A 60,948-nucleotide genomic window follows, 5' to 3' on the forward strand; every position below is an offset into this window, starting at 1 on the left:
TTAAATACGGTAAAATTATCACCTCCCTTTTTCGATGAGAAAACTAAGGTTTGGAAGATAAATAACTTCCCCCACAGTTACTCCACTCCTAAGTGGCAGAGGGGTTTCCCCGTGTCTTTTGACGTTCACCTACCAAATTCTTTTATCAAGACTTGCCTCTCAGAATGGGACCATGAACCAGAAGCATAGCGTCCTCTGAGAGACTGCCAGAAATGTAGCATCTCAGGGTTTACCCCATAAGTGCTTAATCAAAATCTTCTATTCTTTGTCTATATAAGTAAAGTTTTATGGGACCGTGATTATATCCATTCATTTATGTATTGTCTACAGCTGCTTTTGTCCTTTAACAGCTGAGTTACTAGTGGCAATCGAAACCGTACAGTCCACAAATCCTAAAATATTTAGTACCCGGACCTTTATTTAAAAAGCATGTTGACCCCTGGTCTAGAGCAGTGCTTCTCAAACTATCTGTGTCTAAGGGCCAGATTTTTTCTATGTTTGTTTGATTTTAATTTTTAATCCATAGAGGACTAATTCGTTTATTTTAATACAATAAAAATGAATTACTATAAAATAAAGCAAAAAGACATAAAAATATAAGGCTTGATTTTTTAAAAAATTAGATTCAACACACATACAGTTACTCTGTCGAATTGCTAAAAATGTTTAAGTGCTTGTTTTCAATTTTCTTACTGATCACAGACTGGTACCTATTTGCCTCCTTAGGCTAGAAGAGCACAGCTAACTCGTTTTTCTGTTTTTTTGCGGTACGCGGGCCTCTCACTGTTGTGGCCTCTCCCGTTGCGGAGCACAGGCTCCGGACTCGCAGGCTCAGCGGCCATGGCTCAGGGGCCCAGCCGCTCCGCGGCACGTGGGATCTTCCCGGAACGGGGCACGAACCCGTGTCCCCTGCATCGGCAGGCAGACTCTCAACCACTGCACCACCAGGGAAGCCCATAACTCGTATTTTTCACTGCAGTTCTCATAACCTGTTTTTCGACAGCTTGTTATTCACAGGACAAGGAAACCTAGGAATTACAAATATTTCCTAAGTAGAAGATGCCATCACTCTTTGATAAGATATTTCTTTTAAGAACTTCTGCTGACGTTTTATTTACCACTCTCTTATCACAGCTGCTATTTTCTATCTGCCTTCTTATTCAGAACTATATGCAGCGGCTGCTGCTACTTTGCACTAAGTGGCACTCACCCACTTACCCCTGAGCTTTCGATTTTAAATATATAGTATCTGTGCTCACACTGCTGAAGGGACAGAACCCCCAGATCTCACTGCATACAGGGAGGGCTCACTAACTACATTCTCTTGACTAATGGACAGGCCGAACAAATGCTAGACTCCAGAAAAGAAAAAGATATAAGAACATGCTTTCCAGACTCCCCCTAGAAAAATTACCTGCAGTCTGAAACTGAAAAGCCTCCAACTCCCCTTTACTATCTGGTGTCCTGTTGCTAAGCGACGAGCTCTCAATAGCTCTTTGGCCTGTTTCCACAGCCAGGCTGTAAGGAGTCAGGCTTGTCTCTAAGTCCCCCAGAGTCCTCAACTCTGACTCCTGTCTTCTCTACCTTCTGTTCAGTTGCTTTGTGGAGACTGCCTGATTCTGGGATCCTGGCAGAATCCCTCACCTACAGCCCAGTAGAGCTATGTCCCTTAGGAATCACAGGTGGGAGAAAACTTAACCTGATATCTATCTGCCCCTCATGTTTGCAGCCTGGAAGAGACCCTGCAGGCCATCACGCTGCACTGTGTGCTGACCAAATGCTCTCCTGCAGAGCTCTTGGAATCTCAAATGCACACATGAAACAGACTGAGAGTATATATAGACCTGGGATAGAAAGCACACTGGGTCAGAGAGTGGCACCCCTGACCGCACACAACTGCTCTCTACTTTTTACCCTACAAGGGCGTGAATAGAGCTGTCCATCGTTTTAGCTCCTGAAGCCCAAAAAGTGGACATTTTTGCATTACCGGTACAGCACACACCACTAGGTAGGCACATAAGCAAAAGCTAAATATTGATAAATGTCACTTTCTAAGACATAAAAGAGCAGAAGCAGCTCAGCTGCCGAGTCAAGTCGCCATAATTATAGTCAGTGAATCTCAATCATGTTCCATTTACCACCAGACGCAGGAACAAGAAAAATGGTCCAGGACTTCCCCCTCCACACATCACAGGTTTGAGCATAAATTGGCCCAAATAAGAAATCTAGGAGAGAGAAGGAACTGAAATCACAAAATTTTCCTGCTGAAGGTGAAGGTAGGAACAAGACGAAAGAAACTGTGCTCATTACTCCAGTAAAATGCAACCATTCATTGTGGGCTCACAGGGCGCCAGGCCATTTATCTTTAATCCTGACAACAGTTAAGGAGCTTGGTAAGTAAACCCAATCTCGCTTTAAAAACAAGGACCTGGAGGCTCAGTCAAGTCTCTTGCGCAAGTGGGAATTTTTAAATGGCAGAGGCAGGATTTGAACCTGGATCTGTTTTGGTTCAACGTTCTTCCTACCAATTCAACGCCGCTATCGATGCCTCCTTGGTGAGTCCCTAGTGCTCAGGAAATTGTAAGGTCTTAGAAATATAGTTGGAGTTGAAAAAGTATACAATACAAACCTCTTGACCATTAATATCCGAGCCCAGGATGAAGAACAAAGATAGTGGCCCAGGACTCCTCAGTTAGGTTTTCAATCGCAAGTGTAAAATGGAGATGGAGCAAGGGAAGGGCTAGGGAGGATAGGTGTAAATTCATCACAGGAATTTGAAACTTTCTTTGAAGATTTTTGTTCTGTTTCTCAGAGTTTCAGCTGGCATTTAAAGTATTAAATATACTAAAAGGATACCTTCTAAGAACAGCTTCAGTACATGGTGTTTTCCAGCCATACCTTACTTGTACATCAAAGGGTAAATATCTGAAGCTAAATTATTCAGTGAGGATTTACTATTCATCTATTGCTGCTGAATGTTAAGGAGAGAATGAGGACATGGTTTATCATTTTCTATTACGATAGAGAAGAAAGCTATTGGCAGAGTTGCTGAGAAATGCCTTTTCTAGGTCACTAACCTTTAAATATTTTGAACTATCAGTGACAAGCAAATATTTATGAAGTGTCAATTATGTACCATCACCACTAGGGAATGTGTGTGTGTCTGCAGAGTGTGTGTATGTGTGTGTGTGGCAGGGGGTGAATTTGGGGATTGAGAGCATGGAAATCCAAATAGAAGAATGACCTATCACCAAAGGACTAATACTTAGCTGAAGAAATGAGGTGTATGCTTAAAAAAACAAACCACCCTTCAAGGCAATAAATAATTTATCGTTTTTTAGGAATGACAGGATATTGATTATCCCTTTTCCCCTTAAACCTCTTCATCTCCCTTTATATTGCTTCTTCCTATCAACGTTTAAACTTTTTGAAGTCACTTCATGAAAAAAAACCTTTCCTTCAACCTTATGTTACTATTCAGCTGCCACCTTATGCCTCTTCTGTCCTTTAAACCTCTGAAACCAGTGTCTACCTCCGTATCTCTAACCATCCAATCTGGTCACATCCCTCCACTGTACCCTCTAAGACTGCCATTTATCCCAGGTCATCAGATCCTGAGGGTACTTTTCACTCTTCCTATCTCTCAACATTTCAGCATCTTTGCATCTTTCATTACAATGTTCCACTTCTCTCTTGAAACACTATTTTTTTGCTCCCATCCCCACTCCCAGTTCTTTACCATCTGCTTCTCAGCCTCTTTTGCTGGCGTCTTCCTAACCAATTTTCAAATATTGGCATTCCTGAGAGACTTTTCCCTTTTTGTGTATACTTTCCACCTCTCCACCACTGACGTGGGTTTAATTATTCTCCACCTATATAACTTCTAACTATATGTGAACTATTCCCAAATCTGTATTTGAAGTCCACATTTTTCCTGAATTCCAGGTACAAATACATTTCCTTAATCAGTACCTGTCTCACAGGTACCTCAACTCAACATATTCCAAGATGAATTCATACTCTTTCTTCCTGCCTTCCTCCACAAAGGAAAATGCAACCTACAGAAACTTATGGATGCAGTGAAAGCAGTGCTCAGAATGCAAGTAATAGCTGAAAATTAAAAGAGAAGAAAGATCTCAAATCAACAATGTAACTTTAAACTGTAAGGGACTAGAAAGAGTTAACTAAACCCAAAAGTAGCAGAAGAAAGGAAATAATGCAGATTAGAGCAGAGATAACTGAAATATCAAAAAGAAAATCAATAGACGAAATTGACAAAACCAAAGTTTGGTTCTCTGAAAAGATCAACAAAATTGACACGTCTTTAGCTAGACTAGGAAAAAAAGCAAACGTGCAAATAACTGAAATCAGAAGTAAAGTGAAGACTTTACCACAGCCCTATGGAAACAGAACTGTTTGTAAGAGAACGGTATAAACAACCGCTCATTAAAAAAATAGATAACCTAGATGAAATGGAAAAATTCCTAGAAACACACAAATTGCCAAAATTGACATAGAAAGAAATAGAAAGGGCTTCCCTGGTGGCGCAGTGGTTGAGAGTCCGCCTGCTGATGCAGGGGACACGGGTTCGTGCCCTGGTCCGGGAAGATCCCACATGCCATGGAGCGGCTGGGCCCGTGAGCCATGGCCGCTGAGCCTGCGCGTCCGGAGCCTGTGCTCCCCAATGGAGAGGCCACAACAGTGAGAGGCCCGCGTACCGCAAAAAAAAAAAAAAGAAAGAAAGAAAATCTGAAAAGACCTATAAAAAGTAAAGAGATTGAATCAATAACCAAAAAATTCCAGCAAAATCTACAGTTTCACTTGACAACATTTCTCCTTTTGTTGGATGACCCCAGCAGCTTGGAAGAATACCATCTGTCAAATCTCAAATCTGAGATAGCTTTGAGAAAATGCCAGTCGGTGTACAGAATGGGGCTCACACATGGCCTCGGTCCTGCTTCAAGAATTGACTGAGGAGGGACACTGTGACTTTGTAGAAGAGTCCCACACCGTGGACTCTATTTGGCTGGAAAGTATGCAACAGTGCCTGGGCCAGCCAAATGTGATGCCCTTCTTCTATGATCTTTAACTCCAAGAAACAAGAGTCAGCCCATGCCTCTCCACATGACAAACCCATACATCTATGGCCAATTGATTTTGAGAAGGGTGCCAAGATCATTCAACTGGGAATGAATAATCCCTTCAGCAAATAGTACTGAGGAAATTAGATAGCCACATGCAAAAGATTGAAGTTGGATCTTTCAGTTATGCCAAATAAATACATGCTGGAGATCTAACGTGCAATGCGGTGACCATAGTTAATGATACTGTATTGTTTACTTGAAATTTGTTAAGAAAGTAGATCCAAACTGTTCTCACCACAGAAAGAAAGAAAGAAAGAAAGAAAGAAAGAAAGAAAGAAAGAAAGAAAGGAGAGAGGGAGGGAGGGAGAGAGGGAGGGAAGAAAGAAGAGAGGGAGGATAGTAACTATTTGAGTGATGGATATGTTAATTACCTTGATTGTCATAATCATTTCACAATGTATGCATGTATCAATGTATATATCATGAGCTATCGACTTGGGAAAAGACATAGAAGAATCTTAAATGCCTGTTAGTAAGTAAAAGAAGCCAATCTGAAAAGTACATACTGTATGATTCCAACTATATGGCATTCTGGAAAAGGAAGAACTATGAAGACAGTAAAGAGATCAGTAGTTGCCAGGGGTTTGGGGATGGGGTGGGAGGGTTGATGAGTAGGCAGAGCATTGAAGATTTTTAGGGCAGGGAAAATACTCTGCATGATACTATAATAATGGATACATGTCACTATACATTTGTTCAAACCCATAGCGTGTACAACACCAAGAGTGAAAGCTAAAGTAAATTACGGACTTTGAGTAACTATGATGTGTCAATGTAGACTCATCAATTGTAACAAATGTACCACTCTGGTGGGGGAATGTTGATAATGGGGGAGGTTACACATGTGTGGAAGCAGGGGATATATAGGAAAACCCTATACCTTCCTCTAAATTTTGCCGTGAAACCTAAAACTGCTCTTTAAAAAGTAAGTCTTTAAGTTTAAAAAAGAAAGAAAGAAAAGAAAGAAAGAAAGAAAGAAAGAAAGAAAGAAAGAAAGAAAGAAAGGAAGAAAGAAAGAAAGGAAGGAAAGAAAATGGTAACTATGTGAGATAATGAGTATGTTAACTTGACTGTGGTGATCATTTCACAAAGTTGCAATCTATGTGGAGCTTGCCCAATTATCGTGTGCTCAAATGCAAATAGTTAACATATTAAAACAATGATTAATTCATAACATACCTTCTTTGTTAGCATTAACTGACTTAATTTTAAATTCATGAAACTTTAAATACAATTCGTGCCCTAGAAGCATTAACTTAATAATACGTGGCGCCCACAGCCATCCATTAGCACTCTTCCAGGTTGCATGAGCATGGGAATAAAAATGGACACGTGCTTGCACAGATTTATAGACCAATGTAGTGATCTGAAAATTTTAATGTGCTGAAGACTCATGCACCATACTTGTTTATATTGCAAATGCTGGGTTTTTTACAAGTTTTACTGGAGTATAATTGACCTACAAAACCCCATACATATCTAATATATGCAATGTGCTGTGTTTGGGACATAGGCATACTCCTGTGAAACCATCACTGTAATTGATTAATAGACATAGCCATCACTTTCAAAAGTTTACTTGTGCCCTTTCGAATGGACGTGTGGACACAGGGAGGGAAGGGGAGGGTGGGATGAATTGGGAGATTAGGTTTGACATAAATACACTACCAAGTGTAAAATAGATAGCTAGTGGGAACCTGCTATATAGCACAGGGAGCTCAGCTCTGGTGCTCTGTGATGACCTAGATGGGTGAGACTGGGGGTTGGGGTGGAGGAGGGAGGTCCAAGAGGAAAGGGATATATGTATACATATAGCTGATTCACTTGGTTGTACAGCAGAAATTAACACAACATTGTAAAGCAATTATACTACAATAAAAAAGTTTACTTGTTTGTTTTTGGTTTTTATGTTTTGTAGTAAGAATGTTTAACGTGAGATCTACCCTTCTGAGAAATTTTAAATGCACAACACAATATTGTTAACTAGAGGCACTATGTTAGTACAGCAGCACTATATGTGTCTGTCGACAGATGCGTGGATAAAGAAAATGTGGTATGTACATACGATGAGGTATTGTTCAACCTTTAAAAAGAAGGAAAGCTTGCCTTTAATGAAAGATGCTAGTATTCTTCTTGCCACCACCTCCAAAGATTGTGATTCAGTAAGTCTGAGCAAAGTACAATTTAAACAAATATTCTAAACCATTTCATCAGTGTGCCAGGGACCACAGTCATGAAATGCTAAGTTAATGGAATTTCTGGAAGGACTAATTATTTTTACAGATAAGGAAATGGAGATCTTTAGAATTCTTTTACATTTATCTTTAATTCACTGTTATTTTCATCCCAAATGGAAACATTTCAAAAATTAACTTCTTTTTCTCTCTCAAATCTTTCTGGTGATAAGTCAGAGAACAATGAACCAAATGGCCAACAAACAAAATTAACAAACCACAAACAAGCAAACAAAGGACCAGGTTTTTAATGTCCTAAATTAAGCTTTCTTCTGCTCTTGTTTAGGTTTCTTATGCTAAAAACAGATGTATGAAAATATATGCAGCATTATTTTGATTTAGAAATTTATTATGCATAAATAAGTAGTAATTAATGTGGTAAAGTCCTTAAAAATCCTATTTTTGAGCTGAAAACTTTCCTCTGTAATTTTATCATTACATTAGTTAATTTCTTTTCTTCTTACCATTTTTTTATGAATAATGTACAATTTAATGTGAGCTCCAGTTCAGATCCCAACTCTGAATAGGGTCGAAAGTATTCTTTTAAAATTCACTATTAAGAATAATTTCCATATGGTTACTAACACATTCACATACATTTTCTTTTGATCCACTCAATAATTCTATGAGGGAAGTAGGAGAGTAATCATTATAATTCATATTGTTAAAAATATAATTGATATTCAGAAAGTTTAAAATATGTGTTCAAGGTCATAACAGACAGCAAATGGAGTCGATGGAACTGGAAACTAGGTCTCCTGGCTTTAAATCCTGTTCTCTCTCAAATATACCACCTTGATGTTCTAATTAAAATTATTTAGTATACATCCCATCAAAGTACAATCGAATTCAAGTTCAAAATGACAGGGAATAATATTTTATCAATTAGTAACGGAGAGGAGCATGAAATGAAAAACCAGTTATAATCTAGCCAGCATCCACAAATCCATTCTCAAATTTTATAGCCAAGCAAAAGCTTGTTGTCTTGGAGGGGACCAGAAAAAGGCTGAAGTCTTTGTAAGATGGGTAGAGAAACAACACAGCAACCTTGTTAAAACTAACTACTAATAACAAAGTGTTCTAGCAGCAGGGGTTAGTACCCCGATGTGAAAAGTGATTTTCTTCCCAAGTATCATCTCATAGCATAGTTTGCAATTCTCAAGTTTTATGTATTTGAACGAAAGTCACAAACTATTATAGTTTCTGATAATTTTTCATTCTGCTCATTTTCTTCGTGGCTATCCTCTAATCCAAAGGATTTAAAAGAGAAATCAAAGAAAGCAGACAAATCAAGATTTTTAATATGACAGTTATAAATTAAATGCAATATTTTAAATCCTTACACTTTTAAAAATCAGGTGAGGGGGTAATGCCTGACTCACTACTCCCTACCACTGGGAACTGCAAGGGAGAGACTCTAAGTGAGAAAAGAATCTTAGGGTGCACATGGCCAAGTTCAAATGTGAGGGCCTGAGCACTTCACCCTGGAGGGAATCTGTGTTCCCAGATACCACTTTCTGTCTATCACAATAAGCACCACTGCATCTTTGCCTCCAGGACCCACAAGAGCAGAAGTAAAACAAAAAGCTCTAGTCTGCATATTTCACATTGATTTTTTGAATAAAGTAAAAGCTGTTTTCCTGAACACCTACTGTATCTCTGGTAAAGATTTCAAAAGTGCAGAGAAGCCAGGATTTTCTTTCTCTTTCTCAAATTCCAGTACAATGATTTTAAATGATGGTTTAGATTATCAAACACGAAGCCACGAAATATTTACTATCAGGCACAAAGAAGAAACTCCAGAAATACTGTGGCTAAGATAAAAAGATATAAGAAGAAAATTTTCAAGAATTTTACATTTCTATATGTTGGTCATTTTCATGATCTTTGAGTTGTATAAGGTTATACTTGCTGGGTCATTTAAAACATAAAGTATGGTCATCCTTTTCAAGAATAATCTGACCAAACAAGCAACAAACCACAGGTGATAAATTAAAAACAATTTTAATTATGGAATTAAATGCATTTGCATACAATGGATTAGCAAACACCAATGTCTGAAATGAGGGCTCTGGGGAAGAAAAAAGTTTTAAGCAAATTCTGTCATGGAAGCCCATTACATTGTGAGCTGCTTACAGAAGGTGACTGTGTGCTATTCAGGTTAAATCCTTAGTACCTGGACCATAGTACACAATGAATGTTGAATATCTGTTATCTCTAAGGAGAAAAGCTAGGACCTCCTTATCCAGAAACAGAAAAATCTCCTCAGTCTAAATCTGGCTGGGATACTAGATTGTACATTTCTGGAGGCATCATTCAAAAATATGGAAAATATTTCCATATTTTCATAACCACTCAAAACATTTTAGTGAGTCATACAGAATATCAGGGACTAACAGTCCAAGAATCAGAAATTCATTTCTTATTACATTAGAAGATGAAAGTCAAAAGGAATCACAAAGAACAAAGAAATTTAGCATGATGGAATGAAGGGAGAGGGATGAGAGACAGAAGGAGACAAATAAAAAGTTAAAAATCATGGACTACAAATAAAACACACAGAAGAAAATAAGAACTCATGAACATTAAGCAGAAACTGAAATAATAATATGACTTACTTTAAGAATTAAACCAATTTTCAAAACTAGTTTATCCACAGCATAGGTTGCTGGAATTATTGATGGACTTTAATTCATTTATTCTTAAATCATCACTATCATTACTATGTTGATTACACCCAAATCACTGAAGACTGACCACTCTCCTGAACACCACACCCAGGTTTTCTACTCTCAGATGTCTTCACCAAAAAATCCCATGAGTATTTTTAAGCTTAACATGGCTAAAGCTGACGTGGTATCACCAGACACGCCAAACCTCCTTTGTCCCTTTCTTAGTAAAGGCATCGTTATTTCAGGCATATAAGGCTAGAAAATCAGGGTGATCTTTATCTCCTCTTTTATCTTCACATCCAATTAGTTATGAAGCCCTACTACTTCTGCCTCTACGAAGTTTCCCTTACCTGCCCCCACCTCTCCATTCCCACTGCTGCCATGAGCATATTATTCCTGCCCTCATCCTTTCACATCTGGACTTGACCAGCCTCGAGATATGCCCCAATCTTTGGAAGTTTATCATGTCCCTTCCTACCTCATGATTCACGGTCAAATGTGTAATGTTTATTTCCTGCAGGTGCTATGCAGATTTATGTGTCAATGACTTTGCTTTCATCTTTTCCTCTGCCTGAAATGTTCTTCCTGAACCAAAATTCTACTAATATCTGATGCTTTTACATATTCTAACAGTATAACCTATATCTCATTTATTTTCTTGAACATTTTGATCTATGTTTCTCTTAAAGCATTTTCCCCACTCTGCTTTATACTAAAATTGCTTGTTAATATACCTATCTCTGCCAACAAATTCTAAGTGGTTTAAGGGAAGTGATGGTGTTTTTTATGTTTAAATCTCCCCAAAAAACTTAGAAAGTACGTGATTCATAGCAGGCATTCAAAATACATTGATTAGTTATACTTTTAACACCAAGTGATTTACAACTAAAGACAATAGGAAATATAGTTTCAAATTGAAAAGTATATTATATTTGGCAAAAGTAAAACATTCTAATAATGATTATAAAAATAGAATTATTTGCACTGACATTTATGCTGTCTTAAAAACACAGAATTATCCTATCCAAGACATGAGATTTTATGTAAAAGTTACTTGTCTTCAATAATCATAATGGCTGACATTTATGAAATATTTACTATGTACATTAAATTATTTGATCTTCAAAACCACCTCATTCAACAGATAAGGAAACTAAGATGTGGAGACATTAACAATTTTCTTAATGTCCTAAAGATAGTAAGAGTCAATGCAAGGGTCTGAGTAAAAGAAGGAATAACATATAATGTAGAAAAATCATGTCATATTTTATTGATTTTTTCCACTGAATTTATTAAAGTAACTAATGTCACTGTGATGAGAAGCCTACCATCGATTTCCATTGCCAATGTGTTCAATGGATTCTTGCTCTTTTAAAAATCAAAACTTCTAAATCATAAGCTGCACTAAATGAGTATTTAAGGAATACTGTTGCATAGCCCATTTCAAAGTAAAAGTTTAAAATTTTTTAAACATTATGGTAATATAGCTGCTTAAGGAAATGTTTGATTCTGAATATAATTTCCTACTCTTGCATGAATTTTCTAGAGGTCAAAACATTACATTTTGGGGCCATTTATTTGCATTTCTACCAATGTTCCTTCAGAGTCAAGTGTTATTGCTGGGATAAAATAATCCCAAGCATTAAAGTAAAATGAGAATTATATTAAGTGATTCCTTATCTCGTAAAAGCAATGCTCACTACTAGCCCATATATAATTCTACATAAGTTCTATGTTTGACTCAAGGCAAATATTTGTAGAACATTAGCCACAGCATTTTTCAAAGACCCAGGGAGCTTCAACTCTTCCATCAGGCAATAATGGAAGCATGAATTGTGTCCCAGATTTTTCAGCAAGGAAACGGGAATGAAGAAACAGTGGCTTAATCCAGTCCTGAAGTATAATAGTAGTTTCAGCAAAATTTAATATTTACACCCTGGGAGAGAAGTGAGAGGGGAAAATTACATACACTTGCATGAGACTGTGATCCCTGACATAATGATTCCCATCAAGTGTGAACCCCAGGCAGCCTATCACCTTCCAGGGACAGGACTCAGTTAAACAGGCAATGGAACAGAATCATAGTATCACCATGTCCACATCCTCATTCTCAGCTTTCCCCTTTTTTTACAAATTCCACTCTTTTTCTCATTGCTCATGATTCCACCAACAAAAATAGTTCCTTGTTTGAAAGGAGAATTTTTTTCTAGAATGGAAATGGCTAAAATCTGCTAAAATATAATAACCAGAAATTTTTATATAGGCTTCACTTTAAGCTTTTATTGTACATCCTAGTAATAGAATAATGGATCCATAAACATTGTTTCTTTTGTGTGTAGAACTGCCTCTTTAAGCAGAAGGGATCTAAGGACATCTAGGAACCAGCCCACCAGAATACTCCTTGTATTTGTACAGTGTTTCTCATTTATCAAATTCTTTCATGCATACTTAACTTTAGCTTCCTAACAACACTGTGAGTAAGGAGACAACATTACCATCAGTTTATGCTAAATAGATGCAGAAATTGCGGCTTAAGCCATTGTTTCCTTCGGTCTCATAGTTGTACATCTATGAGGCAAGATTCAAGGATTGTTATACAAGTCACACAAAAAAGCATGAACACTGAAGAGAGCAGGAGATGTGTAATCAACATAGCAGGTTCAGGCCAGGGAAACATTAAGAAATGTAGAGCTCAGGACTAGATTCAGTAGATTCTGCTGACCTCTGTTGTTGAGTAAAGAGGAACTGAAATCCAAATCCTTGTCCCAGTAGACTGCAGGACCATGACAAGGGTATCTGTAGTAAAAGACTGAAATGGAGACTAGGCAAGTCATAATGAGCAGGACTGAGAAGAGGTATTCAAAAAGGTTTCCAGAGGCCATCAGATGCAACAGGAGCACGTTTGAGACATACATGAATAGACAAGGAGCAATTAATGTCATAAACCTGCCTGGTTAATAAACCTAAACTCCCTCAGTTTTTAATAAGGATTAGTTGCACACTTGAAGAAACTATGAGCGTACTGTTTAGTGGATACTGTGTTACAGGAGGAGGTGTGATAAGAGGAACACCAGCAGGAAAGGCATTGATAACAAGAGGTAGTCTCCCATGGGTTTTGCCACACAGTTCTTTACAACCCTGCTATGGTGGCTAAGGCCTTGGAAATTGAGCTGGGAATACATTTTCTTGACAACAGCCTTGAGAAGGCCTAATTCCTCCCAAGGAATAATGATTTTTGTACATTCTTGGATAGGGCTTATCCCAGGGAGAATGAAGTAGATATGTTTTGTCAGTCCCACTTGCACATCCACATCTCCACACTCTGAGGCTCCTTCTCTCTGAGTCCTTATACTTAGTGCCTCATGTCCTCCCCAGAATGGCCTTTCTAGAACCTGCAAAGAGGGCAAGAGGAAAGGGGCATTTTGAATTCCTGAAGGATGTTGTTCATGTTATTACTTGTAATACATCTCACTGATTGAGAGATGCTGACATTAATAAAACCTTGTCATTCCTTCGCAACTGGCAGCAATCGATAGTTACAAATGCATGTATGCGCTGAACAATAAACAGCCACATTTTGACTGTGGTAGTGATTAGGCTTCTTCATTAATTCATCAACCGTGTGGATCTTTGAAGTGTTCCTGTCTAGTGATGCCATCTCATGTCATTTTCAATGGGGAAGAAAATCCTGATTGATTTGTTTTACTTTCTCACAGTTAACCAGCAGAATCAACTTTAATGTAAGCTACTAAACTTCAGACAATAAAGTATGGTAGAAAGGAAAACTGGAGCAAAAAGGATAAGTTTTTACAGACTGTTGTTATTTTGATGACATCTTTTTCCTCCCATGGGTTGCTGTATCAAGGGGCTCTTTCAGGGTTCTCAAAGCAATGTCTTACCTTATAGATCCCTCTTAAATTTACCTATCTTAATCCTATGCCTGTAAGGCCAAGTGAGTTTATATGTATAGTGGGTGGATTATATAATTATATATGTAGATAAACATATTAATATGTATGTTATATATACCACATGTGACAGGAGAATTATTTAAAACTTTTTAATCCTTCCAGATCTTCCAAAGGGAGTGGAATCCAAGAATAAACCTTTGTCAAATTTGGTAATGAGCATGAAAATAAAACTTATAGAAGCCAAAAGAAAGCCAAATTTCACTTCACAAGTAAAGTCACATGCCAAGAGAGGAGATGTGGAGGAGAGGCTTACGAAAGAAAGACTGAGTTTGTATGGCTAGAGAAATTAACAGAAGTGGGTAAAAGTGATTGATATTGGGATAGAATTCTGGGGAAAGACAAGAGATTTTTCAGAAACATCCCTTAAAGATCTCACGCCATCACCCCAAGCTGCTTATCAAAATATTTCTTCCAACATATACAGAACTCTTAAGAGTTCTGACAAGCCTTTAAGACAGATATTTAAGAAAAACTGACACAGACATAAATGCACTTTCATTATAAGGAAAATGGGAATATGAATTTGTGATTGTTAATTTTATGTGTTTACTTGAATGGGCTGACAGATGCCGAGATAGTTAGTAAACATTATTTCTGGGTGCACCCATGAGGGTGTTTCCAAAAAAGATTAGAATTTGAATTTGTAGATTGAGTAAAGATCATTCTCACCAATGCCAGTGGGCATCATCCAATCTGTTGTGGGCCTGAATAGAACAAAAAGGTACAGGAAGGGTGAATTTGCTCTCTGCTTGAGCTGGACATCCATTTTCTCCTGACTTTGGACATCAATGCTCATGGACTTAGACTAAATTACACTACTGGCTTTCCTGTTTCTCCAGCCTTAAACAGCAGATTGTGGGACTTCTCAGCCTCCATCATAGCATGACCCAATTCCTACAATAAATCTTTCTCTTTCTTCTCTCTCCATACACACTCACACATATCTACATATTTCATAGATATATATCTATCTGTATCTATATCTGTATCTATACCTCGGTAGGTTCATACTGGTTCTCTGGAGAACCCTGATAATACAGATGTGCTAAAATTTATTGATATTAGAAACAATTCATTGAACATTTACTATTTACCAGACACTCTGCTAGATAGTAAACATCTTTTTGAGCTCGATGATACAAGCTCTATTTTACAGATGAGTAACTGAGGCTTAGAAATGTTAACTAACATGCACAGTATTACATAGATAGTAAGAGTAGGAGCTAAAATTGAACCCAAGTCTGATTCCAGAACTAATGTTCTTAAACACTATCTCTGCTAAACTGCGTTGTGTGTGGTCTCATCTCCTATACTTGAGTCTGTCTGACTCTATTCACTTGAATTATATAAAATTCTGGCAAAATAAAAGCTATTAGCCATTTGGACTTTGAGTACATTTCCTTACTGGGGATGAAAGGAAATCTAACTTCATAGACATTTATCAAATTGCTGAGCTTTCTTTTTTTTTTTTTCAGATTTGGAAACGTAATTTATTTAGTGCCTATTCCTTAGAGCCTCTGTTCATACCACCATCCCTCAACCCACTCAAAAGTATATTTCGTCTTTAGCTAGGTATATGCAGGAATATACAGGTATATCTAAATTGAGTGCAGTTAAGGATTTGATCATTCAAATGTCTAGCCCTTTATGCTTGAAATAACAACAAAATAACCTTTTGAAATCATGACTTCAGAAGTATGTAAGGTAAAGCATCACCAGTATTTGCGAATGTCAAAATTAATTCCATTCAGGGGTTCTATTTCTCAAATCACAGAACCAAGCTCTAATGCTCTGTGAATATGACAGCAAAATAATAGATTCTATATCCACAATTGACTCATCCTGCCGTATCAGTGGATTAAAGAGAAGGAAATCTATCTGGCATTTATTATAACTGTCAATCATTGAGATTATTGCTACCTTTCCTGTATTAAACCATCTCCACTTTCCTTCTATTTCAATGGTCTCTAACTTGAATGCTAAAATATTAACCTGCAGATTCCCAGGCACACTCTCCAAATATGCTGATTACAGGTCTGGCATAGTGCCTGATAACCTTTTTAAAATAGAAAACTACGATGATTCTTGTACAGATTATCTCTGCCTCACACTTGGAGAAATAGTGCCTTGTTTTAATTATTAGAATATTTTTCCCTTACTTTGATGGATGAAAAATAAGTTTTTTATTTATAAAAATTATTTAAATATTTAGTGAGAATTTGACAATATAGAAGAAAGGAAAAAGAAACAATATTTATTACCTATTGATAATCTATTAACTCCTTGGTAAATATCCTCCTGGAGTTTTCTTTTATTAATATATGATATGGCTATTCGTATATTCTACATTTATAGTATATTCTGTGTTCTACTGTTTGTGTATTCTTTGGGGTTGTTTCCAGTTTTATGTGCCAGCTGTTTTTTTTTAACCTTGTTTTTTAAATTGAATAATACCTATTGATCTCTTTCAAGTTCATTAACCCTTTCTTCCATTTTTACCACTAGTGCTTATATAGAAGTTGCTGAATACAATGTTCTATATCCATCCCTTAGCTTATTTGCTAATTCTATTGCTCAAATCAGAAGATTTAAGCACAAGAATTCTTTACTGATTTTTTCTTTACTTGTCTTCAATCACTGAGAAATTCATTCTAAACTACCTTATTGTGATTGTGGATTTGTCGATTTCTTTTTGTATTGTTGTTCATTATTTGTTTTCTATATTTTGAGGCTACTGTATTTAGATGCTTACAAATTACAAATTGTGGTATCTTACTGAAATGCAACTTTGATCATTGTTAGTTGATCGTCTTTATCTCTGCTAATGCTTTCTGTTTTTCATTCTATTTTGTCTGATATTATCATAGACAAATCAACTTTATTTTGGTTAGTGTTTGCACAGGTATTTTTTCCATTTCTTTAGCTTCAATGTTTCTCTATCCTAATGTTTTATATCTGTCTCTTCCAAATAACATTATTAGCTTGAATCATATGAAATTACAATGCCTGTGGTCAAAAATTATTCATTATTGGCAATTTAATAAGATTTAACTTAATATTTGTAGTTTTTTAAATATACAGTCAGACAGCATTAATCTTTTAACTGGAACATTCAGTCTTCTTCCATTTAATGTGGTGTATAATGTGTGACTTTAAGTCTACTCACTTATTTTGTGTTTTCCATTTATCGCAGTTTTTTCAATTTGTTTTTCTCATTTTTACATATTCTTTTAAAATAAATTTTTAATATTTAAATGTATTCTCTTTTTGGAAGTTATATATGCAATTCCTGTTCTTTTAGTTAATAGTCTAAAAATTCATATATGCATTCCTAACTTATAAAATAGTTTAACATTAATCAATACTTTTACAAATTCCTTGGACAAATTCCTTACAGCAATTCCCTTTTATTCCCCTCTCAACTTATTATTTTTAAATTTATTTTAGTTCTATTTTAAGAACCTTCAGATCATCATTATTTTTACTTACAGTTAATCTTCAGTTATATATGCAATGTATTTACAATTGCTATTGTTTTCTTTCCTTAGACTTCTGACTTCCATCTGGGACAGTTTTTCCTCTGCCCAAAGCAGAGTTTTAGAACTTCTCTTGAAATTGTCTTTTTCATGCCTCCATTTTGGAGGATATTTTTTCTCAGTATGGAACTCGAACTTGGAAATTACCTAATGTCAGCACATTGAGTTTTTTATTTTTTCTTTATTGGAACTATATTGAAAATTGGTTCTATAAATCCTTACCATCTTGTTAATATTTTCATACTTTTAAGCTCTTTAAAAAAAATTTTTTGTCAGCTTCATAGATGCCTCTAGTGGGAGGGTTGGCCATAACTATCTAGAACACAATTACTGAAAATAGCAATCTACAGGCTTCCCTGGTGGCGCAGTGGTTGAGAGTCCACCTGCCGATGCAGAGGACACGGGTTCGTGCCCCGGTCCGGGAAGATCCCACATGCCACCGAGCAGCTGGGCCCGTGAGCCGTGGCCGCTGGGCCTGCACGTCCGGAGCCTGTGCTCTGCAGCGGGAGAGGCCGCAACAGTGAGAGGCCCGCGTACAGCAAAAAACAAAAACAAAAACAAAAAAAATAGCAATCTACACCTTTAAATTTTTACTCTATTTATATGCCATTTAAACACTTACATGGAAATTATTCATGTGTTATTTACATACATAAAAAATACCAAAATTACCTATAATATACTTTTTAATGGCTGAATTCTATTGTGTGTATATATATACGTATTTTTGATACATTTATTAATCTGTTACTTGTTTCTTACCATAATTTTTTCTTATAAGTAATAAATACAGAACATCTTGTAGGAGAATCTCTAAGTTCACGCTTAATTATTTCCTTAGGATAAATTTCTAGAATTTGATTGTTATGCAAAAGAGTTGCACCATTTTAAAGCTTTTGTTATACATCGTTCAAATCCTCTAATTTATATTCCCAACAGTGTGCAAATCTCCCCACATTTTCTGCAACATTAAATTTAATAAATGTCTTATACCTGTGTAGTTTTTATAATTTAAATAGTTTAGGTCTTTCACAGGAAGGGAAAATATATTCTAGAGAAAATTAATAATTATGTTTTTTTTTAAGAGTGGAAATGTATATGAGTTTGCTTTAGACCAAATTATAATTTAGCAAATTCCATGAGTTTGCCCAAATTATCTTATTGTTCTGGAATATTATTGTACAGAATGCTACTTGAAATAATAGGAAATCAAGCAGATCAGAAAATGCAAAAAGTTTGTTTGTTGGCTTAAGTAGTGTTTGTTATAAAGGAAATGAAGTAATCTTTTTTCAGAGATACTTTTTACAGGTACCCTGCAGCTTGTATGTTTGTCTCCTTGAAGAGAATTCTTGATGGTAATTGCTAACATTTATAGAGTGCCTACTGTGTACCATGTACTTTGAATAACTTTTTCCCCCTTATTATAAAGGAATATGTCTTACATAGATAACAGTTGTCACCATGACCCACGTGATTTAGTACAACGTAGCCCAAACACAGGCTCCAATCATTACTTGCATATTTTAAAAACATTTATGCCATGCAGCATGGAGTTTGTGGCAATGCTAATTAGAATCCTCTTATTTTAACACCTTGGAACGCCTAGATTTCTCTCACACCCTTAGCACAAAAGAATTCACTCTTTTCTACGATCTGTTTCCCTAGATCATTTCTCTCCTCTTCACCCTGAGCCTCTCGCATGCTATGCTCCCAGCACATCACATTTCCTTCTACCTGCTCATCCCTCTGGAGGAATGCAATTAGCCATTCTCTACAACAGCTTTACTCAAGAGAATGCACTTGCACTCTTCTCTTTTTAGAGGGCAGGAGAGGGAGAAAAGATGAGCTGGCGACACCCATATGTTCTTTCCCAGATGGAAGAAGGGAAGGCTGTTAACTACTGCCCCTCCAAAACACACACACACATATGCGCACGCATACACACATCCCACTACCACTTTTGCCCAGGCATATATGTCAAAGGAGAAACTCCTTATCAGAGCTTTTTAACACCCTGAAATTTAATGATCATGCAAGTGTTCCCTTGTTTTAAGCAAAAAGCAATGTATAAAATATGCCCTTATTCAAAATTAAATTATTATTCACTTTACACAAGGGTACTTCACATATTTCCTTCAAGTACGTAGCTTTCCTGGTATAATTATAATTTAATTCCAGATACAGAATAAATATATCTGTGATTTTAGAAACACTGGTAATAACAAAATTGAGCTGCAACTCCAAGAGATTAATTTATAAATATATGTATCATACAGTCACATAATACTCTTGACCCATATAAATGGAGCTTTAAAGAATTCCTATAGTTAAAGGATCATCTCTTCTGGAATTAAAAAATTTCCAAACACTGAAATTTCACCACATATTTGAATGTATAAGAATACAGATGGTTATAGATCACGTATTTGAATATAGAACCCCTGATATCAGTGGTTATAATGTATGCTTAGAGTCTTATCACAGCGGCACAGTAATATTTGAGGATTTAAAAAAGTTTATTAGTAGTAGTATTATCATTTCAGATCTTGGCATATCACCAAACTTACCAGGTGACTATGTAGAAACTGTGTTTTCCCCTGTATTTGTGCAGAGCTAGGATCCTTTATGAAATGTTGAATAGGAAAAACAGAAGCCTCCACTTTGGTGTTGACTCTAAAACACTATTTTAGTGAGTTAATGGCCTTGTCAGGCACTAGGCCAAAATCTATTGACAGAAAAACAAATACTCATTTTTACTAGATATCAAAATTTTTCAGTAATTTTGAAATTTAATACTTTCTTTTCATCCCCACAAAAACGATGCAAGTAGTTTTGAGGAACTGTCTTTTAATGCACGATTTCTTTTTAAGACAATTTTCAGCTAAAATTACTGATTTATAAAAGCTGTCTACTCTGCAGTGTCATTTCCTCCCTCAAATAGGAAAAAAAGGCTCCTTCTGGCATTTTCATTAAATACCTTATTAATCTCAGTTACAGAATTTATTTAGTCCTTATTGGCACTGACATTTTACTCCCTCCTAACTCACCGAGGTCAGGACTGTATCTTCTTTATTCTGTTATCTCCCCACAGGGGTACTTAGCATATTGCTTTCCACATCGTCAGAGTCTAATACATTTTTCTTAACTGTATTGAATTAGTGATTTGGGGAATATTAAATATATTATTTATAAATTTATATGTTAAAACTATTTTAATTGAACCATAGAACTAGAAGTAACACCTCAAAGAGTTAAAAGAGTTAACTTATTGTCCAAGGTCCATAGCCAGTCAATGGCAGATTCAAATCCCAAACTTCCTAATGCTCGGGACAATATTCTTCTTTAATCAAAGTTTTTTGAAATAAAATATATTCAAATATTAATGACAAATTTACTCTTTGAAATTTACTTTAAAATTTTTAAATTAAGCGGACTCAATACAATTGCTGTATGTTCACTTATTAATAGTGGCGTTTGAAGAGTATTCTACCCTGGATTGTTTTGATACTTTTTACCTCACTTTTGTTGCTCTCATAAAATAATTCCCAGGCAATTTCAATTTTTTAAAACATATTGCTTTGCTAAATTTCATTACTAGAGGGTGAAAACTGGATATCTGTGATGACACTGATATTACAGTAAGAGAATCAAATGAAGGACATTAGAAAGAGCCAGTTATACTTTCTCCAGTCTGGTCTTCCTCATTCCACACAAAGAAGGATGCTTTCATGGCTTCAAGGTTTTCTCCTATATCAGATTAAGAATTACACTGACTTGTATTTATAAAACATTTTACAGTATAGAAAGAACTTAGTGCCTGACATCAAGTAGATGTGTAATAAATATTGTTTTTTAAAGTCTTTATTGAATTTGTTACAGTATTGCTTCTGTTTTATGTTTTGATTTTTTGGTCGCGAGGCATGTGGGATCTTAGCTCCCTGACCAAGGATCGAACCTGCACCCACTGCATTGGAAGGCGAAGTCTTAACCACTGGACCACCAGGGAAGTCCCTGAATGAATATTTATTGAATATGACCTACGGGGGTGGGTGATTCCTTTATCTCATTGAATCTTCACCTTTATGAATCTTCACAACAACTTCATGAAGTAGGTATGTATATATTTACTTTACAAATGAGTTTATGTATGTCAGAGCTGAGATTTTAATTCAAATTAGCATATTCCAAAGGTCTCTGTCTCTCTCTCTAGTTGTATTTGGATATTAATAGTTCATAAGATAATATGTGTAACTCACATTTTCACCTTAAAATATTTATAGTATGCAGTTGTAGAGATTGTGTTTTTCATTCATTTCAGTCAGAATCATGACAGGACACACAAGGCGTATTCTAATAGGCTATTTTATTTTTATATATAAATTTATTTATTTTTGGCTGTGTTGGGTCTTCGTTGCTGCGCTGGGCTTTCTCTAGTTGTGGCAAGTGGGGGCTACTCTTCGCTGTGGTGCGCGGGCTTCTCATTGCAGTGGCTTCTCTTGTGGAGCACGGGCTCTCGGCATGCAGGCTTCAGTAGTTGTGGCACACGGGCTCAGCAGTTGTGGCTTGCAGGCTCTAGAGCACAGGCTCAGTAGTTGTAGTGCACGGGCATAGTTGCTCCATGGCATGTGGGATCTTCCCGGACCAGGGCTCGAACCCGTGTCCCCTGCATTGGCAGGCGGATTCTTAACCACTGTGCCACCAGAGAAGCCCTCTAATAGGTTATTGAAGAGAGATTAATAAAAGAACTTTGTACAAGGATGTGGACAGTTAATAAAGAGAAGCCAACAGGTGATGATTAAGGATCTAGGGAGCTAGCTACAGTGGGTGGGGAGCTATCGCCATCAATTGCCTGAAAGGCAAAAGGGAAAAGATGATGATTCCATCCCTTCAGCCACCACAAGCCAAGTGAAGAGAATCCTTTGAATTTGGGGGTATCTGCAAAAAGGAGAAACTACATCTAATTTCCCTTGGGCAACAGGATTGGGGATATGCCTTCTGTATCTATTTGGTTAAAACAGTTGAACTGGTGAAAGACAGTAGTGAAGAAGCTCTATTGGAGCAGTCTGCACTCCCACTATTTATCCAGATAGAAACTGCAGGCAGGATATCCAGGCTTGAGTTGCATTACTAATATCATGAACAGCAAGACTATACCAACAAGAGAATATGGGAGGTATCCTAGAGTAGGAATCTGAGTAGAACTCTTTAATAATTCATGCTCTCATCCCAGGTAAGAAAGCCAGCTTTGGAACGCAGGTGTAAACATTTGGCCTATATCATATTTCTCTTCCCATGCTCTGCTGTAAGAGGAGAAAGGTAAACCCAGAAAAGGAGGGGACAGAATTAGAAAGGGAGAAGAAATGAAAGAACAGGACCCACACACATAACTCCACAGTGCAATCTCCTTAGACCTTTAAACAAGCACAAGACACAGAGAGGAAGTGTGCTAATCTAGCATGTAGCTGAACTTATGTCATTCTAGAATGGGATCAATTTTTTAATGTCTTGGAATGGATGAAAAGTTATGGAAACAATCTAAGATAATTTTAAGAGTACTGGAAACAGTGATTTAACAGAGCATGGTTGAAAGTAGCAATTGGAAAAAAATTAAATTATTTCATAATTAATACCCAACCAGGATGAACCTGCCTAATAAACCAGTTACCTGTATAAGCATTGAGCACCATTGCGTACATATTTGACAATAGTACTGCAAAGAATTAACTGCAAATAACTTTCAGCCTTGTTAGCCTTACATTATCAATAAGCTTGGGTAGGAAAACTGACCACATATAGTCAGTTTAATAGGAACTCATGTTTTACCATGTATCACAAAAATGTACTTAAATATAATTTACTGTTTGTTATCAAATACATATAGACCTTTATCTTTTAAAACGGAAGTCCATTTTTGTTTTACTTCCTTTGTAAATATCACAGTCACAGAGCCAGGAGTGCAAGTCTCAATTTCCTTCTAACTTCAACTTTTGACTTGTTTTCACATCTCTCACATATTTTGAGTGAGCTTAGGAATAAGCATTTTTTAAATGTTTTCCACAAGGTTAAATTCTTTACTACTTTCTATTTCCAGTGCTTTGAAAACTGAGCAAGAGAACAGAAACATATCCACAAGCCTCTGTATCAAGTCACTAAGAATAGTCCAGCAAAAAACTCTTAAAAAATGACTCATCCACCCTAAAGTTAAAAGTATATCTAGGGACTTCCCAGGTGGCGCAGTGGTTAAGAATCCATCTGCTAATGCTGGAGACACAGGTTCAAGCCCTGGTCCAGGAAGATCCTACATGCTGCAGAGCAACTAAGCCTGTGCACTACAACTACTGAGCCTGTGCCCTAGAGCCCGCGAGGCACAACTACTGAGCCTTTGTGCCACAACTACTGAAGCCCGCTAATCTAGAGCTCGTGCTCCACAAGAGAAGCCACCGCAATGAGAAGCCCGTGCACCGCAACGAAGAGTAGACCCCACTCGCGGCAACTAGAGAAAGCCTGCACGCAGCAACAAAAGACCCAACGCGGCCAAAAATAAATAAATAAATAAATAAAATAAAAGCAATCTCTCTTTTAAAAAAAAAAGTATATCTAATTCTTCCATTTAGGAGTTGGTTTTAACTGCTTATCTTCAGCGGTGAGGATTAAAAATCATCTAGTTTTTTCACTTCATAGCTTTCAGCAGCAATATTTTTTTATCAGTTTTTAAAAAATTCTTTAGAAACTTCTGTTTTACTATACAGTAAGGAAAGCTTCCAATTACTCTTTTTTTATTATTTTTTAAAATAAATTTATTTATTTATTTATTTATATTTTTGGCTGCGTTGGGTCTTCGTTGCTGCACGCGGGCTTTCTCTTCTTGCAGTGAGTAGGGGCTAGTCTTCGTTGCGGTGCGTGGGCTTCTCATTGCCGTGGCTTCTCTTGTTGCAGAGCACTGGCTCTAGGTGCGCAGGTTTCAGCAGTTGTGGCACGTCGGCTCAGTAGTTGTGGCATGCTGGCTTAGTTGCTCCGCGGCATGTGGGATCTTTCCGGACCAGGGGTTGAACCCATGTCCCCGACATAGACAGGCGGATTCTTAACCACTGTGTGACCAGGGAAGTCCTCAGCAGCAATACTGAATCAAGTCTGTACATCACTGGTATAACCCTTTATATTAAAATTTGTGTTAATCTTTTTGAAAGCATTGGTAATACAACGTCCATCCTCATATTTTTCAGGGTAATTATAAAAAAGTTCTTTTTAAAAGAAGGAAAATAATTTCTTCTCCCTCCTCTGCCCCCAGATGAATTAATTTCCTCCCTAAGCTTTCACATCTCCAAATGTGTTTTCAGTCTACTTGACTACAGTTGGCCCAACTGGTCACTGTTTCCTTGAAATCTTCCTTCTCCTCTTAAGACATGATATTCCTATTTCCTTGGCTACAGTTTCCCTCTTTCCCATCTCCTTCCCTATTCTTGACTCACGCTGCTTACTTTGATATTATGTTCTCTTCTTTCTGTATATTTTCTATGTTTAACCATTCTTGCAGTTTCAGCTATCATATTTAGTTGGTAATTCTTAAAGTTTACAACTTATATATCAGTCTTTCATCCTTTTTCCATCATCTGTGTAGAGGGCATGTCTCATGGAGTCTACAATATCTGAAATGTAAAGAAGTCTCAAACCCAGTCAAATGACCCTACTATTTAATTGGCACCCTGAGTCTCCCCCTAGTCAATCAAACACTGTCCCTGCCCCACTTTGTGAATTTGTATTTTCCTCTTCCTTTCCCTGGAAACCTCCCAAGAGCAGAACTTTATCTTCTTACTGGGATTACTGTGAAGCCCCCAGTTATCTGCTAGATCTCTAGCCTCCAAGCCTATCACTCTATCCTGCACACTGCTGCCTGGATTATCTTCCTCAAACACTACCTTCATGATGCCAGTCTCTTAGAATCACTTTCTCTTGCCTTTGACCTCTCATCGAAATTCCTGAGGCTGGCATCTAAGGCCCTTCATCAACGGGGCCCACATTCCCCATATTTTCTAAACAAACATCTCATTACTCTTCAACATACCATTGTTTTAGCTTCATCAAGTAAACCATAACTTCCCACATATATCTTAATTATCCCTTTTATGTGTTTTTTTCACAACCTCACATTTCTTCCTTCGTCCTTTTTACTGGCCCATGATTATTACTGGCCCTCCTTACTATCTTTGGCCATTTAATTACTGCAAGTTTGCCAGTCTAAGACTACAAAATTTTCTCTACTTCTCACCTAACCTATTTTTGGATTTTCCTTGAGGGTCTCATGCAGAGTAGTCATCAGCGATAGCTTCCATATATTGCTGACAATCCATATCATTTTTCAAATAAATCGTCAACCTAAATGTGTACAAACTACGTATAATTTCAGATGAATGAACTAACCCTAAATATGTCCAGTTCATTCATGAATTCAACCAACATTTATTGAGCATCTACCACATGTCAGCAACTATGCCAGTAGCTAGCAATGAAAAGATATATATTTTAAAATCAAAATACACTCAGTAATTTGAAAAGCTCCTCAAAAACTATTTTCCCATCCATAAACAAGCACTTTTTGAAGTTTATCCCTGGATCATTTAAATATATACCCTTTATATCTAGGAGTCATTATCTGAGAGTTGAAAGAATTCCTTCATTCAACAAATATGAGTACCTACTAGGTGCTGAAAGCTTGAATAAGTGAACTCTGCAAGTAGGGGAATTTTTTGTTATCCTATTGTATGTATCCTCTGTTAGAGAAAATACATTTTATATTATTAAAAATGTTGCCAAAGTACAAAAGGACATGAACGTCTTGCTTTCAGAAGCATTAAAAATTACTCTCCATATTTAATAATAATGTACTACATGTGTCAATGACCCAAATGGCTCCAGCTGCTCCCTGTTACATGGTGTCTCATTTTTCATACATAATATATATGATGACCAGGTTGTTTCATCTCTTAATGGCTATGTATTAGAAGAAGACTAAATAAGAGCATTTGTGCAACCAAAACTGTTAGAAGGCAGTCTCATGTTAGAGACCCTCTCCTCTGTTAGTGACCTTGTCTCTGAGATGGGTCTTTTTAAGGAGATCACTCAGACATGAGTAGCAAAAACTACAGATGTTTCATAAATCATCTGTTCACAGGATACACGTTTCTAAAGTGTCAAGAAAGAGTCCAGCTGCCTGTTTGAAATTGTATACAAACTACAAAATCAAGGGCTGATCCAGATTTTGTTGGACCTGAAGCTTATACAATATTGGGAGACACTTCACCCAGAAGCAAAGACAACATGAGGTACAAAAGTGATGATTTATTTAGAATAAGAAAATCAACCACCAAAATTACTGCAGATTCAAGGTCCTTTCTTCAGAGATTTCTTGAGCCATTTACCAGAGATACCAACAGAGAAATGCTTCCTGATAGCAACCTGGATTCTCCCCTCCATTTAAAACTCACAGTAACTCCCAGAAATCTCACACTCACCAGGGGAGGTACCCTGAAGCTTTAATTCATAAGCTGCGTGGGAAATTTACTTCTGCATAGTTAAAACAAACAAATGAACAAAAAAAAACCTTTAATACTCTTTTACATGGTTTCTTCTGTCCTAGCCTTGGCCTTCTCCAATTAAGCTTCTGGCCTCTTCTGGGTTTCCTATGATGTGATCATCATCTTTATTAAACAACATTTAGGATGCAGAACATGGTGTCCAGGGACTACTGGATACATCTCTCTACAAAGCTATCACCATTCTCTCTTATCCCCCATCACGCAGAGATCAGCAGGACAACTATGCAGCCCTCATTTTTGTCCTCCCAGTTTCAGTCTGTATCATCCACACTGACATCCAAGGGTTTCAACCTTTTTGTCTGCCTTCTTTATTTTCTTGAGCTTCTCCATGTTCAACGTCAGCATGACATTCAGAGCCACATCCTCTCCAGAGTGCTAAGTTCTTGGACAGACCCTCAGGTTCTGGGGGCACCAGTGGTACAGCAGACAAGACAAGCCAACAACTGAAGCCAAAAGAAAAACCTTTCCAAAAGATATTTCAGATAGTAAAGCAAAACGAAACGTTTTCCTACATCCTCTAACTAGAAAACCATAGAGCAGCTTATAAAATACCTCAGTCTCACAAAAAAACTACATTGCCTTTGCATCTACAAAATGTTTTAGACCATAAGTTTATTTTCTGGTCATAAACAGAACTTTTAAACACACTATTAACTGGGAGATCTTGAATTCTCAGTGAGCTACAAATAGCAATTCTGGCTAATATTGGGGATTATCTCCTAAGGATAATGAAAATAAATTTTGCTTTGATATTTTATATCAGGTTTAAGAACACTAACTGGGGCAGAGACTCAGACTGGGAGTTTGGCCTCTATGGGTTTATTTCTAGTTCCTGAAAGTATCTTTGACAGTTCACTTCAGACAACTTTATTGAAGCTCATTAAGAAACTACTGGGTACTTTTGTTATAGTTTATTCTAATACGTTTTCTTTTAAGCAAAAATTTAGTTTGCCTCAATTTTAATAATTCTAAAGAAAATTTAAAACAATACCCCACTGTCTTTGTTAGAGGTCAAGCTGTAGAACTTGCAGCACTGTTAAGGAAATTGTTTAATGAGGTAAAAAATTTCTCTTATGCAAATATATTGCTAATCATTTAGCAACTAAACGTGCTAGAAAAACTAGCCTCCCAAGAGAATAATGCACACTTTAGCAGGTACATTGTGGTATGTTTCTGAATGGATCAACCTCTTACTATCTGTTAGACAGTAGGAACCTATACATAATAACTGATAATACACTTATTATTATTTTCTTTGTACCACTTTTTGAATAAACCCCCTAAATATAGAAAAGCATGTCATTCTTTGTAGTACATATAGGATACAAATAGCTAACCCCTTCTAAACATATATTGTTATCTGACAACTTAGGACATTTTTTTCCAAGGTGAGCATTTGGGGATTCTACTTTATTAATATATAGATATGGAAATCATATCAATAAATCTGCTCTTTGAGAAAATATCCCAGTGCTTTTCCTTTTGGGAACCAATGCTTAGATCAGTGATATTCAAAGTGTGATCCAAGGACTACTATGAAGGACCTCCTCAGTATACAGAAACCTATTAAGTGAGCTATAAAAGCTCATTAATAGTTGCTGTTTGTAAACCAAAGTTACTGTTAGAAGAAGTTTCTAAGGGCTTTAATGTAGCATTCTGTTACGAAGTCTGGCTGCCATGCTATGCTTCACAATGTTGTAAAGCCCTACTGGGCACATCCCTTCAGAGAGTTGAAATTCCTGAAATTTTCTAGTAGAATTGTACACTATTATTAGTGTACTTCAGTGTAGCTTTTAGTAAATTACAGGATTCATTTGCTGCTATTCTTTCTTTGTCTTTAATTCTATATTACTGTTGATTTTAATCATCATTATAACTATTTGTTATAAATTGTTAGGGTTTTCTCTTATAATTTGCATTGATACAGGTTTTCATAAGTACATGAAAAGGGTCTCAATATCAATAGTTGTCAGAAAAGTGCAAATTAAAATCAAAGTGAGATAACATAAAGCCCACTAATATGGCTAAAAAGAATGTATAGATGTAGACATAAATATAGATCTCCTGTGGATACCATAAAGTTTGAGTGTATTCTTACCATAGTAGAGGAGAACACAGGGACTCACTGGTTGTCCAGTGGCTGAGACTCTGTGCTCTGAATACAGGGTGCCCGGGTTCGATCCCTGGTCAGGGAACTAGATCCCACATGCCGCAGCTAAGACCCAGAGCCACCAAATAAATAAATTAAATTTTAAAAAAGAGAGAGAATACAATCTTGAGGGAGTTTTAATAGCATCTCAGAAAGAAATGACAAAATCAAGGTATTTGTGAAGATTGGGAGTCTGGTTTAAGGTGTATATTCAGTGCAGGGCTTGATTGAGATCGGTATGGATCATTATAATTTAGGACTGATGGACACAGCAAGGTGAGGATTTAGAAGCATGAGTTTCAAAGAGTTTAGGGAAGTAAACAGTTGTTTGATGCTCTCTACTGAACAGTTGAACAGTTTGGTGTTTACTTAAATGGGTTTGTTTTGTTTCGTTTTGTTTTTTGCGGTACGCGGGCCTCTCACTATTGTGGCCTCTCCCGTTGCGGAGCACAGGCTCCGGACGCGCAGGCTCAGTGGCCACGGCTCACGGGCCCAGCCGCTCCGCGGCATGTGGGATCTTCCCGGACCGGGGCACGAACCCGTGTCCCCTGCATCGGCAGGCGGACTCTCAACCACTGCGCCAACAGGGAAGCCCTTAAATGGGTTTTTAAGAAAGTCCATGGAACAAACAAAATTATTTTCATCTTCTCTTTTTCTAGACAAGAGTTTTCTAGAATGTTAAATTCATATTGATGAAGAGCAATAAAGTCATATTAATGAAGACAGCCAAATAATAAAAGTCATGCTTATACATTCCATAAGCAGAACGGATGTAGAGGGTTTCAGTTCTCACTGTCCTGCCATGTGGTAATTCTTCAGCCTGGGCTGTGAGAGGTCCATTAACATCTGGACCTAAACTGTCTTCACATAAGTTGTCATGATAGTGTATCATGTATCCAGAGATGGTTGTTTTAACCTCCACAAGTGTCAGGTTTTCCTGTTCCTTTTGTTGGATGGTCATTTGTTGGATCATTCAGTGCCCCAGTGGCTACTTAGCAATGTTCAAAAATCTGGAGATCACAAATCTGAACACTGCAACCAGACAAATACTGAGGGAAGAATTATGATTAGAGTTTGCAATTCACTTGTCAGCCAGGAATCAAGGTGTCCAAATTAGTCAGAACAGATCTCATCCTCAAACCAAAGAGCCAACATACCAAATAGAGGTTTATTAGCCAAACTGATCATCTTATGCTTTGTTCCCCCCCAAATCTTTTTGGTAATATTAAAGATACAAAAGAAGTCTGCAGGAATGTACGCACAATTCTTCCCCCGAAACGGCACATACTCCTCTTAAGCAGCCAATACTATACCTAAAGAGGCTCTGTTCTGAACCAGCACCTGTACCATTTCATGAATTTCTCAAATGACACTTCTCTAGGAGGCACTTTCTAGCTCTTTTGTTAGTTTGTGAACCGTGGCATGTAGGTTTCTTCCTACTCCCCAGGCCTATTCTAACGCACATGGTGAACTTTTTCTTAAAAGGAAAAACGGATGGGCCAAAATGGTCCCTGGGTGATACAGACTATCTTGAAGATAGGAATCAGATTACCAATATAACAAGTCCCTGTCCAGTTGGCAGGTAGAAATCAGTGGTCCTTTGTACACAAATCCAATACCCGTCACTGGAAGCCTGTCAGTAATCTGTTTTTGGACAATCTACCCTAATGGACTGTCAAACAGTGTTGTAAAGTTTGGCACCACTTGTCAAGAAAGGCTCAGTACCAGGTGATGAAGTTTGCAGTATCAAGATCCTTAAGCAGATCTAAGTCAGAAGAAAAACTGTTTTTCTTAGATCTTTGAAAGTTAGTTGGCCTTCAAATATACACCATTTGTACCATGATCCTCTTCTCAGTTCTATTTTTGCGTAAGCTCAGTTTCAGAAGTGCGGCCCAACAAAAGATCACTGAATGTTGTTTCAGTGGAGACAGGAACCTCCTTTTCTAAGTACAATATGATATGGGGTTTCAGATTTCTCATTGTCTGGTCTGTTGTGGGGTTCTCTATATACAATGTTAGTTAACAGTCAAATACAATTACCCAGGAAACCAATGGATTTAGTATAAGGAATTGGTACCAAGGGAAGCTGGGGGGCTCCCAAAGGAACGTGTACTTTCTGTTACTTCAGTTGCATGCTTTAGTTGGCTAGTAAATTGAAGTCATTCATGGGACCCATACAGTGGAGTGACTAAGGAAGCAAACATTAAAATTAGGAATATAATAGGTTTTTTGTTCTTAAAAAACATAGTTAAAGATAGTCTTAGTCCAGCAGAAGAAGAAAGAAAATGTCTAGAAAAATAAAGAACAAAATAATGAGATTAAAGCATTACAATCCACAGTCTTATTCTGTGCATGTTTGGTGGAAGCTATCTATAGATACAGATAGACGTAGATACATCAGTTAGTCATCTGCTCAGCCTGAAGATCTTGAGATGAAACAATCTCCTTCAGAATACTGTCTGCTTCTGGAGAGATCCAGAGAACCCTCATCTTGAGATCTCTGCTAAGGACCATCTTCCAGTGATTCAATAATATTTTGTAACTTTTTATTTGAAAGATATGAATCCAAGTATCAACCCCTTGGAATTTTACAGCTGTTCTAGTTGTGAACAATGCCTGAAGGACTCTTTCTAGAAGACCTGGTCTCAGATTTTAGGTCATTCAAGGGTTGTTTAGAAAGAATATGAGAACAGGCTGAACAAACTTCTTGGTATAATATATTATTCCCCTAATTACCTGCAATATTTGACCATATCTCCTTAGAGACAGAGTCTAAGCAGTCTGCTAAGAGTCTGGACTCTTAGACAGAGTCCAGAACTGCATGTGATATTTAGAAATATATATATGGGTCACTCTGTTATTAAAGATAGGGGGAGAGTCATTGAATCCCAGGAGTTGATCTCAGTTGCAATACCTTAAGCCTTAGAAGTTTGAGAGTCTCTTAAAGTTTTGCTCATTTGAATTCTAGTGTCCTTAACATGCTTCAAACTTCTCTGAACTTCTTTCTGTGTTATATCTCTTCTGCTTCCATCCAGAGAAAGTTGTGTTTTTCAAATTTTCTGTAATTATATCAAGCCCACCAAGATAATCCAGAATAACTTCCACATCTCAAAGTCCTTACCCCATAATCTGCAAAGTCCTTATTTGCCATGTAACATAAAATGACAGAGGACCAAAGTAGGAACATCTTGGTGGGAATATTATTCCAGCTACCATATGCCTATATCAATCAAAAACTTTTAAGACTGCTCTTCAATATGTAAAGAAATTTCTCCTTGTAAAAGTGAAGGGAATTAAGTGCATGATTGCTCCTCAGAGTACCTTCCTCGATCACTTGCTTCATTTTTGCCTTTAATTTCTTAGCTATAACCAGACAATTCTTTTTACAACATCTTTTCTGTTTGCTGTATCTGTCTGTTTAAATACCTTTATCACAAGACTCTCTCCTCCGGTGTTTATGACTGAGGTAGGAGCCTCTGACTATTTATCTGTAAGGTCATCAATTTATTTTAATTCTTATTCTGCTTTTGTTCAAAGCCTTTTTCAAAATGTCCACCAGCAAAGTGCTGGAGATCTGACAATGGGGCTATTTCCCACTCTATTTTTTGCTTATATGCTAAATCCTTTATTTCTGGCTTAAGGGCACTTCTAAAAAGTGAAGAGAGAATCAAGGTTACTCCTGTTTCAAGAGCTAATCTTGAATGCTGTCTAAGGGTGTGTAAGAGCCTTTCCCTAAAGTCTCTGAACTCACCGGGACTTCCCTGGTGGCACAGTGGTTAAGAATCCACCTGCCAATGCAGGGGACACAGGTTCAATCCCTGGTCTGGGAAGATCCCACATGCTGCGGAGCAGCTAATCTTGTGCGCCACAACTACTGAGCCCACGTGTCACAACTACTGAATCCCACACCTAGAGCCTGTGCTCTGCAACAAGAGAAGCCACCACAATGAGAAGCCCATGCACCACAACGAAGAGTAACCCCTGCTTGCTGCAACTAGAGAGAGCCCATGTGCAGCAACAAAGACCCAACACAGCCAGAAATAAATAAATTAATTATTTTTAAAGTTATATTAAAAAAAAAAAAAGATGATTGAGAAAAAAAAATAAAGTCTCTGAACTCATCCTTCCTTTGCTTACAGGCCTGGAATAGAATCCATTCATTTTCACAGAAAAGATTTTTGGGGAAGCTTCAAAAGACCTTGTCTAACATCTATAGCTTTTCTAAATCTCTCTGATTTCTTATGAAATTTGGGTCCTTTTAAGTCACCATCAGACTCTTTCCATTTTGCCTCTTCCACCTAATGTTCCCACTAATATATGAACTAATTGGTTTAGATCTGGAGCCCCTGAATTATAAATTCCTAAAACAATTCTAAATGTCTCTATAAGGTTTTGTTTTTTGTTTTGTTTTGTTTTTGTCCTATATGGGCTTTGGAAAGTCTTTGGCAATGGCTCTCAACTCAGAGGAAGAGTGGAGCTTAAAACCAACCTCAAGGAATTCTTCTATTCTGAGGGCTGTTTAACTTTAAGAAGTAATTGAGTTTCTGGCTGAATAGAAGGGAAGGAGAACAGACTAGAGGAACAAATAGGGTGAGAGGGAGATTGAGGAGAATAGGATGGAGGAAGACGAATAGTAGGATAAAGACCTTGAGGTGTGTGTTTTGATTTAAAGGGAAATAAATGAGAGATAGTTTTAAGTTTTTCCCAGTCCTCTTTTGCTTTGACCAATGAATCTCTTAAGGAAGCAATTTTGGAAACTTAATTTCTTTTGGGTGAATTTGTATATCAATAAAAATGCAGACAATCTGCTACTTGGAATTTTGTTCCCTTTTCATTCTAAGATGTTTCTCAAATGAACAGTTTTGATCACATCGAAATTTCCTTTTACACATATCTGTCGGCCCTTTGTATGTCTTCTTCAGAGGAGTCCTTTTCAAGGACTTGAAAGGAGTCCTATTCAAGTCCTTTGGTCATTTTTAAATTAAATTCTTTGTTTTTTTGCTATTGCGTTGTAGGAGTTTCTTATATATTTTGGATATCAACTCCTTATCAGATATATGGGTTGCAAATATTTTTTCCATTCTGTAATTGCCTTTTCACATTGTTGATTATTTCTTTTGCTGTGAAGAAGCTTTGTATTTGGATATAATCCCACTTGTCAATTTTTGCTTTTTTTGCCTTTGCTTTTAGTGTTCTATCCAAGAAATTATTGCCAAAACGAATGTCAATTATTGCTTTTTCCGTAAGTTTTCTTCTAGGAGTTTTATAGTTTCAGGACTTATGTGTAAGTCTTTGATCTATTTTGAGTTATTTTTGTGTATGGTGCAAGGTAAGAATCCAGTTTAATTCTTCTTCATATAGATATCCAGTTTTTCCAACATGATTTTTTTATTAAAAGGATATTACAAAGGGTATTAAAGGATATAAATCACAACCAGATGAAGAGATACATAAGGTGAGGTACCAAACAAAGAAGCTTCTGTCCTCATAGAGTTTGGGGCCCAGTACTGTGGCACTTGGAAGCATTCCGGCTCCCCAGCTTGGAAGCTCTCCAAACCCCCTCATTTGGGGTTTTTATGAAGACTTCATTACATAGACATGACTGATTAAATCACTAGCCATTGGTGATTGATTCAACTTCTAACCCCCTCTCCCCTCACTGGAAATCAGGAGGGTGTGCGACTTAAATTTCCAACTCCCTATTCTTGATTGGTTCCCCTGGGTCAGTACCCACACTTAGGTGCTTTCCAAAAGTCACCTCATTAACATAAACCCAGTTATGGTGGAAAGGCACTTGTTATGAATGACAAGACACTTATTTCACCTTTATGGCTCTGAGGTGTTTTCAGGAACTGAGGATAAGAGAACAGATATTATAACAGAAGATGCTCCCATTGCTCATAGCTCAGAAAATTCCAAGGGTTTGGGGAGCTGTGAGCCAGAAACTGTGGATAAAGACCAAATATATATATAAGAAATACATCTGAATTGTAAATCAACTATACTCTAATATAAAATAAAAATTAAATTAAGACAAGCAATATATCTGAATAACCAAATATATATTTCTTATATATAATATATCACAATATCACAGTGATAAGGCAGATTTCCAGCAAGAATAGGAGGTTTACAAACCTAATTAGATAACCAAAGAGTTCCTTTAAAAGGCTTATTACTCCTAGAAGGCAAATAAAGTCAGTATTTGGGGAGCTAAAGGAAAAGAAAAAGAAATAGGAGGTTGGACCCGAAGCAATATCCCTGAGTTGAAAGCTCGAGGACTTTCAGAGAAGTGCTCTATTTCCAGATGGGTGGTCTTGGGCTGCAGAAGTGTGAGATCTTGATCAGATCTCAAAGGGCCTCCAAGATGCTTTGTAACAGGGAAGAGCTAAATCGGACTGCACGTGGAATCTGTTTCTTTGACTTTAACCTTTGCTTTTCGTTGCTTTTGTTATTATAATCATACATAATGGCCTGCCTCGGGGAACCCTGCCCCTCTGCTGTTCAGCTCACAGAGGGACAATCTGACCCTACCTTCCTGTGGATGGCTGCAAGAAAGACGAAACTGACACATCCCCTCACCGAGGCTGCTCATTCCAGGAGATGTTTTGCAAGACCGATGGCCCTTTTACTTTACTTCCTCACCGCCTCTCCCTCTCTATTCTACCTTTTTACTTTACTTCCTCACCGCCTCTCTGCCTCTGATTCTATAAAAGAAACTGGCATCCCGACCCTGATTAGATGGTTTTTCAAAGTCACTAGTCGCCATCTTCTCGGTCTGCCGGCTTTCCGAATAAAGTCGTCTTCCTTGCCTCAACACCTTGTCTCCAATTCATCGGCCTGTCGTGCGGCAAGCAGAGCGAGCTTGGACTCGGTAACAGCTTCGCTACAAATATCACCAAATTAAACTACAGATGAGACAAAGCTGAATTTATTCCTCATGAGATAAAGGAGAACACTACTTTGGCAGCCTTTCTGAGGAGGGAGGGCAAAGTTGGGAGATTTATGAGATTCTGAGACTTGTTTAAGACAGTCTTCCAGTGCAGAGAACTTTATTGAGACTGTGCGAGGATCGTGATATAATAGATTAGAATTGATGAACATGGCAAGGTGAGGTTTTCTAGAGGAAGGTTTAGGTCTTACAGAGTAAGTCGATTGATGCTACCTACAGAAAAGTTGAACAGTCTGATGTGCATTCTACTTTTTTGTCTGGTAGCTCCTGGAGCAAATAATAAACTTATTTGCAATTTCTATCTTTTTGGGCAAGAGTTTCCTAAAATAATAAAGTCATGTTGATAAAAATAGGGTAATAGTAAAATTGCGTTAGAGAAAACAGCTGAATAATAAAGACATGCTAATGTAGATGGTAAACTGTGTGGGTATAGAAGCTTTCAGTTCTCACTTTTGCTCTCCTCGCGAAGAAGAATGTTTTCTAGAATCTCCAAGGGCTTTTAAGAGTGTGAGGTATTTTGTTTATCAGTAACTAATGTTTATCAGTAACTAATCAGGAACCCATAGCAATTACCATTTCTTGTCTAAAACTCTACAACAGCCTCTTAACTGGGCTCCCAGCTTTCATTCTTATTCTACTCCAGGCTACTCTCCACACAGCAAGCAGAGTGAGACTTTGAAAATGCAAATTGAAACACTTCAGTGTCTTCCCAGCTTTGTTACATCAAGAGCCAAATCCTTACCAAGGCCTACAAAGCCAGCTGGTACCCTTCTTAGAACCCAGGCTGGAGCAAGTACTTTTCAGGGCCCAGTTTTCACCTCTCCCCAGCTGCACCACCAGTTGCCCCCACTCACCTACCACCAGATGAGGCGTCTGCAAGTCAATGAAATATGCACAACTGGAGTATACAGCCCACTTATAGAACATGCCCTGGTTCTCCAGAGGCCCAGAATTTCCTGCCCAGAGGTCTGCAAGCCTGCTTCCAGGGCTGCAATCTATTCTTCCATATGATCCACCTCTCTAAGGACAGGCTTCGCTGCAGCTGTGCACACCCCAGACCCAAGAGGTAACCAAGAGGCAGGTGTTGGCAGGGGTGAATGTGGAGCTTGGACAAAATCATCTGGGATGTCCACATATAGGTATAATCTCTCACAATACAGAATGGAGCTGACGGTGGAAAGCAAAGGGGGCAGACCAGGGAACAGAGGCCCTGCTTATTCACCAACCTGGACTCATGAGTCCAGGGATTTTACATTTAAACCTGGCCCCCTGGGTGTTATAAAGGTTAAAGAAGGGAGAGAGAACATATTTTATTTAAGAGTATGTTAGCTTGATTTGTAACTTTTAAATCTTCAGACATTGAATCATAGTGGGCCTCCATTTGCTTTTGCCCCTTGTCCTGTGCTAGGTGCGAGCTGCCTCCTAGTTTAGTTAATGCATCTCCTACCACTCCCTCCCTCCTCCACTTGCTCCTGTGGGCTGCCTTTCTGTTACTCAACCACAACTGGCATGCTTCTCCCTTATTAGGTCCTTCTTTCTGGAATGCTCTTCCCCAGATAGCTAAAAGCCTTGGCCCCAGACTTTACTGAAGTCTTTTCTCAAGTGAGGCCTCATCAGAGAGGCCATCCTCCTTCACCACATCAAACGCTTCCTGTCTATTGTCCTCTCTGCCCTTACACTCCTTCAGTTTTCTTCATAGCACTTTTGTAAAAGAGCACTACCTGGCCTTTTATCAAATAGCTTTCCCTCTGTTAGAATTAAGCTCCACAAAGGCAGGCACCTTTATCTGTTTTATTTACTGCAGTACACCCAGGTTCTACACACTTCTTGACAAGTACTAGACACTCTCTCTTCCTCTCTCACACACAAACATATCACACACATAACAGAAGTGAATGAACGAATGAATCTGCAATTTGCTCAAGATGTCAATTTAGGTAAGCAGAATGAGTAAATTGCCACAAGCTTTAACATTTTAAAAGTGTCTCCTCTTTCAGTAATTAAAAGGTGTACTACTTAGTTGATTTCAAAGAGTATTTGTTGGCAATGATAGAAAGAATTTCACATTTTTATAGTGATGTTTATTTTTGATCCATTTAAAATCCTTCAAACAACTGACAGTGCAGCTTCTGCAGAAATGTAATGAGAGTGGTGAGTGAGGGAGGAAAAGCCATTTGCGTACCTTAAGTACTTGTTATCACTTAATATATAGTATGTGGGTGGAATAAAGGCATAAAAGTTAAAGAGGAGAAACAGTTTCTACCTGATATAATGCATCATACAAAATATATATCACTTTATATATATATATAATGGTTTTATGTAGTTATATATGGAAACAATGGTTTTTCAAGTAACATCATACAAAGCATCCTTTTCTTTTTTAACATTTAATCCTTAGTGCTTAGTCAATAGTAGGCAGTTAAATATTTCTTGAATAAATAACTAAACTTAAATTGACTAGACTGACCTGGATTCAAAAAAGGAGACAAATATACAGAAAAAGAGCAAAGAGAAAAATTGCAGTAGAAATTATACAAATGATTGGTTTATTTACTAAAACAATAGAAAAAGATGAAGAAAGTACATATACTCAGGAGCTAGAATCCAAGATTATATACATTCTAAGTCATGTTTCCTTGACTTAAAATTTACACTACTCTGGGCTTCCCTGGTGGCGCAGTGGTTGAGAGTCCGCCTGCCAATGCAGGGGACACAGGTTCGTGCCCCGGTCCGGGAAGATCCCACATGCCGTGGAGCGGCTGGGCCCGTGAGCCATGGCCGCTGAGCCTGCACATCCAGTGCCTGTGCTCCGCCAACGGGAGAGGCCACAACAGTGAGAGGCCCGCGTACCACAAAAAAAAAAAAAAAAAAAAAAATGTACACTACTCAATTAGGTAATATGTTTCCCTATGAGGTGGCTATGTTTAATTCATGTAGATTATGACTTTTGCAAGTCTTATAACCATTTTATCACACCTGCTCTATCACTGTCTTGTTCCATAGTTCAGCCATTATCTTTCCTTCTTTCATAAGAAAAACACCCTTCAACCAAGTCCCAACTTGCTTCAAGAGTGCAGAAAAATCCTTTATGTGTTGTAGTATATCAAGTACTGAGATATGTGTCTTGAGGATTTATTTTCCAACCTGAGATAAGTTTAGACTTGTATCAGGGATTCCAAGGTAGAATTCACCTTGGTTTTTTTACAGTTGACACTCCGATTCTATCTCCTCTGAACTGTGACTCATCAGTCACTGAAAAACAGAAACAGTTGCTCAGGAGGGCTGGGCAAGTAATTCGGAAGACACATCCTTATCCATCATGAATTTCTGCCCAAAATACAGTCATGCTAAGTGCAAGGTGTTTGCAACAACAAAGTATAGGTCTGATGCCTATGAGGATGAGCCTCTGAGTCAGGCAAATTTCAGGATGAATCCAACATTATTTCAGCATTATTCTTTCAAAATATCAGTAAGTTTTGCCCTACCCACACAGTTCTAAATGCACAGAAATCCTTTCTGAAAAATGAACAAATCATCACATGTCTAGAAATTATAAAGCGTGGTGTTTCTCCTTTCTCTTTTCTAGCTAGTATGTTCCAGGAAAGCAGGGATCACGTCTGCCCAATTTACAATGTACCTGGTACAAAGTAAGCACTCCATCAACGTTTCTTGTTTGAAACAATTAAAAAGAAGAATGAAGAAAGTCTTTGGTAGCAGTTCTTATATAATGACAAAAAACATATCATACTTAAATATGGCAGTAATATGTTTTCTGGAATCTTTTATTGGTAGCCATAAATTGAGAAGGAACAACATGGTACCTGCTACCATGTACTTCCGCAGCCCCGGCTTCTCTTTTGAATTTCATTATGGCTCTTTTTCTATGCCATAAAGCCTGGGAAGTGAGAGTCACACAACCAATAGACATCTCCTAAGGCTCTACCTGTAAAAAGGCAGCATTTGGAGGGAAAAAGGTATAGTGCTCTCTCATTTCACACTGTATTGATTTCTGAATAGCTAGTTTTAGATAACATCTGACTATAAATATTTGATATACTCATATTAAAACAAATGTCTGGGACTTCCCTAGTGGCGCAGTGGTTAAGACTCCGCCTGCCAATGCAGGGGACACAGGTTCGGGCCCTGGTCCGGGAAGATCCCACATGCCGCGGAGCAACCAAGCCCGTGTGCCACAACTACTGAGCCTGCTCTCTAGAGCCCGCAAGCCACAACTACTGAACCCACATGCCACAACTACTGAAGCCCTCGCACCTAGAGCCCGTGCTCCTCAACAAGAGAAGCCACCACAATGAGAAGCCCGTGCACCTCAATGAAGAGTAGCCCCCGCTCGCCACAACTAGAGAAAGCCCTCGTGCAGCAATGAAGATCCAACGCAGCCAAAAATGAAAATTAATTAATTAATTAAAAAAAAATAAAAATAAAACAAATGTCTGAAGTTCCTCTTGCAAACTTCATCCAGGATAGCCTAAGTTTTGGAAGGCTTTGGTTGTTAATCATCCCATTGGATTTGGTCAGCATTTCCCCCAAAGTGAGATCTTTAAAGTACTAGTTTAAGCAGATGTTCCTGTGTGGACTAGGGTCGGCGGAAGGCATTTTTCTTAGAAAATGACGACGTGCATTAGCATATTTAAGATTCTAAGTCGTACAGTTAAAAGAAGGTTCATTTTGTTAAGACCAGAATTCTCCACTAACATTTTTCTAATCTGGAAATTTTCTTTTAAATCCAAATACGTATAAAACCACCCTACAACACTTTCACGGAAGCAGCACCAGCACAGATTGCTCTACGCAGCTGCATGTCTGCAAACTCTACCCGTTAAACCTCATGATAAGTAGGGTTATGCTGATGTTTTTGAAAAACCTTGCTTCAGGAGTCTAAGACTATTTTGTTTATTCTGAATGTTTGCCATATGTCCTAGAACGCTTAAGCCATCTCCCTGTGGGCCAACTGGAGATCTTAACAGTGCTCTAGCTATAGGGGTAGACAAAAGTTCAGTACCTGGAAACACACTGTGAGATTATAATTTAATGTGATCCCAAACACGCGAAAACACCATCAAATGAAGGACAAGAATTCCTGGGAATTTCCTGGGAAACCCAGGGAAATGCAAATGAGCTTCACTTCCTCCTCAAAACAGATGACGTGAATATCCAATCAAAGTGTGTTTGGAGATAAAGGAAAATGTGGAGGAGGCCTTGGGCTGTATATGTGAATGCAACCAATGAGCTGCCTTTATTTCATGTCTCCCAGTGAATGAATCTATGTTTCAGGCTCCTTAGGAAAAACCACTCTATAAACCAGTTTATGATTTTCTTTCTCCGATCATTGCAGCTGGTCATTACGGAAAACGATGATCTCAGAGTCGGCTGTTCCTGCCAGAGAGCTTGCACACAGAGAGATGCCTTTGTGAAGCCAGCCATAGAAACCTGCAGAAAATTGGCCTTCTTTCCTTAATAGAACCATGCGAACAAAGATGAGTTTGTTGCTGACTCAGAGCTGAAAGCTTTGTTTTGTAAAGCTCTCTGAATATACTGCACTCTGCCAAAGAAGAAGGGCTCCTTCTTAAAAAAAAAAAAGAAAAAAAAATGAGGAAGAACAGTCAGCGGAAACCAGACAACAAATCAAAGTGCACACCCTTGGGGTGGATATTTGTGACCAAAGCGGCCTGAAACTTTTTTTTTTTTTCGGTGAATACTGGTCACATTTCACAAGCTGAATAAAAATGAAAGGAAGAGGAACTTTAATTGATGGGATGCCTTTTGATTTGCAGAGCAAAACTGCCAGAGCAGATGTACCAGCAAAGAGGATTAGATTGTCCCTGCTATGATGCACTGCAATTTTCTTTTTTCCCCTGTAGTAACCCCATTGAAGAGAGGCTGTCTTTAGTGTCTAAGATCCAGCACTGCAAAGAAACTGTTGTCTTTGGGCACAATGGGCCACTCTCGCAAGGCCAGACAGAATATGTGAGGAGAGAACTAATATCCCTTTAAATCTTGGCAAGACAGTTTCAGTTTTACTATTTTTAAAAGGCAAAAATAAAAGAGAAATTTGTGGATACATTCAAAGTTGATAAAATATTCATTCGAGTGAATCGTAAAACATTCATGACTACTGTTCGTCATTTTGAAAACTCAGATTGAATCAAGAAGGACTCACTGCTCATCTTCTTTCTTAATTTAATCAGTCCAGGGTGTTTGGAGGGTTTGTGTGTTTGTTTGTTTTGATTTGTTTTTTGGTTATTGTTGAGATGCTCATCTAAAAAAGGTAGCGCTGTCATTGAAAAGGAATAATTACCAGAATGTTCATTTTAATTGCCCTCCAAGAAACCAAAATGATCTGTAAATCATGCCGATGGTAAATGGTGTGCTTCAGTGAGTCTCAAGTGAGGGGAGAAGTAATGCATTGTTATTGTTATTATCCTTAATACGCTTGTGAGAGGAAAACAAGGATTGGAGAAGTGTATTTGTTCTTAATGTCTAGTGCCAGATCGTTTTGTATTTTTCACTTCTGGGAAAAGAGTAAAAGGGAAAAATGCTACTCAGCTGGGGTCTGATTCTACTGAAAATAGCTGTGGTTCTCTGTACGGCTCGGGTTGTGGAAAAGCATGAATGCTGGCACCACCACAGACTCACTTATTCAAGGGAAAAGTGAGGTCAACCTACTGAGGAAGTGAAAGAAATAATCCTCTCTGCCTCTCCCCATTCTCCGCACTACAGCTCCTTAGTGATGAGCTGCAAATCTGCCCCAGGGTAGGGAAAAGTATTTATGCAAATGAGTTCCTTCTGCACTGGCTGGCTCTGGGGTCAGTCTGTCTCTTTTGCAGCTCTGAGGCTTTGTCTTCTGACAACAACAAATAAATATGCAGCTCACGCACACACACAAACATGCAACCACACAAATAAGCCTGGATCCCCCTCTGTTTCAACAGCAGTTGTCACTTCTTAAGACAGAATTAATACTCATGTGAAAAATAACTTTCACATTATGGTCTAAGTGATTTGTCCAGGAACGTCTAGTTCTATGGGTACCAGTGCAGGCTGACCGAACAGCTAAGGAAGAGTGACCACATCTGCTTCCCCACTCTCCTTCTCATTCTGATAGGAAGAGAAAGTTCTCAGGGTTCTTTTATCACATCCTGAATAATTGTGCGATACTCCATTGGATTTCTCTTTCCCTCATCTAAATCAGCGCCAACATAAAGTATCATCAGGACAGAGTACCTCCACCCCAGGCCCAGTCTCCTCATGGCCTTATTAGACACATTTACACATAGAGCACATATCCTTGAGAGACTGGTGGGACCCTGCACATAACACAGGCCAGGTAATGGCACTCAGAGAGAGCCTTGAAGGGCCATATCAACACGCACTAGTGTTTAGAGGAATTTCAGGCACATGGACAATGGCCCAGACATTGACCAGTCTGCATGTTCACATACAAGCCTAATAAAATCCTAGTAGCGTAGATTAGGCCAGTAGAGTCTCATTGCTTATTTTGTTTCTACAGTTACACAAAAACATTGTGGACAAAGAAAAGGCCCTGATGTTAAGTACTATGCGAAAGAAAATCAGACAAACTATATTGTGTTCCTCTTGGTTTTATCCTCAGCAGAGCCAGAAGACAGCAGCTGGGAATCTTCCTTTGCTTAGCTATTTAATGTATATAATTAAAGCCTCTTACTACTCCCCTAAATTTTCTCACTGCCATGCTAAACCATCCCAGTTCCACTGACCTTTTCTCAAAGATCCTATTTTCCAGGCCTCTAATCTCCTTGTATCTGAACACTAGACCTCTCTCAAATTCTTTATTCTTCCCAACTCTCGCCATCATTTCTAGGAGCATGTTTCATAAATGCAGCTGTACTTCTCTTCCAGGCTATCAAGACATCTTATTCGTATCTTCATTTCTTCAGTTGAGCAAATAAGTACTTACTGTGAAACTACTGACTACACTGTGGAAGGTGCTGTTGGGGGAAATTGTCTTGAAAGTACAAATCCAGTGTCCAGGAAGTTCACTCAATTCCTTAAGATACAGATATGCATCCAACATCCCTTGGCTTAAGGCAGGATGAAATAAGTGCTCTTACAGAGGTTTAAGAGACATGCATGGGCGAGCAAAGGGATGAGTAATGTTATCAGACTAAGGGGCAGTGAGACAGAGTTCAGGAAACACTGTCCATGGATAGGTGACATTTTAGCCCATATTGGAAAAGGAGTAAGATTTGAGTTAGGTAATGAGTGATCCCTAAAGGAAGGCTTGGTGGGTCAAGGTCAGCCTTCTAACTGTACAAGGTGCTACGCAACACCTTTACTGTCATCATAATTTCTCAGCAGGGTGACTGGTGGAAGCGTGCACTTTCCCTGGGTACAAACGCCCTATTGATGTTCTCAGTCTACTAGTGATGAAGTCTCCCCGGGTCCTACGGGCCAGGAAGGGGCCCATATTGATGTTCTTCTTGACCTCCCTCCTTTCTCATCAATGTAAGGAGGTTTAGTGGATGAACCTATTCAGAAATTTTAGCAAGTTGACATAAAAATGAGCTGAATGTCCAGAGAGCTTCTTAGATGTTCTGGGGTGAATAGTGTAGACTCATTGAAAAATTGAACATAGCGATTAAAATCATACTATCTGTTCACTTCATTTCAGGCACCCTATTCTTTGGCCACATTTCCCAAGTGGGCATTAGGAAAGTGTGGCTGAAACGTATTTCCATGGTTCTTCCCTCTCTGGTTTCCATATACTGTTTCCTCACTGTGAAAGCCCTCTTGCCTTTTGCCAACTCCTCAACTGAGTTTTTTCTTTAACCTGTTGAATTCGTTTAAGATCCGGAGGCAAATGACATGTTCTCTGTGGTGTCTATCTCAGACCAAATCCAAGCAGAAATATTCAGTAGCTCCACTCCGCTCTCCAAGCACTTTGTACATAGGGTAAAGGTCTTTTAGCCAATCTTTACTGAACAAACGCAGCAGCACGCTGAATTCACCATCACCCTTCCCACTCCCCATGAAAGCACATGGACCGTTGTCCATGCTTGCTCAAAGCTCCTGACAGGTAATATCTCTCCAGTGCACTGTGCCCATCTCCCCCTGCCTGTGAGCTCTATGCTTACCAAGCAGCAGTTGATTTGTTCCACTCTCTACGTCATTTGTATTTAATACTTTCATTATTTATTTAATATGTAAGCCAACACAATATGAATGAAATGAAAACCAAGTTACCTTGTGGGCACGCCTCTAAGCAAAATTTCTATTGAGTGAGATATGGGTTAGACAATAATAAAAGATTAAGGGAAAAAATTGTAAAAAATGTAACAGATTCTATAAATGTCTTATAAGTTTGTTTTCCAAGTGACTTTTTTTAAAATTTATTTAATTTATTCATTTATTTTTGGCTGGGTTGGGTCTTTGTTACTGCGCACGGGCTTTCTCTAGTTGTGGCGAGAAGAGGCTACTCTTCCTTGCGGTGCACAGGCTTCTCATTGCAGTGGCTTCTCTTGTTGTGGAGCATGGGCTCTAGGTGTGCAGGCTTCAGTAGTTCTGGCTCACAGGCTCTAGAGCACAGGCTCAGTAGTTGTGGCGCATGGGCTTAGTTGCTCCGTGGCATGTGGGATCTTCCCGGACCAGGGATCGAACCCGTATCCCCTGCACTGGCAGGCAGATTCTTAACTACTGTGCCACCAGGGAAGTCCCGAACCAGTAGGTTTGATGAAGGAGGTCTGCTTTGGTGATTTTCCAGAGGAAATTGGATCTTGTCTGTCATAGGAAATGAGACTGTTTTTCCTTCTCTAATCAGAGTGTTATGAATGGCATATGTTTGTTAAAACTTTTGGTCACAAAGTCTACATAAGGGGACCCCATTGGACATCAACGTCATAGTTCCAGAAAGATTAGAACCTATGGATAAACGTTGTTGCCCCAAGTCTGCAAAAGCCAAAAGGAAAATCAAATAAATCCCCTATTGATATCTCACAAATCATCGGAGAGATTGTTCAAGCATTCGCTTTCCTTATTCTACTGTGTCTTCACTTGAGAAAATAAGTAGCACGGGGAGAAATGGTAATAGTGATGAGGAAATTAAAGTGTCTCCTGACATTAGAAGTAAATTGGAGTCTTCATTTGGCAAGCATCCGAGGAAATGTTAGCATTCAGGAAATCTAGAGTTTACTGAGTCAGTGGACAGGGCCCTCAGTGACTGAAGAACATGAGGCTAAGTCAAAAGGAAAGGGACATAAAGTCTGTCAGACTGACGCAAGAAGAAATCAGCATTGCTTTTACTGTTGCACACCTGCCTCCTATTAAGTTACCTGGCATTTTGGTGTTCTCTTCTCCATACTGAAGACTGATTTGATATTAATCATTTACATTTTGGTGTGAATAGTTCAGAATTAGAAATGATAAAGAGAAAACCACCTGGGCTTCTTTTTAAAGATCTTGGGTCTGCAAGAGCACACGTGGCAGCAATGTTTCTGGTTCTCATAACAATTACATAGAATTTGAGGAACAATATCATAAAGAGGTTATTATTAGGTTTATAATAATCATTTATTCAATCTGTTTTTTTCTCTGTAATGAAAGCTGCTATTTCTTCAGCATCTTCTAAGTGCTGAGTGTTCTCCATACAATATCTTATTTAATTCTCATAACCAACTGCCACTCTTCATTCGCATGCCAGATACCTGAGCTCTCCTGATTAAAGAAACATGTGATGAAATATTGATCGGGTGACTAACCCCTGTAATGTGTCAGGTAGGTAATTTGTAACTCTAGTGTTTAGAGAAAAAAAAAATCTTTATTTATTTAGGAGATGTGTATCTCTAGAAGGTGACTATGGTAGGAATTTTAAATCAAGGAAATATGAATAAAATTTGTATTCAGACTAGCCTTTTGAGGGCCCTCACATTAGACAAAATAGCTGCCTTGTCTGTTTCTTTATAGAACCAGCCCTGTTGAAAATGTGCTCGGAGAGCAGAGAGCTTCAGTAACCTTGGTAATGACACGGGAATCCACAGACTTTCCATGACTCATCAGGAAGTGCCATTTGGACAATTTTAGTTGAAGAAAGCAACCAGCTCCCAGCTCAACACTTGTACACCCTTTTCTCTGTCAATAGCTCTAGAACCGGATTTAGAAGACACGTGCCTCTAAATATTATGTAACTGGATATAGCAGCTCTTTATAAATGGTGGTAGAAACCTTAAACCCTTAAACACTAGCAGCGTCTATGGAGCTTGACATAGAAACTCAGGCAGTCTCCCTTCCAAGCCTCCTCTGACCCCATGTATAGCAAGACATCTGCTACAAGAAGGTAGTAAGAGGAATAATTACAGAGATATATCTGAGGAAGAGGCACAGTTCATAGAAGAAACACATTTTTTTTTTTTAAAGAAGATGTTGGGGGTAGGAGTTTATTTATTTTTGCTGTGTTGGGTCTTTGTTTCTGTGCGAGGGCTTTCTCTAGTTGTGGCAAGCGGGGGCCACTCTTCATTGTGGTGCGCCTGCCTCTCAGTATCGCGGCCTCTCTTGTTGCAGAGCACAGGTTCCAGACACGCAGGCTCAGTAGTTGTGGCTCACGGGCCTAGTTGCTCTGCGGCATGTGGGATCCTCCCAGACCAGGGCTCGAACCCGTGTCCCCTGCATTAGCAGGCAGATTCTCAACCGCTGCGCCACCAGGGAAGCCCAAAGAAACACACTGGAAGAAGAAACATAGTTCACAAAAGATTTAAAAGCACTGGATCTTGAAGTCATAAATCTTTGTTTTGGAGAACTGGTACTTTCTAGGAGCTGACTTGAGTTGTATAGATAGACCAGAAATAACACAGGGTACTGACAAAATTTTAAGAAGAAATAGAAAGTTGGAAGAGGATTTAGAGCGAGTAAGGAGGTGGGGAAGTCCTCGAAGTCCTCGAAGATGTGACACGTAGGCAGAGTCTGGAATAAAATGAGAGAGCGAGTCTTCCAGAGGGTACACTCTCTCAAAGTGATGCCTTTTTAACAGCACTAGTTAAGACCACAGTGAAAAGTTATTAGAGTGAGCAGTGTAAAATACACAGTTGAAGGAATGGTGGTCACATGATATGTCAAAATAAAAAGGTAGTGAGACAGACATGTCTCATATGTGATGACGCCCTCTCCAGTCCATAGCAGTCTGCCCCTCTCCCAGCATTAGGACATGGCTAGGGCTTGGATCCAGGTGAGGCTTCTGTGTCATTCTGATGTTGCCGACACCCTGGTTTTCAAGTACTTTCTCTAAGAGCTGACCTCTTTGAGCACTAGTCCTTCTTCACCAGACCTAGTCTCGGGAGTACCTGAATGGTGGGAAGAGGGCACCATTTTTCTCTTTGTGGGTGTAGGAGTGGCAGTCAGGACCTTAGTGCACCTGTTGTATCTGCCTAAGGCTGGTTCCAATTAGACTCCTCCCAATGGAAACAAGCGAAAGTTAGTTAATATTGTTGGTATTTTCCTTTTTAGTGGTTCAGCAATTATTCATCTCATGATAGGTCCTTGAATAAGAGTCCTCCAAGAGATACCAAGCATGGCTCTGATGTCATGGGATTTATGTTTAAGGATACTTTTTCCGTGGTATAGCCTCTTGACTTGCATGACATTATATACTCTTTGTCTCTTTCAGTGAGTCCTGTTTTACTAGCATCTAAAGTAAGAGTCTCTTCCAATACAGAAGAAATTGCTATTATGAATAAATAGACTATTTCCCTGAAATTGCAACTTTTAGAAAAGTATCCAGGAGTGGATTTAGATGAGTGACCTGTAAGTGATTCTTACAGGTGACTCCTGCACGGTCAAGCAGAAAATTTCAAAGGAAGAACCTATATTTGTTTCCGGAAATCTTCAGGATTCACTGAGTCTGAAACACATTGGTTTGCTTCTCTGCCATCTTCAGCTTACCAAACCTAGGTACAGAATTTTATCACCTTTAATAAATGTATATCCTTCCACGATATAAACTTTGAAGTTTGGGGTGATCCTCTCCCCCACAGCATACATTTTCTTCCTATTCATTTAATAATACTTAAGAATATCTATGATTTATTTTAGTGTTTGGTCAAGTACTATAGAAAATACTTTAGTTTGGTACAAAAAATTACAATAGCGAACATGTATTTAGTGTGTTATATGTTGAGTGCTCTACATGAATATTTTATTTCATCCTTACTCTTTTAGGTAGGTATGATTATCATTGCTCCTGTTTTATAGTTAATAAAACTGAAGCTTAGTGAGGTTATATTAATCTGAATTTTCACAGCTGGGAAATGTGGTCACTAGTTTTCTAACTCAAGCAGTACAGCCCCACACTCCCACACATAACTGTCATGCCATGCAGTCCCCCTAATTAAATTCTGAATCGCTAAAACTTTAACATAAATACAGTGTGTGATGTCCAGCACTTTAACCTCTTCATTTTGTCACACTCTCTCCTATGCCAGCAGGTACTTGATAACTAAGTGGGCTCTGACGCATACCAGGCATGTTCATCAAATTATATATCACCTCTACCACTGTAACCTGGTTTTTTTCCTAGAGCTTCTACCTTCATAGCATTTATGGAGAAGAAACCCTTCCCTCTTCAATATTGCTGATAAGGTCATTGTTGAAGTCTTAATATCCAGATCTGTGGATAACTCGTGTCAGAGATAGTTTCTAAAGGATTTTTTACATAAGTACTATTCAAAATGAGTCTGTAGACCAGCTTCCTGAACGTGATCTGTTTTGTTACCAGTATGTAATGCAATAAGGAGCTTGTGTCAGAATGTAAATCATCGATGTCACTGTCTTAGTCCACTTGGGGATGAAGGGGAGCAAAATTTTCCCACCCCAAAATGTCTCTTTGGCATGCAAATTATTTTGTGCTGAAAACAATCAAAGCCCCAAAGACTCAGGAATCAACGTGGATCTTCCTCCTTCCTAATTGCCTGAAGAGTGCAGATAGAGGGCCTGTTCCAGGACAGGAGCTGTGCTATGTGGACAGGAAGAAGCCTAGCAAAATCTGTTAAAGTTCCTCTGTGTCCCGTTGTCTCTGCATAGCCTAGCAAACATCTGTTTACCAAACATTTGCTTTTCCTTCTCTAGGTCAGTTGACCTCCTCCCCTTTGAGATCCCAAACTACTACCCTCAACATCTTTTGTCTGTAGCTGAAGATGGTATGTTAAGGTGAAGGTTTCAGCCATTTTGGTGAGCTACTCAGCTTTCCTGGGTCTCTCCCATGTATATGTATTATTAAACATTTGTTTGATTTTTCTCCTGTGAAGCTGTTTCATGCCAATTTAATTTTTAGGCCAGCCAGAAGAACCTAGAAGGGTACAAGAAAATTTCTTCCTCCCTGACAGCTGCTACAGCAAAATACCATAGACTGGGTAGCTTATAAACAATAGAAATTTATTTCTCACAATTCTAGAGGTTGGAAGTCAAAGATCAAGATGTGGGAGATTCAGTGCCTGGTGAGAGCCCACTTCTAGACAGTTGTCTTCTTGCTGTAACGTCACATGACTAAAGAGGCAAAGGAGTTTTCTTGGGTCTCTTTTATAAGAGCACCAATTCTACTCATGAGGGCTCTTCCCTCGTGACATCACCCCAAAGGCCCCACCTCCTAATGCCATCACCTTGAGAGTTAGGATTTCAACATATGAATTTGGGGGGAACATAAGCGTTCAGTCTGTTGCCATCACTAAGCACACCATCCAGTTCCTCTGACATTTTTTTTCCACATTAAGACTTTCTCAGTGAAGGATCTAGTGAATTGATTTGCATTCCCATGCAAGCTTTTTACTTCATCATGGACTGGCCCTTTACAGAGTGTGGCCCTACACTATGGCCTGTGATTGAGTAACACTATGTTTTACACCTATCCCATTTTTTTTTTTTTTTTTTTTTTGCGGTATGTGGGCCTCTTACTGTTGTGGCCTCTCCCGTTTGCGGAGCACAGGCTCGGGACGCGCAGGCTCAGCGGCCATGGCTCACGGGCCCAGCCGCTGCGCGGCACGTGGGATCTTCCCGGACCGGGGCACGAACCCGTGTCCCCTGCATCGGCAGGCAGACTCTCAACCACTGCGCCACCAGGGAAGCCCTACACCTATCCCATTTAAACAGACTTCAGGTGAGATTAGATCAGGCATATGATGTCTTCTCTGGATTTAGTCTCCCTCTTTTTGTCATCAGTATATTCCAAACACAATCGGTGTTTTGAGCAGGCCAAGAATCTTCAGGCTGTTCATACAGCGTTTTATATGAGCAACTAGAAAGTGACCAACTGGTGACCCAGAAACATTTTGACATACACATTTAAACTGGTAAAACCCAGCAGGAAATAAGGGTGATCTTATCCTTGTCTACCTCACACACTGGTAAAGTTCAATCCTGAGATTCAAAAATTATGTACCCAGTATTCAAGAATTATCTTAAATTCACAGAACAATGGAGCAATTTCCTTTAACTTTTCAATTCAAAATACAGTTACTTATCTACATTCTAATGATTTCTTGTCTTCTTTTGTGTCAGCCACTGGGTGGCTGGGTGATACAAAAGAGCTTCACGGTTCATAATAATTCTATTAATTAGGAATTAACTCAAGTGCTTATTCTGATGCTCTAATTCTGAAAAAACAATTCTCAGATTTATTCCAGGAAAGGTCAAAACTTCTTTTGAAATGAAAGCTTTCACAGAATCCCCATATATAAAACATATAAAGGTATAGCCTCCTAATTAGAGTAAAATCAGCGGGACTGAAACCCTTTCTACCCCCAACTATTGCAACCAGGAAGCACCTAAGATGCCTTCTCAGAGCCCTAAGGTTCTCTGCAACACAGTTTGAGAATCACTGTTACAGTCACCAATTTCTGGAGTATCATTTACAGACTACAGTTATCTGCAGTCATTTTCATCCTCCTTTTGAACTATAGTTAGCAATGTGCCATGAAACTGCTCATCTTTCTCCATGATTCCAGCTTTAGGGTCCAATTGCCAGAAGTTCTCACATATGGTGATAAAAGGCTTATCAATGTTTAAAACATAAAACTACATGACTCAAGCTCCCCAAGCATTCCCAACAGCATTTCCACTTCTCAATTCTGCAGCACTCTCCAGCCAGAGTTCAAGAGTTTTTTCTCCTAATGTGATAACAAACAACCTCTAAGAACAAAACATAGCTTTTAGTAGTGCCTTAAGTCAAGCAGTACCACTTACTCATCGTAAATATGTTCCAGAGCTTGGACCAAAAAATATATTCTGGGGACTTCCCTGGCAGTCCAGTGGTTAAGACTCCACGCTTCCACTGCAGGGGGCACAGGTTTGATCCCTGGTCAGGGAACTAAGATCCCACATGCTGCATAGCAAGGCCAAAAAAAAAAACATATTCCAAGCTTGTAGCCTACCTTAGCAATTTTGTCATAGATTTCTCTTTTTTCTACAGAAAGAAGATTTTTCTTAAAAGTTACAATATTGAAGTTAGGTGTTATTTTTCTATGTACTTCGTCCAAGATATTTCTCTCCCTGGGTCTCAAAGGTCATGGAAGATGCACAGGTCAACATTTGAACTGACTTTCTCTCCTAAACATCTTACCCACTGCATAATAGCCTCTATATCAGTCTGCAGAAGCCTTTGATATTTGCCAGCTATCATCATGGTTCATTGACATTCCCGAAAGTCCAAAGTTTTTCCTCTCAAAACACACAAAAATTACAAGAGCTTCAACTTTACCTATTACTCATGCTATTCACTGTCTAAATGAAACTGCTGCAAAAGTGTTTGATGTTTGCTTGCATGTTGTTTTTGTTTTGCAGAAAATATCCAAGAAGTGTGTGTGTGTGTGTGTGTGTGTTGTTTGTAGTAAGGGTGAAAAGAAGACATAAATCTTATCTGACACTTTTTCTAGAGTCCTGATCAAGAATTTGTACTGAAATCTGAATTTTCAAAAATGGTGGTAAGTTAGACATGTCTCATCTCATCAAATAGACTATAAACTCCTTGAGGATAGAAATCATGGCTTGTGTTGCTTTGGAGTTGCTGATGGTACTCAGAATAGTGCCCCTTGAGAGTACTTTTGGAATCAAATAAAATCAACCTAGAGGGTTAAATTAAGCCATAGAGCAGTTCCTACACTGTTCTTAAATCTTGTAAGTGTCCTTCTGTAATTCATTAAGTTTAGACTTGACATATAACTTACTATATGGTGCTATAATTGAATGACAAAAATGGCATTGAATGACAAAAGCCATCACTGCCTACGCAGTTTTTCTACTTCTTTGGTGGACTACTGACATAAGAATTTAAAAAGCGTGACTATTGGGTATAAGGTAGGCTCAAGGATGTATTATACTACACGGGAATATAGCCAATATTTTATAATAACTGTAAATGGAAAGTAACCTTTAAAATTGTATAAAAAACATTTAAAATTTTTAAAAAATAAAAAGCATTTAAGGAAAATGTGGCTAGCAGTGACATATCCTCAAACATCTGAAAGGATTAGACTTAACATTGTTTACAAGGGCAGAAATTGCAGAACTTAAAAATGAAATTGTACAGTACACAATTAGGTTTGAGATGATTAGGTGGTATCTGCAGTATTAAGTAAAATCACAAGTGTCAATAGTAGGCAACTATTTTTGCATAAACACTAACTTACAAAAGAAATTAAAATGTTGAGATGATTAATTTCTTTTCATTTATCCAAAATGAATATACCCTTATGGCACTCCACAAGGAGACAATATGCATTTTTTACAATTTAGATTACTTACTTCCAAAAGAATGAAAGATCATCAGTGAGAACGTTGTCATCGTGTTTAGTGATGAATGTGAATCGATGAGCATATTTGCAAAGTAGCAACACGGAGACAGTAGCCTAAATGTTCACCTTAAAATTCAATCAGTGGCTGTCTCTTTGCACAGGGTGGCTATGGACTGCTCATCCCTGACTTATGTAGAAGGCCACATAAACATTTGTCTTATATTTTGAACGGTAAATTTGGTTGTTTTAGATATTTATGTTACCAATTTCTCTGCATCTCTCCTTGACTTACTTATGTTGTTGCTACAGCTACTTTTATTAAACAGGAAACACTTTATCTTGCCTTCAAAAGCTAAAATACAGGCAAAAACTAATGTCCACCATGATTCTATGTATGTATGTATGTATGTATTCAGTCATTGTTGCTTAGCAACATAATGATTCTTCCTATAGAGAGGTGCAAAATATATATATACACATATATATAAGCATGTATAAAATCTTGTAAAAATGAATACCATTTAATAAACTACCTTATCGTTTCCAAACACAAAATATCTCTTTGCATACTGATATTAACATTGTAGCATATAAGTTATTAATATTTTAGAAAAACATTTAGAAAGCAGTAGTACATTAAAAATATACTCTAGCAAAAAAGTCTAAGAAAGAAAAAAGGCAAGAAACTGGAAATCTAAAACTCAATACTATGATCTTTACTTTCACCATCAATGCTAATAAAAACCACTCAGGAGAGGCAGAGAGGGAAGAGAAAATAAACTTGCTAGAAAACAGTATAAAATGATTAAGACCTTTAGGACAATCAGTCCTGGACTTTATCCTAAATAGCTGAAAAATGATACAAGTATTCTCTAGAGTTACCATATACATAAGAGCTATTTATTAGAATGCAAGATAATTTGGAACTGTAAAACTCTGCCAAAATAGTCTAACATGTTTTTGATATCTCAAAAGATGTTTCAGGGCTTCCCTGGTGGCGCAGTGGTCGAGAATGCACCTGCCAATGAAGAGGACACGGGTTCGAGCCCTGGTCCGTGAAGATCCCACATGCCACAGAGCAACTAAGCCTGTGCACCACAACTACTGAGCCTGCGCTCTAGAGCCCGTGAGCCACAACTACTGAAGCCCACATGCCACAACTACCGAAGCCCACGCACCTAGAGCCCTTGCTCCGCAACAAGAGAAGCCACCGCAATGAGAAGCCTGCGCACCACAACGAAGAGTAGCCCCCGCTCGCCACAACTAGAGAAAAGCCCGTGCGTGGCAACAAAGACCCGACGCAGGCAAAAACAAGTAAATTAAATTAATTTATATAAAAAAAGATATTTCAGCTTATTTTAAGTATCTTAAGGTCTCATTATAAACAATTCTTATTGCACAATACAGTGAAAGTTATCTTAGTTTTCTTATTTTTTCCTAATTCTGAATGAAAGAGATGATTATACAGCCAATACCTGACTTAAAAACAGTTGATGCTTCAAAATTGATCCCTAGTCAGTTGTTTGAAATTGTTAATATATTTTCCCTTTTTAAAAAGTTATAGACTTCTGCTTCCACCCAAGATGGAGAAACAGGGACAAGATCTATCCTCCTACCTGAAACAACAAAAAACTGAAAATATACGAGACAATGACTTGCAAGGCACTGACATCAGGCAACAAAAGACAGCGATCACTAAGAGATGGGAAACAAAGAGACGAGCCCTATGACTGTCATGAGAGAGTTTCCAGAGCATAGTGGAGGAAGGAAAAAACCAGGTGGAGATTGGAGACTCCCTGAGCCGAGAAGATGGAACTGATACTCCAAAGAGACAGAAGCATCTGGGGTTCTCAGGAAAGAGTAGCAAAAGGAGAAATTGCACACAGAAAGAATATCATAATACCTGAAGATCTGTAAGTCACCCCTGTAAGTATTCACCTGTGTACTGATCCATGCATGCACTGAGGAAACTACATGAGGCTTGGGAAAGAACCACCCAAAATAATTAAGGGTTACAATGCCCAATGCTCACACAAGGCAGGGAATAGTGCCTGTTGCCACCACCCAAATTAAATAACCCTCAAAAACTGAGGGACAGTAGTAGAGTACACACAAGTTTTTTTTACCTCAGTAATAGAAAATGATTAGCTAAAAAATAAGCACTGCTCTGATACCTAACAAATCTTAAAAGTAACACCTGAAATAATCAATTTCTTAAGAAATGTAACTACCTCACAGAACAAAGTGCAATAATATTTATAAAAATAGACATAAACTGTACCCAATAAAGTAAAATTTACAATGCCTGGTGAAATTCACAATGCCAATCAAAAATTATCAGACATGCAAAGAAGCAAGAAAATATGACTCATAAGAAGTAATTCAATTGAGTAGGACCAACCCAGAACCAATACATACGTTAGAATTATCAAACAGGAACACTAAAACAGTTAAACTGTAGTCCATGTATTCAAAAAGGTATGTAGAGACATGGAAGATATTTTAAAAATTTAAAGACCTTAATAAAAATTCTAAAGACTAAAATAAAAACACTAGATGGAATAAATGGCAAAAAGAAAAATTAATGTAATGAAAACATGACAACAGAATCTATCAGAAAGGAAATACATAGAGCAAAGGGAATCAAAAAAGAAGTGGAAAAGCAACAGTGAGCTGTGGGGCAGTTTTAAGCAGCCTAATACACATGTAATTGGAGTCACAGAAGGAGAGGAGTTGGAGGATGGGACTGAATAATTTTTGAAGGTATAATGCTTAAAAACATTCCAAATTTGATGAAAATTATAATTGCATATCATACCTCAGTAAATCTGAGGTATGATATGCATGAAAAAAACTACCTCAAGTCACATTGTAATTAAATGGCTCAAAACCTGTGAGAAACAAACAAACAAAAAAACTTAAAAGCAGTCAAAGAAAAAATGGCACACTATGTAAGAGGAACAAAGATAAGGACTACATCAAATTTGTCACCAGAAACAATGCAAGAAAAAGATAGTAGAGCAATATCTTTATTACACTGAAAGAAAAAACTTAGAACATATCTTTCAAGAACAAAGGCAAATTAAAGACTTTCAGATATACAGAGGTTGAAAGAATTCATTACACACCTGCACGCCAAGACATGTTAAAGAATGACCTTCAGGCTGAACAAAATGATGCCAGAAGGAAATTCGATCCACACAAGGAATGAAGAGCACCAGAAAATACATAACTACCTGGGCAAAACATGAAGGAGCTTTGTACTATTATGTAAAGCTCTTTAAAAGATACTAATTGTTTAGGAAGAAAATATTTGCAAATGAATCAACGGACAAAGGATTAATCTCCAAAATACACAAACAGCTCATGCAGCTCAATATTAAAAAAAACAAACAACCCAGTCAAAAAATGGGCAGAAGACCTAAATAGACATTTCTCCAAAGAAGACATACAGATGGCCAGGAAGCACATGAAAAGCTGCTCAACATCACTAATCATTAGAGAAATGCAAATCAAAACTACAGTGAGGTATCACCTCACACCAGTTAGAATGGGCATCATCAGAAAATCTACAAACAACAAATGCTGGAGAGGGTGTGGAGAAAAGGGAACCCTCTTGCACTGTTGGTGGGAATGTAAACTGATACAGCCACTATGGAGAACAGTATGGAGCTTCCTTAAAAAACTAAAAATAGAACTACCATACGACCCAGCAATCCCACTACTGGGCGTATACCCAGAGAAAACCATAATTCAAAAAGACACATGCACCCCAATGTTCATTGCAGCACTATTTACAATAGCCAGGTCATGGAAGCAACCTAAATGCCCATTGACAGACGAATGGTTAAAGAAGATGTGGTACATATATACAATGGAATATTACTCAGCCATAAAAAGGAATGAAATTGGGTCATTTGTAGAGATGTGGATGGATCTAGAGACTATCATACAGAGTGAAGTAAGTCAGAAAGAGAAAAACTAATATGGTATATTAATGCATATATGTGGGACCTAGAAAAATGGTACAGATGAACCAGTTTGCAGGGCAGAAATAGAGACACAGATGTAGAGAACAAACGTATGGACACCAAGGGGGGAAAGTGGCGGGAGTGGTGGTGGTGGGATGAATTGGGAGATTGGGATTGATATATATACACTAATATGTATAAAAGAGATAACTAATAAGAGCCTGCTGTATAAAAAAAATACACATGTAATTGGAGTCACAGAAGGAGAGGAGTTGGAGGATGGGACTGAATAATTTTGAAGATATAATGCTTAAAAACATTCCAAATTTGATGAAAATTATAATTGCATATCATACCTCAGTAAATCTGAGGTATGATATGCATGAAAAAAACTACCTTAAACAATACTAATTGTTTAAACAAAAGTAGACACCATGTATCATGGGGTTTATAATAAATGTAAAAGTAAAATGTATGTCCATGTTAGTTCAAAGGCTGGCACAGAAGACATGGAAGCACACTCTAAAGTTAGCATACTATTGATTAAATGGTATAACATCATTTGAAGGGAGAGTGTAATGATCTAAAGATGTAAACTACAATCTTTAAAGCATCCATAAAATAGCAGAACAAAGATTTACAGCCATTCAGCCAACAAATGAATTAAAATTAAATCACAAAAAGTGTTCAGTTAATCCCAAAGAGGCCAGAACATTTTGGAAAAGGGAATAAAGAACTGGTGGGAGAAATAGAAATCAAGCAGCAAAATGATAGATTTAAATCAAACCATATGGAAAACCACAAAATATGGTCTAAACGGTCTAAATGGTCTAAACACCCCAATTAATAGGCAGAGGTTTTCCAGCTGGATAAATAAACAAGACACAACAATAGGCTGCCCATAAGAAATTCACTTCAAATATAAAGACACAAATAGGTTACACGTATGAGGATGGTAAAAGATACACCATGTTAACAGCAATCAAAAGAAAGCTGAAATCTTTATATCAATATCAGAAAAAGTAGATTTCAGAACAAAGAATACTATCAGATATAAAGAAGGCCATTTCCTAATGATAAATAGGTCAATTCATCAAGAGGACATAATAATCCTAGACATTTATACACATAAGAGAACTTCAAACTACATGAAATGAAAACTGACAAAACTACAATGAGAAATAGACAAAGCCATAACAGTAGAAGATTTCAATATCTTTCAATAATTGATAGAACAAGTAGAGAAAAGATCAATAAGGATATAGCAAATTTGAACATCATTATTAACCAACTGGCATAATTCACATTTATAGAACATTATACCCAGCAACAGAATACAAAATTCTTGTCTTCATGCACACATTACACTTCCAAGGTAGACCATATTCCAAGTCATACTAATATTTCAATAAATTCAAAAAATTCAAATCATACAAGTATGTTTTCTGACCACAGTAGCAGGAAATAAGTATTCCATAATAGAAATATTTGGGGAGAAAATCTCCAAATATTTGGAAAGCAAATAACACACCTCGATATAACCTATGGGTCACAAGAAATAAAAAGAGAAATTAGAAATTTTGATCTGATTAAAACAAAAATACAACATATAAAAATTTGTGCGCCGCGCCCTGCCTTTGCCCTTGCCACGCCACCTGCCGGGGAGCGAGTCAGGTGGCGGCACTGGCTGCGGCGTGGCTGCTCCTGGCGGCTGCCGCCTTCGCGCAGCGGCAGCAGGACTTCAAGACGGTCAGCATCCGGGGCAAGATGGTGTCGTTGGAGAAGCTCCGCGGCTCGGTGTCCCTGGTGGTGAACACGGCTAGCGACTGAGGCTTCCCAGACCAGCACTACCGGGCCCTGCAGCAGCTACAGCGGGACCTGCGGTCCCATCACTTCAACGTACTTGCGTTCCTCTGCAACCAGTTTGGCCAACAGGCACCCGACAGCAGAAGGAGATGGAGAGCTTTGCCCGCCGCACCTACAGTGTCTCTTTCCCCATGTTTAGCAAGATCGCAGTCACCGGCACTGGTGCCCACCCTGTCTTCAAGTACCTGACCTAGGCTTCTGGGAAGGAGCCCACCGGGAACTTCTGTAAGTACCTAGTGGCCCCAGTTGGAAAGGTGGTAGGGCGCTTGGGACCCAACCGTGTCGGTGGAGGAGATCGGGTCCCAGATTACAGTGCTTGGGAGGAAGCTCACCCTGAAGAAGCGAGAAGACTTAAAATCGCTTTCCCTCCTCTCCCACTGTCCCCTCCCCTCCCCCCGCTGTGCACAAGTGACCAAAGCAAACTCAAATGGTGCTACAAAGGGAGAGACTACTGACTCTACTTCCTTCACTCTTATCCCACCGACCCCATCACTCCTGTCGCAGGAAAATTCTAGTAGTTTGATTCTTTGAATCTTAGAGCAACCTATAGGAACCCCTGACCAGTGAGAGCTCCTGACCAAATGACTCAGTAAGAACCTCTAGTCCATGAAAACATGTGGCAAATGGAAGTATCTGAAGCAATAATCTCCTACCGGTTATGAACTCTGTAAAATGGGGCCAATTCCTACCTCACAGGGCTGTTGTGCAGATGAGGATGAAAGGCCTATGAAAGTGTCTAGGGCAGTGACAGCTAACTAGAAGGCATTCAAAAATTATTTTCTGAAGATGGACAAAAAAATAAGTTGTGATCAATAAAAACTTGAAGCCCCCCCCAAAAAAAATACAATTTGTGGGCTTCCTCTATAGCAGAACTTAGAAGAAAATTTATAGTACTAACTGTCTATATTAGAAAAGTGAAAAGGTCTTAAATCAAAGACCTCAGCTTCCAATTTAAAAAACTAGAAAGGAGGAGTAAGTTAAACAGAGTGAACCAAAGGAAGGAAATAATAAATGTCAGTGTATATGTTAATAAAATCGGGAAAAAAGTAATAGAGAATATCAATGATATCAAAAGCTGGTTTTTTGAGAACTTGA

At 38.3% G+C, this 60,948-nt stretch overlaps 1 pseudogene; it reads left to right on the plus strand.

Moving 5' to 3' along the window:
• The first annotated feature begins 48,444 nt into the window (after nt 1-48,444).
• LOC101320263 (glutathione peroxidase 7-like) lies at nt 48,445-60,384 on the plus strand (annotated as a pseudogene).
• The last annotated feature ends 564 nt before the right edge of the window (nt 60,385-60,948 follow it).

The sequence above is a fragment of the Tursiops truncatus genome, chromosome 9 (genome assembly GCF_011762595.2).
Source record: "Tursiops truncatus isolate mTurTru1 chromosome 9, mTurTru1.mat.Y, whole genome shotgun sequence".
NCBI classification, from domain to species: Eukaryota; Metazoa; Chordata; class Mammalia; order Artiodactyla; family Delphinidae; genus Tursiops; species Tursiops truncatus.